At 42.6% G+C, this 72,089-nt stretch overlaps 1 protein-coding gene and 1 long non-coding RNA gene across 3 annotated transcripts in view; one reads left to right on the top strand and one right to left on the bottom strand.

Annotated features, from left to right (window-relative positions):
- The window catches only part of MTURN (maturin, neural progenitor differentiation regulator homolog), a 52,686-nt gene extending 50,373 nt beyond the window's left edge, over positions 1 to 2,313 (top strand). The window contains exon 3 of the mRNA XM_056800680.1: positions 2,061 to 2,313. Coding sequence (XP_056656658.1) covers positions 2,061 to 2,171 — 111 coding nt within the window. The 3' untranslated portion in view covers positions 2,172 to 2,313. The remainder of the gene's footprint in view (positions 1 to 2,060) is intronic.
- Positions 2,314 to 46,507: 44,194 nt separating this feature from the next.
- Positions 46,508 to 70,557, bottom strand: LOC103095198 (uncharacterized). Of its 2 annotated transcripts, XR_473659.3 has the most exons (3): positions 70,278 to 70,459; positions 49,051 to 49,623; positions 46,508 to 48,389 (listed from the first exon to the last, which is right to left on the bottom strand). It is a non-coding gene; the product is annotated as an uncharacterized LOC103095198 (long non-coding RNA). The 2 variants fall into 2 exon arrangements; XR_001625298.2 differs by lacking the exon at positions 46,508 to 48,389 and having other exon boundaries at positions 49,140 to 49,623; positions 70,278 to 70,557.
- Positions 70,558 to 72,089: the final 1,532 nt, after the last annotated feature.

Here is a 72,089-nt window from a genome sequence, read left to right as displayed (position 1 = left end):
TTTTCTCTCCTCCCTCTCTCCCTCCCCTTTCCTTTCTCCCTTTCCCTCCTCCTCTGCCTCCTTCCCTCTCCCTTTCTCCTTTTCTCTCCTCCCTTTCTCCCTCCCCTTTCCTTTCTCCCTTTCCCTTCTCTTCTGCCTCCTTTCCTCTCCCTTTCTCTTCTCTTCTGCCTCCTTTCCTCTCCCTTTCTCCTTTTCTCTCCTCCCTCTCTCCCTCCCCTTTCCTTTCTCCCTTTCCCTCCTCCTCTGCCTCCTTCCCTCTCCCTTCCTCCTTTTCTCTCCTCCCTCTCTCCCTCCCCCTTCCTTTCTCCCTTTCCCTCCTCCTCTGCCTCCTTCCCTCTCCCTTTCTCCTTTTCTCTCCTCCCTCTCTCCCTCCCCTTCCCTTTCTCCCTTTCCCTCCTCTTCCTTCTCCTCCTCCTCCTCCCCTCTCCCTTTCTCCTTTTCTCTCCTCCCTCTTCCTTCCCCTCATTACTGAGGCTGGCATTTATTCCCTTTGGTGACAATAGCTGCATCATGCTAAGCCTCAGAAAAACCCAGAGTGGCCACAACTCTCTCAGCCAATAGCCAGGTCCACCAATAGTGCCTAGTGGAGGATTCTGTCCTGGCGTTATCCCAATAGCTACGGAGGCAGGCCAGGTGAGAGCTGCAGAGCAAAGGTACTTTTGTAGAGTGCATCTCTCTTATATATGCCAAGGATGCCTGGAGAAGGCATTGTGGCTCATTGGAGACACGGAGTCCCATTGCCGCACCTGTGCTGCTTGGCTGTTGGCTGGCCGCAAACAGAGTCCCTGCTCTGGTGGTTATTTATAAATCAGAAACCCCGGAGAGACACCTGTTTCCCCCTGGGCCCATGCATCCTCCATTGCCTGCTGGAGTCCTTCCTTTCAGGTCAAGATGAAGGGACACAGAAAAATAAATCTGGTGTTGTAGGTAGCCGCGTCTACTCATACAGTTCGGCATGTTTTTATGAAGCCTCCGATGCATTCAGGGAGCCGTGCTAGATACGAATCAGAGCTATAACTAGGGAGGGATAAATGGGGCTTTGTCCCAGGATGCCAGCTTTAAAGGGCACTGATTGTCCTTGCCATCCTTCACAACTGGAAGCAATAGAGCAGAGCAATTAGTTAGCAGCACAATTAATCAAAATAGGAAGCTACCAGATGGCAGGTGAGGGCGAAACCCCTTTGTTATTCCCAACCTCTGTCCTCTCCTCTTTCCTAGCAAAACCTCCTACGGGTGTCCCAGGATCCCCCGTGCAGGGCAATGCCCTACTCCCTCCCCACCCCCATCCCCTGCCGGCAAACCAAGGGTGCTGCCTACCCTGAGTGCAAAGAAGGGCACCTCCGGTCAGGATGCTATGGAGAACTGACCAGAGATGCCAATGATCATAACAACAAGTTTTCTTTAAACAAACGAACAAACAAACAACTCTTACCTACTATCTGAGATTGATATTAAGTGTTAGCTCCAAGGCAGAAGAGCGGTCAGGGCTAGACAATGGGGGTTACATGACTTGCCCAGGGTCACCCAGCTGGGAAGTGTCTGAGGCCAGATTTGAACTCAGGACCTCCCATCTCTAGGTCAGGCTCTCCGTCCACTGAGCCACCTCCCTGCCTCTGGTGGCAGGTTTTCAGTGAAGTCGGTGGCTGTTGGACAGCGTGCTCCCTTCCCACTGCCACGGATTCCATCCCTGCATTTTCAGACTTTCCATACAGTCAGTCAGATGTCTGGAGCGCCCTCCCTGCCTGCCGGGCTCATATTTCAGCCAGATAATCCTCAAGGCTCAGAGGGCAGCCTCCATCCTCCGGCCAGCCTCCCCTAGAAAGGCTGAGGCAGAGAAAAGGGGCGTCGGGTCGGAGGCACAGAGACGGGGGGCCGCAGTTTGGCCAGGCTAGACGCAGGGTCAGAGAAGCCCCGGGGATCCTTAGCCGAGGTCTGTGGCTGGACGGGGCACCTGGAGGCTGAGGAGCGCCCTTTGTGTGCTCTCTGGGCTTGGCCCTTCCCTTACAGCCCGTCGCCTCTCCCAGCCTCCCCCTCACGAAGCTTCTCCCTTTTCCGAGCAGCTGCTGGGACTCCCCGACGCCGACGACGACACGTTCGAGGAGTACAGTGCCGACGTGGAGGAGGACGAGCCCGAAGCCGACCACCACCAGATGGGCGTCAGTCAGCAGTAAGCTCTGGAGGCGCGCGAGGAGGACGGACGTGGGCCTCGGGGGCCAGGTGGGCTCCCGGGCTCCTGTGCTGGCGTCTCCCCTTCGCTCACCCCACAGGAAGCCTGACTCCTGGCATCAGAATTAAAGTGAAATTTAATTTTAACCACCATGAAGTAGCCGTGATGAGCTTTGCTCCCTGCCAGGTGGCCTGACTCCCCCACTCTTGCCTTCTGCCCCCGGGGGGCGTCTGGGGGGGGGTCCTCGGGGCGCCTGGTGCCGTTTTGAATCTAGAATCTGTTTTTGTAGTCTGCTTCGCCTTCTCTGGGGTTCGCAGGGAAGGATTCCTGTCCTCTCACTGGGATGGAATGTGTCAGGTCTGCATCTGGCCACGGGAGGGCCACGTGGGAGGCCACCGGCCTCTACATTTTTGCCATTGATTCCGTGGCCTTCTGATTCCTAGATCTGGCCTGGAGAGCAGGTGCTTTGAGCTCCGAAGCCCTTTGCTGCTGCTTAAAAATGGCACCCGGGAATCCCTCCCATTGGGCCGGGGTGGGAAGGAGATAAGCACAAACCTCAAAGTCTCTCTTCCAGGGGAGCCTCCCTGCCCCCCGGGAGCTCACATTCTCTGGGGAGGTTGGCTGGTGTTAGACAGATTATTATGACACAGTAGATTACTTGGGAAACCTCCCAGCCTAAAGGGCGCTCTGGTCCAGAATGCTGCCACCATTCAGAACAGAGAAGAACACGCTTGGAGGGCTGCCTGGAATGATCTGACCGAGGCCACACAGTAACTCCCAGAGGCCAGACTTGAACCTCGTCCCCTTGGTTTAAGAAATCGTAGATTTAAAAAGGGCCTTAGTACCACCCCATCCTTTTACAAATGAGGAAACTGAGGTCTGGAGCAGAATAGCCTCGCTCCCTGTCACACAGATGCTAAATAAGAGGGCTAGAATTTGAACTCAGCCCCTCAGACTCTAAATTCATTGTTCTTTCTGCTCTATTGCACCCGTCTGCCTCCAGGCGCACTACCTGGTGATCTTGTCCATGCTGCCTCTAGAGCTCAGAGCCACTTAGTAATAGGTTAAAAAAAAACCAACATTGGGTGATGTTTTAAAGTATCTATAAAACATCACACGAGAGGCGAAGCGTTCAGCCTCACACGTTTCCGGTGAGTTGACACCGTGTTAATATCCTGACATCACCCAGAATTCCAGTGCCGGCCCGCCCGGAAGCCATACGTCCACTTCTTAGGGAAGTCGGTGACTGTTGAGAAAAGCACGATAGGGTCTCTCGCCCTTTCCCTATCTGCCTTTACTCTAAGAAAACAAGGAAGGAAGCATTTCCTCTCCGACGCTTTTAAAGAACCACATGCTTGTGAGCGGCTGATTTTAGCCCATTGTTGGCCCGAGGGGAAAAGCCTCCATCCTTTGATACCGTGTGGAGACGGTGGCACCAGAACCGCAAGTGACTCTCGAGACAGCCCTGCCACCATCGTTCTTCATTCTGCAAAACGTTTGGGGAGACCCCGTTGGGGCAGCAGCAGGATCCATTCAGGGGGCGTTTTCGCTTCCCTTCCCTCCACTGGCCCTTTGGATGACTTGGGATTGGGAATGCTTCCTTCCTTGGCTCAGGGCGGGACAATGCTGGAGCAGGCATGGCTTGACGGTCCTGCCTGAGACACATTCTACGTTCAGCAGAGCTCCCAAAGTATGTTGCCGGGTGGCCAAAAGCTTGAGTTGGAAAACTATCGATGTACATATACATACATACCCACGTGCATATGCAAAAGCATCAGCGCTCCCTGGTTTGACACCCTCTTTTTAAGACATAAGCATCAACCTGATGATTCCAACTCTTTTGGAGGGAGGAGGGGGAGAAGGTTGGATGGGAACCCTTGGCTGTTCATCATAGAACAAACACTCTACTAGAGTGACCGGTTTGTTGTTTCCTGAAGTCAAATGTCGATGTTGTGGTTTCCATCCCTGCTGGCGCACCCAAGTTTGGATTTTCTCTCCATTAAAAAAAAATAAACGAGTCCTTTCTAAGAAGAGCAAGTTTTTCATCCTAGTAATTTATTTAAATAAACAACTCAATCTCTTCCCTCACCTCCATTGGAGGTATGTGATCGGCTGCCCTTTCTCCCAGCACTCCAAGAGGAGCTGTGGAACATGAGAACGGCGAAAGGGCTGCTCAAATTAGGTAGATCCAGTTTCCTGGCCAGCCTGGTGTTCACACACAATAGACCATTAGAATGACTTCCTGCTACAAAACTTGGCAGTTCTCTTGTTCCATCAAAGGATGTTGCCTGCTCCATTTCAAGGTAAACTGGAATTGTATATGTAGAGGATTAAACCAAAATGGGCATAGGGATTCATAAACATGAAGTGGACCTTAATATAGAATGTATTTCATCCAAAGAGTGGAAAGTAGACTTTGACCAAGTACATTTCTGTAGTATGTCAACAACGACCTAGCCTACTGCCCAGGATTCCATTCTCTGGGTCTTGCTTCCCAGTATAGATTGAAATGGCTTCATTTTCTACCTCATGGCATCACCCCCAAAAGATGTCAGGCAGTCAATCAATTAGCAGACATTTAGCAATGCCTATTATGTGCCAGGCTCTGTGCTAGACACTGATTTCAAAGACAAAAAATGAATTGTCCCTCCCTGAAGGAGCTAGATGGCATGTACATATATAAGAACCTATAAAATTAACACCTACGTTTAAGATGATTTGTCTGGATAAATCGAGATGGGTCCTGAAGAACTTCTAGCTCTTGGATTATAGGTGCCCCCATAGAGACTAAGAGATAGAATTGGTCTTGAAGGACTTTCTTGAGCACAAAGCTTTTCATTCAAACATCTATTTATTGCCTTGTGGACTATGTGTGTACAAGGATCAGGACCCAAGGATGCTCTAAGAGGAGCAGATGGAAGGGCTCTGGAGCTTGACCATCCTGTCATCCTAGTGTCCAGGCATAGGATTGCTACCTGGCCCCACACTTGGTTCATGAGATCCATGCGTGCCTTATACTGAATTTTGTCTTGTTTGCACGAGGTACTCCAGCAGGATTCTAGCGTACTCAATAAACACTAACAGCTCTGTCTTCACAGGTGCTGCCCATTAAAGATAGACATCTTTGCCTCCAAGACAGATGGAAGGTTTGGCCCAGTGTGCCAGGGATGGAGAAGTAGAAGGGAGTAGAGCTGGGAGAGAAGCTAATTCAGGAAAGGACTTGGGACTCTTTCTGCCATGCTCTCCATTACGTGTTTTACTGTGCCATTGTGACTGGCCTCCCTCTGCTGCTCCATCGGGGTGTGAGGAGACCCTGGCTTTTCAGAAGCCAGACTAGCACATCGTGCGCCCTGGCAGGACCTACCAAACTGGACCGGCTTCATTTTGGAGCCCCAGAAGGGGTGCTTGGTCTGCTGTCTGAGGACCAGCCTAGCGAAGGACGTGTCACCGCAGTTTGAGATAAGAGGGTGGGTGTTTGGGCCACAGCAGCACTCAAAGACCCTCTCAATGCCAAGTCCCACATTGTTTGTGTCTGCAGAGGAAGACCAGTGAAACCCCAAATCACTGATTGCTCTGTGAGTGCACAGGAGAGACGGTCAGAGCTGCCTTTGGGACTCTGCAAAAGTTCAGGTCCTGCCTCTGCCACCTTGAAGCTGTGCGACTCCAGCCAAGTCACTTAACCCAGGATTCTTTGATCTCTCAAGGATAAGAAACAAACTTTTATTAGTGGAGGGAGTTTCCTTCCATGGGAGTTCCCTAGACTAATGAGAACATAAGTCACTGCACGCAAGTCTTCTATATTAGTGTGCACACTGTGAAGAATAATACTAGCTAATTTTACATCCTGCCTACTGTGGGCCAAGCACCTTACAAATATTACCATCCTCGATCCTCACAATAACACTGGGAGGGAGGTGCTATCATTATCTGCATTTTACAGATGAGGAAACTGAGGCCGAGGTTAAATGACTTGTCCAAGATCACATAACTAGAAAGTGTCCGGCTAGCTTTGAACCCAGGTCTTCCTGACTCCGAGTTCTCCTCTATCCACTGTGCCACCTATCTGTGTGCATATATGTGTATGTACATACTTATGTAGCTATGTGTGTATACACTGCACAGTGGATAGAGCACTAGACTGGGAGTCAGGGAGATTCTTCTTCCCGACTTCAAATTTGGCCTCGCACATTAGTTGTGTGACTCTAGATGAACTGCTTAACTCTATTGGCCTCAGTTTCCTCATCTGTAAAATGAGCCTGAGAAGGAAATGGCAAACCCCTCCAGTATATCTGCCAAGAAAACCCCGAATGGGATCATGAAGAGTCAGACATGAATGGAAAACTACTAAACGACTAGTCTCTCTCTTCACCCTAATGGAGGAACCAATGGGTTGGGATTTCTATTTTCTAGATCTACCCCACGGAGTCTATAAACTAATCACTGTATTCACTGACCAACAGATTTTGTGCTGACAGACGAATTCCTGGGTCCTCCCTGGACTTTTAGGCTCCCCGTATGGGTGCGATTGGTCCTATTTGATAGATGGAGCAGCTCAGTGGTACGATGGGTGGCCCTGGTTTGGGCATTGGGAAGGTGCGAGTTCAGATCTTGCTTGGGACACTTGGCTGGCTGTGGGAGCCAGAGCAGGTCATTTAGTGGGTTAATAATAGGGCCCGTCTCCCAGGGCTGTTGGGAAGATCAAACCCAGCACTACGGAAAAGAGCTCTGTTAGCCGGGGCTTTGGGGAGTCTGGCATGGAGGAGGATCAGGAGAACCCCATCTTCTTGCAGCCCAAAGAACAGGTCCCAAAGCAGGTGAAGCGTAGGACCAAAGTCACTCAGTGGCCACCTCCACTGCACAGGCAAAACAGAGCATTCCCATATTGGAGAGCCTGAGCAGAATCGCAGCTGCCCCAACCTGTCCTTGGCTGCTTTGGCTACCATGTGGGCTCCACAATGGCATTTTCTTGGGAAACCCAGGAAGAGAAAAGCTGAACAAAGATTCAGCTCATGCAGAAACATTTATTGAGCACCTACTGTATACCAAAAGCACCGCGCTAAGCCCCCAAACATTTAAAAAGCAGGACGGTCCCCACTTCCGAACGGGGGAAGAGAATCCCGCGGGAGAGTGGCAGACCCAGAGATGGTTTGCTCCGGGAAGTCAGAATTGGTGAATGGAGTCAGGGCGATCCGTGGACCTGTTCTGGGGAATAGGAATGTCGTTTGGATAACTGTCCCGGCCAAGACGTGGAGCCAAGCTCTGTGGACCAGGCTGGGGAGGAGGCAGGGCTTTGTCCACGGCGGCATGCCTGGGGCCGAGTGTGGTCAGGGCTGGGGCTGGCCAGCGGGGCTGAATTCTCCCTAATCAGTAGAGCGCAGCTAGGGAGTTTGGGGGTCACATTGAAGGCCGTCGCCCCGGGGAAGCTTCTCAGCTGGCGGTCGGAAGAGCTGGCATTAACGTGTGTGCTGGACGCGTTGCTCCCTCCTCTGGCTCTTCCTTGCCCATCCCGAGGAGGGAAAATGCTCCAGGACTCCCTCGGCCATTCCAAGATGGAGGCGTTTCTCCGCGGCTAAGACCGGTCCCTGCCCCGAGGCGGGATTCATGTTGGCGCCCTCCCGTCGCAGGTGTGAGGAGGAGGGACTGAGCGAGTTCTGTGGAGAATGAGAGAAGGACCCCGTGTGGGGCGGAGAAAGAACCGGAAGAGGTTTCAGGCTCGAGCAAGGTTCAGAAATGTCCCTCTTGAAGATGGAGGGAAGCTTGGGGATGGCCGCTCCATTGGCTTTGAGCTCCCCAAAAGGGACTGAGGTGTCGAGCACTGCTCCGAGACGCTGTGGAAGTCCCTCCAGCCTCCAGCCAGACGGAGCGGTTTTTCTGAACGTCTTGGGGAGGCTGGTCCCTGCCAGAGAGATGTGAGGGGGGCGGCAGCCCCTGGGCTCTGCCGTCAGTCTGTGCCTCCCCCCCCACCCCTCCCCCACCCCTCGTCAAGATGGAAAGCCTGGAAGAGAGGCCAAAGGAGATGCGAGAGCCCAGCGACACCTCCGAGGGGGTCAGTTTAAAGCTGCCCTTTGGGGCCCTGCCGGCTTCTAGGACGGCATCGATGGCCCTTTGCTCGGGATCTGCTATGTAGAGAGGAATCTCACATGACCGAGAACCCTAAACCCAAACCACAAGACATGAAGAGGAGCCGGATTCCAGGCCTGACCCAGAGAGGAAAAGGCTTTCCGATGTCACCTGGAGTTCTGAAACCTGCCAGGTGCTTGTTGGGGGCGGGCTATGGGCGCCAGGAGGTCAGCTCAAAGCCGAAGGCACAAGGACGGCTGCCCCTGTGATTCTCTTGGAATGAGGACCTCAACCAATTCACTTGGGTGCCTTCTCTGCAAGGACGTGTAGACTTAGAGAATCAGCTTTCTCTCAAGCAAAACTCCCAAGGAGGGACAGCCGGGAACCTCGGTGGATTGAGAGCCTGGCCTCGAGGGTCCAATCTGGCCTCAGACACTTCCCGGCTGTGTGACCCTGGGCAAGTCACTTATCCCCCATTGCCTAGCCCTTACAGCTCTTCTGCCTTGGAGCCTGTACAAAGTAGTGATTCCAAGATGGAAGGTGAGGGTTTAAAAAAAAAGCAACTCCCAAGGGCAGCCAAAACTTGATTAAAGTGAAACTGGTAAATATTTAACAATATAACACAGTAAAAGAACATACAGTCCAAAAGAAAATACAATATGACAGAGATAGTGTTAGGTTGGAATTTTCTAAGTCAACATGTGGCAGCTGGGATCTGTTTCTATTTGACATTACTGGCTTAGAGCCCAGAAAGCTAAGTGACTTGTCCAAGGTCATACAGCAAGTGTGGCTCTCCAACACAGCTTGGTCTCAAATGGTCTTTGCTTTGGTTACATTGCTCAGTCATCTCAGATAAAACGCCTGTTTGGGGACAGACTTATTGTACGGATTATTAGATGATCTGTCAGGCCTCCTACACCTTTGTTTTCATTTTGGCTGGGAGGGTATTTCTGCATTAGGAATCCCACACAAAGTGCATTCATCAGAAATCACATTGACCACGGCAGCTTGGCCACAGACCAGACACGTACCAGGGAGCCACGAGCAGGGAGCAGTGCTTGGCTACTTGAGTTTACTGATGCCATATGGAGAGCTGACAGTCTGTTCTCTGTTTTTCAAAAATCCCTTTTTTTTCTGAGTGTTTTTAGATTTCCATTTCTGCCAAGACATCGTGTTCGCAAGCTGGTAAAAGCTCTTGAGGAGCTTTCTGCTTTTATCTCTCTTAGGGGGAAAAAAACCCTTTAGTTCTAGAGAAAATCTAGACACCTTTGTTGGCCATCAGAATTTAGGGATGCAAAATTAGCCAGCCCTGATGTAACAAAGCTGTTCCCCCAGCCGCCCCAGGACCAGCTTTCCTCCATGACATGCTTGTTTTCTTTGCCTTTCTTTCCTTTCCTTTTCTTTGTTTTCTTTTCCTTTCTTTTCTTTTCCCTGTTTTCTTTGCCATTCTTTCCTTTCCTTTCCTTTCCTTTCCTTTTCTTTTCTTTTCCTTTCCTTTCCTTTTCCTTGTTTTCTTTTCCTTTCTTTTCTTTTCCCTGTTTTCTTTTCCTTTCTTTCCTTTTCTTTTCTTTGTTTTCTTTTCCTTTCTTCTTTCCCCTGTTTTCTTTGCCTTTCTTTTCCCTGTTTTGTTTGCCTTTCTTTTCTTTTCTTTTCTTTTCCCTGTTTTCCTTGCCCTTTCAGAATTCTGTCTCTCTTGATCTTTCTAGAGCTTAGAAATGTGTCTGCCCAAAGCATCGCCCTTTGTGAGAGGCGTTGTACTCTGTACAACAGACCTTTCCTGCTCCTCTCTCTCCACTCCCTGCTGCGAACAGGAAGATTATATCTAGCCCTGGCCTAGAGCTTTCTATTCAAGAGCCCTCCAAGCTTTGCTGGCTAATGGCTTTTCTCTTTCCCTTTCTGAGTACAGGGTGCTTCGGGGCCCCCCAAATTGATTTACAGGTGGGGAGAAGGAATACCCTGGGGATTGGGCCAGAGTCCTCGAGGTAGCCTCTTCTGGAGGGCTAATAAGTCTTTTCCAAATGCCAGCATTGGGACTCAAGGGCAGAGAGTTCCTTTAAAACAGTTCAAGACCCTTCTCTTGTTGTCACCGGCCACATGGACTGCGGTGCTGCCTGAGATGCCGGACATCTCTTCCTCCCAATTGTTGTCATACTGGCAGTTAATTGGTAACAAAGTCTCTGACTGATATTAAAGGCAAGCTTTTAATTAGGGATTATTGCACATCCTTTGGCTGGTAATGATCAGAGAAGCTTTGGGAGGTGCTGAAGAGATCTGGGGGTGTACTTTGCCCCTTTACCAGGACTGGGTGGTGTGATGGAGAGAACACTGTTTTGGGTTCAGGAAGAGCCTTTATTTGAATCCTGCCTCTGACAAGGGCTGGCTGTGTAGCCCTGGACAAGTCACTTGGCCTCTTCTGTGAAAGGTGGCTCTTAAGTCCCGAAGGGCTCTTCCACTCTGGTTTGGAAGATCAAACAGAATGAACACAACACGCATCAAGCCTTAAAGCACTTTATCAACATTCTATCCATGTCATTTCAGGCCAGTTGAGTTCCTTCCTTTGTCTATACAGATGATGCTAAAATCATCAGGGCTCTACAAAGGGTTCTAGAAGTGCTGCTGAATCTGGACGTGTCCCCAGTTGAGGTCCAGGTGAATGTGGAGCCATCACAGCATGGCAGAATTTTATTTGGAACGGACTTCACAGGCCATGGAATCAGACTCGTACATGAAACGAGTTATCACTCTGGCATGGCATGTGCCTCTTCTTATGGGGTGAAAAAAAGCATCACAGATTTCCAGGAAAAGCCACCACAGCTCCGAAGTCCTCGTGGGGCTGTCTCCATTCAAAAATCATAGCTCACGAGCCCCCACCAATGTGTTTACTTTTACCGACCAGCCAAATGATACATTAAGTTCAAGCAAAAAATGTATTTTCCCAACATAGCCAGTAAAAGTCTCTCTGGGCACATATGGAGTTATGACACCTCTGGGGGGGGGTGAGGTCTGGGGAATTGGGACACCCAAAGAGAGACTGCGAAGGGACATGTGCCAGGAATCTGTGTGAGCAGAGCACAGGCATCATGAAGTCATTTTGTCAGACAAGGTGCACATTGGGTACATTGAGCCAAGCTAACTTACACCCTTGATATAAGGGAGCTGCTGATATCCTCTCATGTTGATAGCCCTCTGCTGCTGGCCATCATATCTCCATTGCCATGTTGTGTCTTCAGGGTCTGTCTTCCTTCTCTCAAAAAGATCAGCTGTATGTGCCCAGCCTTTTTGGGAGGATTGGCCATTCAGAACAGAAAACAGTTTTTTCCAAGTGTAAGGAGTCACACCAGAAGTTCTTTCTATTATTCACACACACACACACACACACACACACACACACACACACACACACACACACACTGTTACAAGGGAATCACTTTAAAAGACTGATATATATTAATTTAAGGTCGCCAAGGAATCAGCTAAGTAATTCCTAAATGAAAAACTCAAGTCAGCCGTCAGCCTTTTTTGGAGTTTAATTACAATAGGAGCAAGAAAGGAATTAGAGATATATATATAGAGAGAGAAAGGGGAGAGAAGGGAATAGGGCTTAAATACCCCTTCTGTTTAGGCTGGGCCAAAAGGCCCAAGCCCTTAGATAGCTGGGGCAAAGAAAAGAGATCAGTCCCTTTCACTCACGTGTCCAAAATGGAGAAACAGTCTCAGAGGCCCCCACCTTCAGCTTCCTTCAGAGCAAGCTTCCTCAGAGCCCAGGAACCACACCGACCAAAAACTCAATCCTCCCCTCTCAGTCTCCAGACCCTCCTATCTTTAAGGACACCATCCAAGTTGCCTCCCCTCAGTCCTCACATCTACCAATCACTCTTCATCAATTTCCCTGTCAATGGAGGCTCTCGCTTAACCCAGGACCGCCCAGAGGTTTCTGGCTTTTGCACATGTCTGTTGAAGGTCATATTTTCAAATGATTAAATCTATACTCCTTTGTTACAGCCCTTTCTAAATCCTGTTAACTTGAGTATGGTAGAGATTGGAATAATTAAATTTTGATCTAGGCTGTAGCCCTTACTCAATCCTATTAGGACTGAATAGGGTGGAGATTTATTCCAAGTATCTCCATTGTATCAATTCTAAAATCAATCAAGACTCAAGAAATTCCTGTTCTATGCTTAAGCATAGGTCAAAGTCCTTTCCATTGTTCAGCAAAAGGTTTTCTGTCCTAAAGTAATCTTAAGAAGGGAAGAGAAGGAACCTCCCATGCCAATGGAGTTCCCATTCCAATAGACTATCAGTAAGAAATTTTCCAAGTATGAAATATCCAATGGTGAAATTTCCAACATTTATAAGTCTAAGGAAATTTGAGGTTTACAATCCCCCCTGATGATCATTGGGAGACTAGTCTCCCCATTGATCATTTAACATAATCATTTTGTAGTTCTAAATTCACTTCTAACTAAAGATATACACAATATTCAATTTTCTAGGAGAAATTAGAATAGTGAGAGAGGAAATAGAAAAGAAAAGAAAGCAAAACCAATGTTTGCTACGCGCATTGACAGAAAGCCAAATTAGGGGCAGTCCCTTTTGGCATAAATGTTACAATAAATGTTCAATCAAAAGTTCAGTCCAATCAATCACATCCAAAGTTCATTCTTGATCTTCTTGATGAAGTGTAGGTTTTTGGCATCTTTCTGCAACAGTTCATTCTCTGGATATAAAAGTTTCAAGCTTCTTTCTTGAAGATCTTTTCTTGAACAAAATCAAAATCTTTGAATTTTTTATAAAAGTAAAATCTTAAACAAAAGTCTTGGATTTTTATAAAAATAAAATCTCAAACAAAAAAAATTCAAAAATTCTTAGATTTTAAATTAAAATACAATCCCCCCTGAAGTAAGTATTAAAAAAAAAATATCAAGTTAAGCTCAGAATGCAATGTTCAGGTATGGGGTTGTATGTGTCAATTATCAAAAAAATAGAAAAATAATCAAAACATAAGAAAATTTCAAAATAGACCTTGTATAGGTCCAGTTTAAAGTAATTTCTATCCCACAAGTATGTAGGACAGAATGCAGTAATATTTCACTTAGCCATTTGTAGCCAAGACTACAGGAAGTTGCCATAATATAAGAAGAAAAGAATTAGAATTCTATTTTGATGGGGAAATGTCATTCCCTTGTCTGATTTTTTTTTCCTTCAGAGATATAGGGAGCCAGCATGATAGTCAAGCTTTGTACTTGTTTGAGTACTTCGAAAGGAGTGTAGATACAAGGAAGTCCTACGACTTAAACATAAGTTAAGCGTCGCAACCTTGAGTCTCACTTTAATATTTCATGTGTGCTCTATTGGCACTATTCAGGTTTAGTCTGTGCTCCTTGTTTTTATCCCTTTTCCTGGAATAAGACACAAACATTAATCACAGTCCTATAATATTTTATCAATAAATGGCAGGTTCCCATAGTTTAAAGCTTTTAGGCATATATTGATATTATAGCAAGAGTATATATATTAACTTGTATTACTGCAGGGAAAAAAATAATATTAATATTAATTATGTGTACCTTCAGTACAAAAAAATGAGAAAAAAATCAAATATTCTGATCAAAAAATAAAAAGAAATAAGAAAAAATAAGGAAAAAAATCAGTAATTCAATATATTCTTGAAAAAAAAACATCCATTTGTCTATGGATTATTATCTCCAATTCATATGATAAGATAGAGTCACAATTCATATGATAGGATAGAGTCAATCAGTCTCAGCAGAAGATGCTTTCTTCACATGTGAGCAGTGAATCCAAGAGTCTCTTTCTCCAATCTTTATAGATGTTGGAGTAGTTAATAATATTTGGAATGGTCCTTCCCATGAAGGTTGAGTTGCTCCAGTTCGCTTGAAATTCTTGATATAAACTTTATCTCCTGGGTTCAGGTCATGCAGAGAAAAGTCTAATGGTCCAGCTTGTACTGCAGCTCCGGATTCATGAAGTTCACGTAGTTTGTGCTGTAACTCCTGTATATAGGAAGCAATAGTAATATCTCCCCCTAATAGCGATGTATAAGCCGGGGAGAAAGGCTTAGCCTGTATAGGCGGATGTCCAAAAAGCATCTCAAATGGTGAAATATGTAAGTCTCCTCTAGGCCTGCTTCTAAGATAAAATAGGGCCAGAGGGAGAATTTCAGGCCATTTTAAATGGGTCTCAGTGCATAATTTGCCAATCATAGTCTTAAGTTCTTTATTCATCCTCTCCACTTGGCCTGAGCTCTGGGGGTGATATGGAACATGGAATTTTGGAGTTATCCCCAAGCAAGAATATATTTGATTTAAGATAGAATCGGTAAAATGACTCCCTCTATCGGAGTCAATACGTGCTGGTAGGCCAAAACGAGGAATAATTTCTTTTAAAAGTATCTTTGCAACAAAATCTGCTGTGGCTCGGGTCGTAGGAAATGCTTCCGGCCATCTGGTTAGTTGATCTACAATTACTAGACAAAATTTATAACGTCCAGCTTTTGGCATTGTAATGAAATCTATCTGTAGATGTTCAAAAGGTGTGTAAGCCAGAGGACGTCCCCCAAAGGCTTTTCCACGATATGCATGTTGGTTATATGCCTGGCAAATAGGGCAGGCTGAACATACTTTAGAGGCTACAGTAGTTATACCAGGGGCTATCCATACTCTCTTGACAGAGTCCACGATGCCCTGGGTGCCAAAATGACCATTTTTATGAATAGATTGGCAAATTTGGTTATAGAAACTTCTAGGGAGCAGGGGTTTTCCTTCAGGTGACACCCATACTCCATTAATTTGTTTTGCTTTAAATTTTTGTTTCCATTTTTCCACTTCCTTTTCATTATAGGAGAGTGATAAATTTAAATTATCAGTGGTTGTTAATGTTAAAATTAATCCAGGTCCTTCTATGGCTGCTAGTTTTGCAGCGGCATCTGCTCGGTCATTTCCTCTAGAGACAGGGTCAGAGCCACCTGTATGGGCAGAGCAATGAACTACAGCTAGGGCTTTAGGCAGTTTGAGAGCAGAAAGAACTTCATTAATAATTTCTGCATTAGCTATGGATTTTCCAGCTGAGGTTAAAAATCCTCTTTGGAGCCATAGCATCCCGACTGAGTGACAAATGCCGAAAGCATATCTAGAATCCGTATAAATTGTTGCCTTTTTATCCTTGGCAATTATACAAGCTTGTTTTAGAGCTATGAGTTCTGCTCCTTGAGCGCTAATGTTAGAAGGTAGTGAAGCTGACCATTCAGTGGCAAATTCTGAGACTACGGCAGCTCCAGTGTAACGTATGCCATCCCTCATAAAAGAGGAACCATCGGTAAATAAAATCAGATCTGCATTTTCTAAGGGAGTGTCCAAGAGATTATCTCGAGGCTTTTCTGCCATGGACACTAATGTTTCACAGTTATGTAGTGGTTCTCCTGAAGTGGGTAAATCTGGAAGCAAGGTGGCAGGGTTAAGAGTTGAACAGCGTTTCAAGGTAATATTTTCACTATTTAATAAGGTTATTTCATACCTTGTAATTCTCTGATCTGAGAATGCCTGTGTTCTATGTTTTACCAATAATGCTTCAATCTCATGTGGGCACATTATTGTTAATGGACATCCCAATACTAAATCAACGGTTTTTGTTACTAGTAAGGCTGTAGCAGCTACTCCTCTAAGGCATGGTGGTGCTCCTGCTGCTACTGGGTCTAGTTGGGCAGAATAATAAGCAATTGGGCGCTGAGAAGGTCCCAAAGTCTGAGTTAACACACCAGAGGCTACTCCTCTTCGCTCATGCACATATAAAGTAAATGGCTTGTTGTAATCTGGGATGCCTAGAGCAGGGGCAGACATGATAGCCTTTTTCAGATCTGTTAGAGCTGACAAGTGTTCAGGCTCTAATTTGAGGGGTTCAGGAACTGAATCCTTTGTTAATGCTATAAGGGGTTTAGTGATTTCCCCATAGCAAGGAATCCATTGTCTACAAAACCCTGTTGCTCCTAAAATTGCTCTCAGCTGTTTCTTAGTGGTAGGAGCACTCAATTTTTGAATGTTCTCAATTCGTTTTGGAGAAATATAACGAGCACCCGCAGTCAAGATGAATCCCAAATATTCTACTTTTTGGAGACACCATTGAACTTTATCCTTAGAGATTTTATGTCCTCTTTTGTGCAATTCTAAAAGAAGGTGTTTGCTATCTTCTTGACATGTTTCTGCATCTGTTGAAGCCAAGAGTAGATCATCTACATATTTGATTAATTTGCTATTTTTAAATGTTATATTGTCTGTGTCTTGGCTCAAAATTTGCTCAAATAAGCTCGGACTTTCGACATAACCCTGTGGCAGCCGACACCAGGTATATTGTGAGCCCTTCCAGGTGAAAGCAAAAATATGCCTGGAGTTTTCATGTATTGGTATGGAAAAGAAAGCTGAACACAAGTCTACTACTGTAAAGTATGTAGCTGTGCTAGGAATAGATGAAATAATAGTATGTATGTTAGAAACTACGGAGTGTCTCTTTATAACGTGATTATTCACTGCCCTTAGATCCTGTACGAATCTATAGATGTGTTTGCCATCGGGTCCTTTTTTTGGTTTTTTAATTGGCAGGATGGGCGTGTTGTATTCAGATTTGCAAGGGATTATTATTCCCTGTTCTATTAATGAGTTAATAACTGGTGTAATACCCTCAATTGCCTCCTTTGAGAGGGGATACTGAGGGATAGAAGGAGGTGGGCTAGATTTAGTTTTTATCTGCACAGGAACAGCAGATTTGAGTAAGCCTACGTCAGAAGAAGATGTGGCCCAAAGAGACTCCGGTATATCTTTAGGTATTTCAAAAATGGAAGGTTCTTTTGCCTCCTGGTTTTCCGAGAGAAGTACAGGGAGTAAATTTAAAGATTCCTCTGGTACTTCTAATGATAATGAGCCATCTGGGGAGCAGGTTATTGTGGCTCTGAGTTTGCATAGAAGGTCCCTCCCCAGCAAATTTAAAGGGGAGTCAGGCATCAAAAGGAAGGAGTGTTGTACCTCTAGGGGTCCTACAGACACCATTCTAGGAGGAAGTCTTTTAACTCTTTGGGTTATTCCTGATACTCCCATTACATTCTCTGAGCCAATAGAATAACATTGTAAATCAGGTGTTCTCTTTAATACAGACCAGGAAGCTCCAGTGTCTAATAGACAATCATAATAGGTGTTACCCACTTTTAAGGTAACATGGGGTTCATTAGTATGGGGAGGGCAGTGGATAGGGACAACGGGTAGTAGGACATCAGGGTCTGGGAAATCAAAGGTTGTATCCTCTGATTCCTGTGCCCCAGCCCCCCCCGGGCACCATCATTGTGTTTGGGATATTCCTTGGGCACCCCCCTGAAGGGCACCTCTCTGAGGGTCATTAGTACCTCGAGTAATTTTTGGACGAGCGCCATTTCTCATATATTGTTGAGTATTATCATTAAAATTTTCTTCAATTTGAGCATTGTCATTAAATTCCCAATTCCTATTTCTATAATTCTGGTTTCTAAAGTTCTTATTTCTATATTCATTATAGTTATTTCCATAGTCATTATTATAATTTCTAGAATTCTGGTTTCTATAACCATTATCATAATTTCTATAGTTATTATTTCTAAAACCATTATTAAACTGTGTATTCCTTCCAAACATCTTAAGAAAGGTTCTACATTCCATCATTTTGTGGCCCTTCTTCTCACAGAAGTGGCAAGTAATGGATTGATAATTGGATTTCTGGAGAGGGGCAATTGTCGTTGGTTCATTATCATGCCCACTTTCTAATTTAGTTATCCTATCTATTACACATCTCATTTTTTTCTTCATTTCCTCCATGTCATCATTATTCTCTTTCTCCTTTTCTTCGTTTCCCTTAAAAACATATATAGCTGTTTTTCGCAATTCTTCAAGGTCCATATCTGACCATCTTGGGCATTGTGTTTTAAAATAATTTTTAATTACTTTGCAAGAATTATTTACAAAGATTCTTCTAACTTGTCTTAGACTATTCTCTTTATTTAAGTCCCAATCTAAGTATCTGTCCCCAAACTCGATAATTCTGTCCATAAATCTGGAGGGTGTTTCGTTTTCCTTTTGCTTAATTTTTTCCAGTTCCATCCACTTATCTGTACTGTCCGCACATTCCTTCATGGCCGTGAGGATGGCCTCTCTACAACGGTATAGTTGTAGATAGTCCTCAGGATTATTAAAGTCCCATTCGGGATCCTGAGATGGCCAATGTGCTGCATTACGCCCCCGGGTTTTGTTGACATGAGCAATTATTTTATTTTTTTCACGTTCACTTAAAAAAGCCTGTAGTAAGCTCTCAACGTCCTTGTAAGACGGATTATATTGAAAAAATATGTCTCCCATCTTTTTTGTTACTAGAAAAGGATCTTGTTCATATGTGGGGATATTTCGTGTAAATTCATTTATTTCTTGGGGAGTAAACGGTATCCTATGTCTTAAAGTCACCACATCCCCATTTCGTCCTATTTCAGGTACTTCTCTTAGAGGAAACAGGCCTCTAGTTGAATTTTGCACCTGTGGGTCAGTTTGACAAGGACAGGTTTCTCTAGGAGGACAAGATCTCCCTTGCATTGGAATTTGGTTTTCTGTAGGAGAAGGAACATGAGAAGCTGGGATTGCAGGGGAAGGGTTTTGGGGATTAAATTCAGACAAGATTTGCACTGCACGAGAGAAGCAGTCTGTTAACTGGGCTATAGGGAAGGTGTTTTCCATCTCTATTTCAGGGAAGGAAATTTCCTCATTCAAAGGTTCAGAAACAGGTCTGTTTCTGGTAGAGTGGGTGTTTGCCCATTGATCCTGTAAGAAACATTTTAGATCTTCTAATTGGGCTTGCATTTTTTCCTCAATTTTTCCTATTTTATCTTCCATATCTCCCATTTTATCCTCAATATTTCCTATTTTATTCTCAATATTTCCTATTTTATCCTCAAGTTTTTCTATTTTATTCTCAATATTTCCTATTTTATCCTCAATTTTTTCTATTGTATCCTCAATTTTTTCTATTGTATCCTCAATTTTTTCTATTTTATCCTCAATATTTTCTATTTTATCCTCATTTTTTTCTATTTTATCCTCAACATTTTCTATTTTATCCTCAATATTTTCTATTTTATCCTCATTTTGTTTTATTTTATCCTCATTTTGTTTTATTTTATCCTCATTTTGTTTTATTTTATCCTCATTTTGTTTTATTTTATCCTCAATATTTTTTATTTTTTCATCTCTAAATATAGTATTGAGGAGTACAAAAATGACAGTACCTATTAATATAAAAATTTGGAGGTATCCTTCATTCCTCAATGCCCCTACTTCTTCAGCTGCCATATAATTGTCAAAGAATGTAGTACTCATTTTTATATGTATATTTTGTAATTTCACAAAACACGTGGGGAGCAGGGCAAAGCAACAAACTTTCCACAGGGTTTTTTTTTTTTTAATCCAGGAAGTTGTTCCTTAAGGGAAAGGATATTTAGAAACAGTTCTTCCAGCCAGGACTTTAGAGTCCTGTTGCTGAGATTTAAAAACAGCTGTTTTCTGTCTATCAGAGTCACACAGCTGGGAAGTATCTGAGGTCCGATTTGAACCCAGGACCTTCTGCCTCTAGGGCTGGCTCTCAATCCGCTGAGCTACCCAGCTGTCCCTTAAGATTAAAGGGAAGAAAAAGAAAAAACTGCTGATTCCAATTTAACTTAAGGAGAAAAGAGAAAAAGTTTTTTATACTCACGTGTTCTAGCAGCTGTGTCTTTAAGCCAAGTTTTTTTTTTTTAAAAAAAAGGACTAAGTGGTGAAACAGTATAGTAAAAAGGCAAGGAAAAAGTTTTATTGAGAGGATTCTTTAGACTCCCGTGTGGTCAGCCACAATGTTACAAGGGAATCACTTTAAAAGACTGATATATATTAATTTAAGGTCGCCAAGGAATCAGCTAAGTAATTCCTAAATGAAAAACTCAAGTCAGCCGTCAGCCTTTTTTGGAGTTTAATTACAATAGGAGCAAGAAAGGAATTAGAGATATATATATAGAGAGAGAAAGGGGAGAGAAGGGAATAGGGCTTAAATACCCCTTCTGTTTAGGCTGGGCCAAAAGGCCCAAGCCCTTAGATAGCTGGGGCAAAGAAAAGAGATCAGTCCCTATTACTCACGTGTCCAAAATGGAGAAACAGTCTCAGAGGCCCCCACCTTCAGCTTCCTTCAGAGCAAGCTTCCTCAGAGCCCAGGAACCACCGACCAAAAACTCAATCCTCCCCTCTCAGTCTCCAGACCCTCCTATCTTTAAGGACACCATCCAAGTTGCCTCCCCTCAGTCCTCACATCTACCAATCACTCTTCATCAATTTCCCTGTCAATGGAGGCTCTCGCTTAACCCAGGACCGCCCAGAGGTTTCTGGCTTTTGCACATGTCTGTTGAAGGTCATATTTTTCAAATGATTAAATCTATACTCCTTTGCTACAGCCCTTTCTAAATCCTGTTAACTTGAGTATGGTAGAGATTGGAATAATTAAATTTTGATCTAGGCTGCAGCCCTTACTCAATCCTATTAGGACTGAATAGGGTGGAGTATCTCCATTGTATCAATTCTAAAATCAATCAAGACTCAAGAAATTCCTGTTCTATGCTTAAGCATAGGTCAAAGTCCTTTCCATTGTTCAGCAAAGGGTTTCTGTCCTAAAGTAATCTTAAGAAGGGAAGAGAAGGAACCTCCCATGCCAATGGAGTTCCCATTCCAATAGACTATCAGTAAGAAATTTTCCAAGTATGAAATATCCCAATGGTGAAATTTCCAACATTTATAAGTCTAAGGAAATTTGAGGTTTACAACACACACACACACACACACACACACATACCCAATGTGAGTTCTGGTTGGAAAATTCATCCTTTTCTTTGCGTATTGGAGCTGGTAGGGGAAAGGCTGGCAAAGAGGATCAGGGCAGGATGATTCCTCTAAGGCAAAACAAACCTTCCCTCTCTTCCCCGTGCCTTTAGAAATGAGTGAAAGGTCAGTCCCTAGTGCTACCTCACAGAGGGGTGGTCATTTCAGAACTGAAAGTCCCATCAAAGTCTCAGCTTACTGGTGAGGAACCTGAGCCTTGTGGAGGGTCACATAACCGACAAGCGTCTATCCTGACTCCAAACCCAGTGCTCTGCCCATTGTACCACACTACCTTGATGAATTGGTTTTTCAGTAGCCAAGAATATGGACTATAAGAAAGATATAACAAATTGGAAAAACTGTATTAGTTGATTATTGTTTTTTGTTTAGGGATTTAGCTTCTGGCTTCATTTTCTTAGGATGGCTGCCTTTGTTCGCTGTTGTTTTTACACGGCATTTAAGATGCTATACTAAGGTTCAAATCCCACCCCTGACACGTGTTGGCTGTGTGATTCCAGATAAGTCACAACCTCCCTGAGCCTCAGTTTTCTCATCTGTGAATACGAAATGTGGATTTGATGACCCATAAATTCCTTTCCAGCTCTAAATCAACTGTCACATGATCTTTAACATGTTGAGGCCCTTTCAAGCCAAGGTAGGGTGATGCTCCAGCTACAGAAGTGGCTTGCCCAAGGTCACATAGACTATAGTAATTGAGACAGAATTTGAACTCAGACCCTCTGACCCCAGAGCCAATGCTCTGGCCCCCTCCACCATGCTGTCTTACATAGAGAACACATGCTTAACTACCTTCTGTGTCCTTGTCACTATTTCTCTTCCCTGAAAGAAGAAATAAAATTAATTGGCTCTTGAGAGACTAGAAGTTAGTAGATAGACGAAGCCCAAAGAAGCACTGCCTGTAAGACCTTTCATGAGACTTAGAGCCGGAGGAGACCTCAGAGATTATCTAGTCCATATGTCTCACTTTACAGAAGAGGGAGTGAGACTCTGGGAGTGACTTGCTCAAGGTCTCCCAGTTTGGAGGGGTCTTCAGCAAGCCCCTGGGTTTTTTTACACATGAGGAAACTGAGGCTCTAGGAGAGGGGAAAAAACTTAGCTAACATTACACAGCTGGCGATTAGCAGAGCCGAGATTCAGATTCAGGTCTTGGACCTTAAATCCAGCGCTTTTTCCACTTTGACATGACCGGAGATGTATTTCTGTTTTCCTGTACAACTTCTGAATGGCCGCCCATGTTGGAAGATGACTGGGGCTTTCCCCATCCATGGTAAACGTGGCTCCTGAAGCCTGTTCTCTAGGGCGGCCTCTAGAGGGCAGCATAATGTAAGGAATAGAAACATGCCCTTCAGGTGAATTTCCTTCTGTTTCAGGTGCCCCAGACTTGCCTGCCCAGTTTGGTTTTTCACAAGGTTTCTGCCCAGTAGCATCTCAGAAGTGGCTCCTGATAACTGGGGAGGAGCCTCAAAGGCAAGAAGTTGAGGGAGGCCTTGGAATCTCTATAACTCTCTGAACCTCCATCTCCTCCTCTGTGAAATGAAGGAGTTGGACTCAATGACCTCTGAGGTTCTTTCCAGCTCTCCACCAAGGATTCTGGGATCTCATCCCCAAAGGATATTTGCTTTGCTTTGCTCCTTCTTTCTCCCCATGTCCTAACTCTCTACAGTGATGGGTACTCGGTGGGCAGTCAAAATCGCCAATTGATTGGGTAATCATAAAATCTAATTAGCTGAAATGGACTGGAGATAAATGTAAAGTCTTATTCTTGGGTTCAAAAAATCAACTGCATAGGGACTTATGTGAGAAGGATGGACAGACAGAAATCCCCATTGGAAAAGATCTGGGGATGTCACTGTCCAGCATTTTAACAATTTACCATGGCAGCCAAGAAAGCTAATTTAATCCTAGGCTATGTTAAATTAGTGGAACTGTGGATTACAAACGAGGGTGATGCTGATACCCAAAGTTGGAAGGAACTCCACAAGTATTGCTTCATGGTACCAAAAGGAGGAAGGCACTGGTAACATCCTTGTACTCCAGCAGGTGGGAAAACCTAGCTCAACATCTCCTTAGCAAGAATAGTGAGTTCAAATGAAGCTACCATGAGGCTGACACTTCTCTCTCCAACCCCACCCCCCAAGAGAGAATCCTCTGCTTTCTTCCCTCTCCTCCCTAACAACTGGCCTCAAGAATTTTTTATTTGTTTTTATCTCTTTTATTTTTCAGTATTTTTAAATGGTTAATATCATTGCCTTAAATTAGTTTCCCATGACTTTTCAATTTTAAATCATGATTTTTAAAAATAAAACTCTTACCATCCCTCTTAGAATCAATACTGTCTATTGGTTTCAAGGCAAAAGAGCAGTAAGAGCTAGATAATTCAAGGGCAAGTGACTTGCCCAGAGTCACACAGCTAGGAAGTGGCTAAGGTCAAATTTGAACCCAAGACTTCCAGTCTGCAGGTCTGGCTCTCTATCCATTGAGCCCCCAAACATAATATTCTTAGAAGACCAATGGAAATCATTGGATTACTTAAGCATTGGAGGTGACACTCACTCACAGGGATGAGATCACAGCAAACTTCCAAAAGAAATATGAATTATAGTACAGCATTTAAAAATAAAAGAGGGGGCAGCTGGGTAGCTCAGTGGATAGAGAGTCAGGTCTAGAGATGGGAGGTCCTGGGTTCAAATCTGGAGTCATACACTTCCTAGCTGGGTGACCCTGAGCAAGTCACTTAACCTTCATTGCCTAACCCTTACCACTCCTCTGCCTTGGAACCAAGGCATAGTATTGACTCCAAGACGGAAGGTGAGGGTTTAAAAAATAAAATAAAATAATAAAAATAAAACAGAGCAAGGCATCCTTTAATTATGAAAAAATAGGTTAAAATAGAACAAACCAAACTTTATGACTTGGTTATTTATTTAACAAATTCTTTCATGTGTGCATGAACCCCAAGGGAGCAAAACGAGACAGTGATGAGTATTTGTTTCTCTTTTTTACTCTGTACTTGTACAAGATCTCCAACCTTCCAGGAAGCTTTGGGGGGTCCCTAGTGGCTTGGGAAATTGGCTCTCCAAGACTCTTCTAGTGGTCAACTTCTCTGTCGTTCTTTAAGAGTTCTGGAACCTTGCTGAGCTGAGCAAATGTGCGGAGGTGCTCTCTGGGTATGGACCTGGCCCAAGTTTGAATAGGATTCTTCTGGAGTATTTACAAGTTTTAAGGTGAAAAGCATTCCTAGTTACAAAAGTAAGATTTAGAACTCAGGGGTCCTCCGTCAAGTGCAGCCCACTCACTATGGAGGCAGAAACAATGCCCAAGGCGGGAAGCCCCAGAGTAGGCTGGAACCCAATTCTTCTTAACTAGTTTTAGTTTCTTAACTAAAAGTTTCTTTTAAAAAATACTAATATTCCTTAGTCTCTACTTTAGAACAACTGAGGCATCTTGCATGTTCCTGGGGCTGCCTCGGGGGTTTAGAGGGAGTGTGGTATATGGAAAGAGTACCAAATAGAGGGAAGAGCATTCCTAGTTATTGCAAAGTGGAGGCAGCAAGGGGCCACCAGGTGGTGCAGTGGAGTCAGGAAGGCGTGTTCATGAGTTCAAATCCCACCTCAGACACTTCCCACCTGTGTGACCCTGGGCAAGTCCCTGTTGACATCAGTTTGTAAAATACACTGGAAAAGGAAATGGCCAACCACTCCAATATCTCTGCCACGAAACCCTCAAATGAGCTCAGAAAGAGTTAGATATGACTGAAAAGCAACAACGTAGCCCGCAAAGTATTCCCCTGTGGGTATATTGGAGGGCAGAGGGGAAAGGAAGACAGGGGAAGTTAACTGGCAAGAACTTCCCAATTTTAGTAACTTTGTCATTCTTATCCAGGAAAAGATAATGAGTGAGAGAAAGAGATAAAGAGACAGAGAGACACCAAGAATCCAGAAAAGGGCTAGAAAATAACCCTTGATTTTAAAGAGGAAAAACACTGAGGCAGTGGGGAAATGACTTGCCCAAGGTCACACAGCTAGTTAATAATAGACCTGGAATGCCATTCAGAGAGGAAAAGACTCACCCAAGGTCACACAGCTAGTTAATAATAGACCTGGAATGCCATTCAGAGAGGAAATGATTTACCCAAGGTCACACAGCCAGTTAAGAACTAAAATGTGACTCAGAATTTAAGGCCCTTCCCACTCTGCCAGGCTGCTTGCTCAGATCCAGATGGGCAACAGACAAATCATTTCACCTGCCTGGGCCCCACTTTTGTCCTCTGTCAAATATAAAGATGAGACCAGATGAATCAAAATGTAAAAGTAGATGATGTCTCTAAAGGTGTCTTCACCCGGAAAGAGCATACCCAGAATACCTGGGCAACCTCCAAATCCAAGCAGTCAGGAGTGAAGGAATTTGTGCCTGTGTGTGTGGGCGTTCTTTTGGCCAAGCACTCTCCCAGCAATGGCTCAGGGTTCCCCCTGGTCACTGGAGAAAATGATGGAGAAAGTCCATGTGGGCCATGGACAGCGCCCTTCTCTGGGGGGAATCCACAGAGACTTTCCACTCTCCATTCCTGTCCCCACCTTGCCTGAAGCCAAACTGGCTGGCCCAGGAGGACTCCTCCAGAGGGTAGCTGGGAGGCATTTTGCAGACCTGCCTGACTCCTCTCCAGGGAGCCTGAGAAGCTGGTGGGGAAACTGGGCTAACAGGTTTGCTGAAGGAACTTCGTGACTGCTGACACAATGAGAGCTCAGCTGGCCACATCCTGTCTCACCTGGGGGGGCCTCGTGATCTTCTTCTCTGGGGCTGCCCCTCATCGCCCTTCCCCTCCCCAAGGGAGATCACTCCATCGCTGCTGGGTTATTCCCAAATCTTAGGGGCCAGTGGAAGGTTCTTCCCCCGTCCCTGCCCTTTTTATAGTAAGAGAGAGTTGTTGGAAGGGCTGAATTGGGGAATTGCTGAAACCCTCAGGAAAGTCAGCAGCCTCCCCACTGACCCTCGGGAAGCCCCTGAACCTGAGGATGGACTCTAATCTAAGCTCAAGATCCTTCTCCTCCTGACTTGTGTGAACTCAGCCAAGTGGTTCTGATAACACATAAGGTTGACTCCTCCCAACCGCCTTAGGAGGGAGGACTGGAACTGGGCTCTCTCTAGCTCTAGATCTCTGATTCCATGAATGGGGCTAGAGAGACTCAGCATCCTCCTCTGTCACAAAGAGGTGAGAGGAGTTGGATTATGTTTGGCTATAATGTATAGTAGAAAGGACCCTGGACAGAGCCAAAGAACAGGAGTTCAGATCCTGGACTCCTCCTATGGAACCTTGAACACATTGCTTCCCCTCTCTGTTCCTGGATTTCTTTTTCTGAGAAATTAGAAGCTGGACTCCTGGACTCCATTTACCTTTCCTCTCCCCCCAAATCTACAGATCACCACAAGCCATCAATACTATGTGTTGTTGCCAATATATCACGCAGAGAATTCCATTGCTCAAAAGTTGTGTCCGATCCCTCGGTTTTCACTGGATGGCGTTTTCATTGGAAGTGGATCAATGAAACAATCAGGAAGTGTTTCTTAAGCTCCTATTCATGAAGTGCCCGGCACTGTGCTAGGTGATGGGGATACCTAGATCAAGACCGGGACACCCCCTTATCTCAGGGAGCTTCCAATCCAAGGCTGCTGCAAATGGCTGCTATTTCTGGGGATCCAAATGTCCGTTCAAAGGATCTTAGACTGAATTTTCTGTGAGTATTTGTGCCCAACCATCTCATGCTAATCCCAGAATTAACATTGTACTCTTGTAGGCATGAGTGCCAGTTTGCAGTCAGACCTGAAGGCAGCCACTTGGGGGTAAAGGAACTATCAACCCAAGATCTCATTTTTCTTTCCTTCTCAATGTGATTCTTACCTCCTCCATTAATGAGGCACAACCTTGAACAAGGGGAGAGAGAGGATATGGAGATCTCTGAGGCAGGGCATCTGGGTCATCCTCTGGCAGCTCTGGGGAAATTTCTCCCCCAGGTAGCCTGCCCATGTGTTTGGTGAGCCAGAGGCTGAATGCCCACTGCTTCATAAATGCCTGACATCCGGGGAGAGCCGCTCAGAAGGGCCAGCCTGGTCTTCCTCTGCCATGGTCCCCTGACTTCCCTCTTTCTGATCTTTCCCAAGTCATGGAGGGGAGACAACGGATTAGGTGAGAGGTATAAGCAGGTAACTAGGAATTCTGGCAGGCCTGAGGCAAATTCTGGTGTGGACATGGGCATTGCCAGGCTTTAGGACAGAGACTCTGTGGCAGGAAAGACCGTAGGATATAGCCCCCTTGCCAGGGTGAGCAGACAAATATCAAATTGCCTTATACAAGTCACTTAACCTTTTAAACCTCAGTTTCCCCATTTGTAAAATGAAGGGTTAGGCTGGAAGGGCTCTTAAATTCCCTTTTGGTTCTAAATTGATGAAGCCATGAATTTATTGAGTGCCCTGGGAAGAAGTGAAGCACTCAACTCGAAAAGCATTTATAAAGGACCTACTATGTGCCAGCTACTGTACTAGGCACTGGGAGGAGGGTCTATATTTGTGATGTCATTGACAGAAAGAAGTCCCAGATGAGGAAATGCCCTCCGTCAGTGTAGCTTGGCGCCTTCCCTGTAACTTCTCTTTTTCTAATCTTTACTTTCTGCCCTAGGAACGACTCTAAGACAGAAGGGTAAAGAGGAGCCCCGCCTCTGGGGCTGGGGGGGCTGCATGTACAGTCTCCCGCCACCACTTGCTGGCACCCATCAAGTCCGCCTCCGAGGACCAGTTTGCATCGAGCTGGAACCTTAGCAGATCCGGAAAGGCTCTTCTCGAGGATGCAGGAGTGGGATGGCTTCTGCCACTGGCATCCTGAAGCCCTGATGGGGGCTGCGAGGGCTCTGTTCAGGAGGCTGCCAGGTGGGGGTGCCACGGCGAGAAGCTGGGGTGCTGAGCAAGAGTGCACAGACGTGAAACTCAAGCTGAGCAGCTGCTGACACAGACAATGATCTCCATTGATATTTGGAGTGAGAAAAAGGCCCTTTTGTCTTGCTTCCGCACGGCGGGCGTCCTGCTAGCTTGACACTCGGGGGGTGCCGTGCCACGCTGGGGGCCCCGGGGGAGCCGGGCGGACCCAGGTCAGTGAAAGATGGGCGAAGCAGCTTGGATGGAACGGGCCAACTGCTGAGTCTTTACGTCCTGACTTTCCCTAAGTGAATGGGGACAGGGGAGGCCTTTCCCTTGGAGGGTCCCATCAATCCATCCGTCAGGACGACTGCGCGGCAGGATCGGGAAGTCAGAGAAGCACCAAATGGCCTTCGCCTTGGAGGAGGTCGCTTTCTCCTGGGGTGGAGTGAAACATTAAGTGAATGCATTGGAATATCGGGGAGAGTCCGGAGAAGAGCTGGCCCCAAGACTTCATTCCTATCTTCAGATAAAGGCAGAGTTTCCACCATTAGAGTCACCAGGAATCAGAGCTGGCCGTGAGAAAGTATTTCTTGACCACTGGAGCGCCAAAGCATGAATAGGGGTGCCCTCCAAAGGGACTCCCATGAAGCCGGTGGGGTGAGACGCCACCTGGATGATCTGTGCCACATCACTTATCTCCTTTTGCCTCTGTTGCCTCAGCTGTAAAATGGACATAATAATGGTTGTGAACATCAAATGAAATCGTATTTGTGAAGGGCTCAGGACAGTGCCTGGCACATAGTAGGTGCTTATTCCCTCCCCCTACCTCCTGAGGTTACAGAGGCCTCATCTTGGAATGATTTTATCTGGGTAGAGGAAGCTTTTCATGACCTAGTTTTGTTATGAGACAAACCTAGAAGGAAGGACATCAGACATCAGGGGATAGTCAGTAGTCATGGATGAAATAAATGTGCCCGAATTCAAGCAGGCTTTGACTGGGGTGGAGGAGACTCAGGATGGTGCTACAGCTAAAAAAAATGGTTTTAGGGAGCAGCTGGGTGGCTCAGTGGATGGAGAGCCAGGCCCAGAGATGGAAGGCCCTGGTTTCAAATCTGGCCTCAAATACTTCCCAGCTGTGTGACCCTGGGCAAGTCACTTCACCCCCATTGCCTAGCCCTCACTCTTCTGTCTTGGAGCCAATACAATATCGATTCGGAGATGGAAGAGAGGGTTAAAAAATGCTTTTAGAAGAGGTTAGTTGAGTTCTGATCTCAGGTTGGGTCTCCTTAATGACTCTCACCATATATGTAACACCTGGAAACACTCTCCTACTTGCACATGGGTCCCCCAGAGAAGCCACTCCAGATTTAAGGTACTGTGCTGATTCACATCCTTTCCAAACTATAGTATGTGAGCCCCCACCAATGTGTTTGCCTTTATGAATCAGATAGAGGATGCAATAAGTTCAAAGCAAAGACATTTAATAAAGATGTAGTGAGAAGAGTAGCAACAAGCCAGTTTCTCCAAAAACATGGACATACTTTCCCACAAATACACACGGCATCAAGGAAAGGAGTGGGACACCCCTGTACCCCCAGGATGCACATGGAGAGACATACATACATGTAAAGAACATTTGTGGTCAGAAATTTGCTTCTAAAGGCAACTTGTACCTCTAATTCTGTACAGCCGCTATCAACACATACTACAGAATAGAAATTTAGTGTTTTTATTTAATTCATTTCATTTAAATTCAGGACATTTAATTCAAGCCTCTCATTCTACAGATAAGGAAACTGAGATCCAAGAGAAAAGTAGAATGATTTGCTCCTAGTTGCAAAACCAGTTAGTGGCAGAGACAGAACGAGGGCCTTGGCCTAGGCTATCTGGGCAGTGTTCTTTCCATCCCATTGCCCATGGATCAGCATGCTCAGTAATTATGCAGCTGGTTTTCTATCTGGTCTCTGAGATGAATTTAACACTGTGCAAGCTGCTGTCTCACTATGGAGAAATCCTGAATGTGCCTTCTATTGTCAGGAAACTTTCTGCCAACAGGCGCTTATAGACACACACTAGGATGGGCCCCTGCCAGACACTGGAGGGCATTGTTCCAATCCCTGCCCCTGCCCCCTTCCCAAAGTAACCCTATTGTTCTTATACAAACAATGCTTGTGCAGCCCTGACATGATGTCAGAATCACTTTGCTGCAGCTGCTGGCAACTTTCTCCCTCTTTAATGCTGAAATCAGTCCATTAGCCAATTTTAAAATTCAGCGAATGCCCAAGAGGGCCTCAGCGCTACCTTCTATGAATTAATTTTGCCTAAAGACAAAAATTATCTTGTTCCAATTTGCTTAATTAGGAGATAGTACAGAACTGAGAAAGAGGGAGAGAGAGACAGAGAGACAGAGACAGAGACAGAGACAGAGAGAGACAGAGAGAGACAGACACAGAGAGAGAGAGAGAGAGAGAGAGAGAGAGAGATCTAAACCATGGATCCACAAAAATCTAGACAGGTCCTGGACACTGAGCTGAATCTGGGAGATGAAATTTATTAGTGATAAATGTAAAGTCTCACACTCAGGTTTAAGAAATCAACTTCACAAATATGAGATGGGGGAAGTATGACAAAGTGATTCTTTTTCTGAAAGAAAGAATCTCCAGGTTCTGACTGTAAGCTCAGCATGAATCAAAGGTGACCCAGCCAAAAATGCACCAAGGGATCTTGGACTGCACCAAGAAGGGAGGAATTTCTAGGAATAAGGAAGTGATGGTGTCTCTGACCTCTGGCTGAGTCAGACCACATTGGCATATGTTGTGGCATTATTTTTTTGGAAGGATATTGATAAACCATACAGAAGAAAGCAATCAAGATGGTGAAGGGACTCGAGTTTATGCCATTGAGGATGGATTGGTCGAAGCTTATCCTGGAGGAGAGAAAACTTGGGAGAAACAAAATCATCTTCAAGTAGAGCTGTCGTGTAAGGGGCCATTCGACTTACTCTGCTTGGCCCCATAGGGAAGAACCAGGAGCCATGGGGAGAGGTCCCAGAGAGGTGAATTATCGTGAAAGAATAACTTCCTAGCTAGGGTGCTCCATGAGAAGTGGGTTCTCCTTTATTGGAAATCTTCAAGCAGAGAGTCTGAATGGACATTGCCAAGCCAAGTGTTCTAGTGAGGATGGTGATGTAGACAGTGGATGAAGACCCTTCCATCTCTAGATTCTGTGAGAAAGGCCTCAGGCTTGGGGCCATCTGTTCAGCTTAGCCCAACTCTCCTCCATGAAGAAGATGGAGCCAGCAAGTCTAGCATGAGGAAGAGCTCATGAGTCAGCCTAATGTTTCCCTTGACTCCTTCCAAACCAATAAGCATTTATTAAGCCCTTAGTGTATATAAGAGTCTATGCTAGACACTATAGTAAAGCAAAACTGGTGAATGGTTCCTAATCTAGAACCTACATTCAGGCCAGAGACAGAAGGTCCTGGGTTCCAATCTGACCTCAGTCATTTCCTAACTGTGTGACTCTGGGCAAGTTACCTAACCCCTAATGCCACTAATACTAATGCAATCCTAAAACACAGTATTGATTCTAAGACAGAAGAACCTTACATGAATAGGGGGGAAACGTGTAAGCAGATAAAATATACACAAGATGATTGAAGAAGAGGAAAGACTGCTGACCACTAGGGGAAAGACTCTCCCCTGCCTCTGTCCTCCTGTCGCCATGCTCCCTTGTGGGGACCACCTGCCAAGGGCACTCTGTGGAGGGTAATGATGGAGCCAGCAGGACAGAACCCTGGCAGTCTGATCAGATCACCTTCTTCCTCTTCGGACCCCTCTATCACCCCCCTAACCAATTCCGCCAGAAACATGCAGGCCTAGGAGAGGAGTAGAGTGGAAAGTCTCCTGGATTGGGATCCCAGAATTTGAACTCGAGTCCCTCCCAGGTCTCCTTCCTGGGTGACCTTCTCTCCTTGGGGCCTCAGTTTCTCATCTGTTACATCAGTCAGCAAACATTTATTCAGTGCTTATGTTGAGCCCGTCATGATGCCAGGACCCTCAGATACAAATGCAAAAAGGAAGTCATTATTGCCTTTGAAGGGGATTGCATTCTAGCAGTGGAGACATGCAATGCACACATAAGTGGAAACTAATAGACTAGATAGATATCTAGTTAGATTAGATAACCCAAGAGGTTCCTTCTAGCTCTAATTCTTATAGTCCATCATGGGACTATGTGATGATAACTGGCTTCCCAACAAGCTTCGGTGGGAGGTACTGAAGCTATTATCATCCCCAGTTTACAAATAGGGAAACTAAGGTTTGTCCATGGTCACACAGCTAGTGTTTAAGCTTATTCTTTGCCTTTGCCTCCCACCCAGGAGTCAGGAAGAGGCAGATGTCCTGGAGTCACCATCCAAAAGTCACCAAGCTCTCCCACCTCCCAAAAGAATGGTTGAGTTTGAACTGGGAAGAGTCCAGCCAGGATGAAAGACAGAGCTTGGCCCTCAGGCATGAGGTTGCCACATTCTACTGTCTCATGTCCACAGCAGCTGGAGTGGAATGACCTCTGGCCACAGCCTTCTGGGGGACCTTGGGAAACCATGCTGCTGTGGTCAGAACCCCCATCAGCCTGGTTTCCAAACAAGGCGAACGTAGCTGAGCCTGGGAGCCACAATGCTGCTGACACCCAAGTAGAAGGAACTCTTGTCCTCGGAGTGTCTGCTGGCAGCTTGCCCGCCGTCCTGCCCCCATCATCAGCTCGGACAGGGGCTCCGAAAGGTACCCCGAGCTGCTGCTGAGCAAGCCATTTCCCAGCTCATGGCCAAGAGGCCAAACACGGTTTTCATTAGACATCTGTCTGGGCACCTCATCTCCCCCTCATCTCTCTCTGGACTGGTTTGTTTGGGTTTGGCTTGGTTCTTTTCATCTTCGGTCTATAGAATCCATTTAAGAGGCTGGAATGGAGGCTTGCCCTGAGAATCAGAGGCAGAAATCAGAGTGAAAATGTGAATCTGAAACTGTTGTTACAATGATTAGAGACAAAAATAAAACACGATCTTAAAACAGAAGAAGGTAATCTATGCAAGAGAGAAGCCGACATTCTCCTCTGTATGTGATGCTTCAAGGATTCCAAAGTACCTCACCAATATTATCTCATTTGATTTTCACAATAACCCTGGTGAGTGGGTGCTATAATCATCCTGATTTTACAGATGAGAAAACCGAGGCTGGCAGAGATGATATATGACAAGACCATGATCACAGGGTTAGTAAATGAACAGAGGAAATATTCGAACACAGGTCTTCCTGAGTCAGAATCCAGCAGACTTCCACCACACCAGGAATGCCTCTCCTCCGAATAACCTTAATCTTGCTTACTATTTATTCAGCTCAGTTCAACCAATGTTTATTAAATGTCTTCTCTGTGCCAGACACTCTGCTAGGTGATGGGAATAAAAAGAGAAGAAAATAACCCATTTCTTGCTCTCCAGGAGTTCACATTCTCTTGGTGCTGGTGTAAAAAAAGCATAAAATTACAGAGTTGGAGCTGGAAAGGACCTCAAAGGCCAATCTCATTGGAGGCAGAGGCTCAGAAAGTTGTCCGGGCACAAAGATTATGAATGACTGAGCCAAATTTGAAGCCAGGACAAATGATTCCAAATCCAACGATCTCCCTCTTTCTCCAGAGTAGGGTGGGAAGAGAGTGTCGTGTATGTTGACATGTATAGTATAAAGTAAGATATAATGGACACAGAGAGGGATACAGACAAAACAAAGAAGAAACTGTGAGGGGACAGAGAGAGGGACAGAGAGAGACAGAGACAGAGAAGAAGAGAGAGATAAAGACAGAGTAAAAGATAAGAAAAGAGAGAGACAGGCAGAGAGACAGAAGAGACAGAGATAGAGAAGAAGAGAGATGAAGAAGAAGAAGGAGGAGGAGGAGGAGGAGGAGGTGGAGAAGGAGAAGGAGAAGGAGAAGGAGAAGGAGAAGAAGAAGAAGAAGAAGAAGAAGAAGAAGAAGAAGAAGAAGAAGAAGAAGAAGAAGAAGAAGAAAGAAAGAAAGAAAGAAAGAAAGAAAGAAAGAAAGAAAGAAAGAAAGAAAGAAAGAAAGAAAGAAAGAAGAAAGAAAGAAAGAAAGAAAGAAAGAAAGAAAGAAAGAAAGAAAGAAAGAAAGAAAGAAAGAAAGAAAGAAAGAAAGAAAGAAAGAAAGAAAGGAAGGAAGGAAGGAAGGAAGGAAGGAGGGAAGGAGGGAAGGAAGAAAAAAGAGAAAGAGAGCTTTTCCAGATAAGAATAATAGACTACCATTTCCATAGCATGTAAAGCTTTATACAGTACTTCACATACATTTTCTCATTTGCTCCTTAAAATAATCCTATGCGTTAAGGACTGCGAGCATAGTTATCCCAGTTTTGTGGTATGAGGAAGCTGGGGCTCAGAGACATTAAATGGTTTTCTTCTGAGTCTAGGCCCTGCATTCCTGCCATTATTCTCTGGCTGTCCACTGTCTCTCTAAGGGAAAACTTTGTAGAAGGCCCCTGAGGCGAACCTTGAAAGAAAGAGGATTCCACAGACCAGGAGTGGGGGGTGGCCTTGGATAAATGCACAGTGACTGGAAACAGACTGTCAATAGAAAATGTTCTTTTCAGGAACAGCCAGGAGTCCAGGGGACTGGAATGTAAAGTGCATAAAGGGAAAGAATGTGAAATAAAGCTGGTTAGATTTGAGCCAAATTGTGAAGGGCTTTAGATTCCAAGCTACAGAGTTTGCCTTATGTCATGGAGGTGGAAGGGAATCCCTGAGAGTTTTTGAGTGGGAGAATAACATGGTCCTTTGCCTTGGGGTGACTTTTAGCAGCATTTGGACTGTCAGGAGCAGGGAGTAGGGAGAGATTAGAGGCAGATGTGCGAGTAGGAGGCTATTGATACAGTCCAGATGAGAAATACTAGAAATCAGAACAAGGGTGGGGGCCATATGAGTGGAGCAATACTTATATATACAAATTACACCTGTAAATGCCAATATATGAATTTTCTTGAAAATAGACTTGAAAGTAAAGGGCAAGGCTAGCACATCAAAGCAAGGAGAAGAGAAAGTCAGGCAGAGCCCAAGAGAAATGTCTGTTTTGATTGGAGTGTAAGGGCAATGTCTTTCTGGTTGGTTTCCCCTAAAAGTCTGTGCTTATGTTGTGTGTGTGTGTGTGTGCATGTGTGTGTGTGTGCGCGTGTGTGAACATGTGCATGTGTGCATGTGTGTGCACTGCATGTGTACGTGTGTGTGCATGTGTGTGCGCGTGTGTGAACATGTGCATGTGTGTGCACTGCATGTGTGTACGTGTGTGTGTGTGTGTGTGTGTGTGTGTTGTGTTGTGTTTTGGCTCTATTTAACCATCCAGAAAACATCTTTCTGAATTCCATGAGGCTCATTCTCCAAAGGTTGCTTCTGGTCTAGATGTGCTACTCATTGGTTGGAATCCTCCGTTTTGGGAAACGTCCTTGCCTCCTGCTGGGGCATGGTGGGTGGGCGAGTTGAAGAGGAGGAAGTAGGGGGACACTAACTGACCAGAATCCGGAATCTCTCTCTCTGTGACATCAGAGATGGGTTCCAATCAGTTGCACCTAAATGAAGCCTTGTCCTTCCTCCCTCTGAAATCCATTCTTCACCAATGCCATCACCCTGCCTTCCTATGGAGGTGCTAAAGGACCCAGGAATCCCCCATGCCAGACTAGGAGAAATAGCAGGGGTTCGATATTAGAATATCGGGTCTCAAGGGAGATTTTCCTCCTGGAGACTTTCCTTCTAAGACAGACTTCCCTAAAGCTCTCTTCAAGAGACTTCTCCTAGAGAACTCTCTTCCTCCTGGAGGAGTCCCTGCCAGAGATTCCCCCAATTTATTCATCTGTTCATTAATCAATCAAGCCATGAATTGGTCCAGCCATTCTGGAAATCAACTGGGCCCTGTGCTCCCCAGTTACCAAATTGTGTCCATCCTTTGACCCAGCGATACTGTTACTAGCTCTATGCCCCCAAGAGGTCAAGCAAAGAGGAAAAGGACACGGGTGTCCCAAAGCTGAACAGCTCTTTTTGAGGGCACAAAGAAATGGACACCAAAAGGTGACTGTGTTTGGGGAATGACTGGGCAAATGATGGCATATAAACATAATGGAATACTATCGTGTTATAAGAAGTGATGGAGGAAAGTGTTACAGAGAAACTTGTATGAATTGTTGGCAAGTAAAATGGGCAAAATCCAAAGGATAATTTATACTACTCTAAAAGCGGAACGACAAACAGTCTTTGGTAGACTTGAGCATCCTGTTCATCGTCATAACCAGGCGCGATTCCAAAGGACAGATGATAAAGAATGGCACTCCGCTCCTGACCTAGAGGTAACAGGGAGCCTCGCTGTAAGACTCTCAAAGCGTGTTTGGACATTTGCTTATTTCTTCTAAGAATTTTATTTTTGTTTTTCTCTTTTTTCTTCCAAGTCAGAGAGATGGGAGGGAGAGAAAATAGAATTTTGTTCATTGGAAAAAAACAAGGTTAAATTTAAACTATTCATTAATCAACAGTTTCTTTGTGGGAGCTAAAAGTAAAGCCTTTAAGATTTATAAAAAGATTTACTACACCGTGTTAACCAAATCCTGTAAGTGGAGAAAAAGCTTTTCCTGGTGATCAGTGACTCAAGGTTGGTCTCTAACATTATTAAATGCAGCGCTTTTTTGATCCAGCTACTCAACAAAGTAATTTAATGTGTACAAGGTGTACTGTGCCAGGGCCTGGGAGAGATGAAAAGATAGGCAAGTCAAAAATAGACTTCAAGGAGCTCCCATCCTAGGAGCCATCATTCAGGGATCTATGGAAAAAGTCAGGGAGCTTATAAAGGTTCTTGGGAGTCTTTTCCCCATGGGATTACTCCAATGGACTTCAGAATCACAGCACTTTATTGTTGGGGAGGGACAGATAGTTGAGGCAGATAAGTGGCCCAGTGGATAGAGTTCAGGGCTTGGAGTCAGGAACACTTGAATTCAAATATAACCTTACCTCAATTCCACTCACTAGCTGTGTGACCTTGGGCAAGTTACTTAACCTCTATTTGCCTCAGTTTCCTCCTCTGCAAAATGAGAATAACAATAGCATATACCTCTCTGAGATGCTGTGAGGATTAAATAAAATAATTGTAAAAAGCCCTTATTAGTATAGTGCTTGGCATTGAATAGGGGCTACAAAAATGTTAGCTATTATTATTCTCAATAAGACTCAGCTCACCCAAGGTAGACATGAACAAGAATCGCCTTTATCATATACCTGACAATTGTTCCTCCAGTCTTTGCTTGGAGATATTTAGAGGAAGGGGAAATTCATTACCTCCTGAAGAGAACATACAAAATCCTGGAAAGGATAAATCCCAGATTTAAGAGAAGGAGCCAACAGCCATGATAGACCCAGGCTTGATTCTGGATATACTAATGGCTAACAAGCACTTATTAAATACCTACTGGGTGCCAGGCACTGTGTTAAGGACTGGAGATGCAAGAAAAGGCAAAAACACAGCCCCTACTCACCAGATGTTCACAGTACAATGGGTGAGACAATAGGCAAGCCACTTATCTACAAACAGTGCAGGATAAATTGGAGATGATGGCCATAAGGAAGGAAGACTTGGAAATCTGAATCTGAAAGGTGGAAGAGCCGTAGAGATTAAATTATTGTTGGTAACGATATTAAGATTGTGTGGAGTGAGAAATGAGTGTGTTATTCTCAAGTTATTAAAAGGTATTGATATCTAAAGGATGGTGTCCACCTCCCAACCCCACCCCCACCCCACCCCATGCTTACAAAAGCTTAAAGCTTTTAGCGAGCCTGTCTGGGAGTCCCAGGCTGATGGTCTTAGATCCTGAACTACTTGTGACTTGATTTTAAGGACCAATCTTGAGTACCCTATTTTTTTCCCATTTGAATTAATTTATTTAGTCAATTTAGAACACTATTCCTTGGTTACAATAATCACATTATTTCCCTCCCTCCCCTGCACCCACCCTTCCCACTGCAGAGGCACAATTTCATTGGGTATTACTTGTGTCCTTGATCAGAACCTATTTCCATGTTGTTGGTGTTTACATTAGGATGCTCATTTAGAGTCTCCATCCCCAGTCATACCCCCCCCCCCATGTAATCAAGCAGTTGTTTTTCTTCTGTGTTTCTACTCCCACAGTTTTTCCTCTGAATGTGGATAGTGGTTTTTCTCATAGATCCCTCCAAATTGTTCAGGATCACTGCATTGCCCCTAATGGAGAAGTCCATGACATTCGATTGTACCAGAGTATCAATTACCTTTTTGTTTTAAGAGGACTCTTCCACTGTATCTTTGTATTTGGATTATGGAAGTCAAGCCCAATGGTTTGAATGATTCTCTCTTCAGCCCCTCCTAGATAATCCAGTCCTGAACCTCTCCCCTCTTTGGATCTGTCTCCAAGTTCCTGGGCAGTTCTTTAAAATATTGATTTGGTTGGATGTATCCATTGTGAAGCTGTTCTATAATTTCTTGAAGATATTAATTAGCTTGAATGTGTTCATTGGAAAGCCAATGTAAAATTATTCAACAGGGTCCGTCCCCAACTATTGTAAAATGTTATAACCCCTTCTAGGAGACTTGATTACATCAGGCTCCTATAAAAAGGGAATTTTTCTGTAAATTTTTGGGCATTTGCCTTGGGTTACAACTTGAGGCAGTGCCCCACATTTTCTCTGTAATCCCTTGGGGGTATCTGTTTTGGGTCCATGACTTGAGACAGTGCCCCTCCCCACCTCTCTCTCTCTCTCTCTCTCTCTCTCTCTCTCTCTCTCTCTCTCTCTCTCTCTCTCTCTCTCAATAAAGTCTTATATTTAAAATGATTGATTTCCACAGTCATATTTTTTAATAAAAAAATAAAAAGGTAAAAGAGGGTAGACTTTGAAATTTCCAAGGTCCCCTCATTTTCTGCTACATACAAGATGGAGTCAGAGGGCTTTGGTTCTGAATTCCAACTTTGCTACTGTGAATGAGCTTTCCTGAGCTGCACATTAGCAAAAAATTGCCTTTTTTGTGTGAGTCATGGCATTGGCTTCAAATGAATTTTTTAATTTGCCTCTCCATGAACCCTTATTGATTATAACTTTTATTGCATTATGATCTGGAAAAGTTACATTTATTATTTCTGCTTTTCTGCATTTGGTTGTGATGTTTTTATGCCCTAGTAGTACACAGTCAGTCTTTGTACGTGTACCATGTGCTGCTGAAAAGAAGGTATATTCCTTTTTATTCCTATTCAGTTTTCTCCAGATATCTATTAACTTTAACTCCTCTAAAATTTCATTCACTTTCATTAATTCTTTCTTATTTATTTTTTTGGTTGGATTTATCTAATTCTGATAGGGGAAGGTTTAGTTTTACTTTACCTTTCGTTTCTCCTTTAAAATTCTGCATGTTATTCCATTTGGTGCATACATGTTGAATACTGATATTTATTCATTATTTATACTGCCTTTCTCCAAGATGTAATTACCTTCTTTCTCTCTTTTAATCAAATCTATTTTTGCTTTAGCTTTGTCTGAGATCATGATTGCTATTCCTGCCTTCTTTTTCTCAGTTGAAGCCCAATAGATTCTGCTCCAGTGAGGCTTGGCATTGGGAACATGTGGACTCCTAGCCTGCCTCCCATCCTTGCTGGCTCTGTGATCCTTAACAGATCTTCTCCTCTTTTCCTTATCTGTAAAATGGGTTAAGGATAACATCTGTAGTACCTTGTCCCAGGATTCTTGAGAAGCTCAAATGAAACCATGGCTTCACAAACTTCAAAGTACTGTATAGAAGTCAGTGGTTATTGTCATTGTTGCTGATATCAAGGAGAATAAATCCAATACTTTTAGTCACAGAAGAGGAACCTTTCCCAACTCCTCTTAATTCTAATGCCCTCCTTTTGTTAATTGTTCTCCATTTATCCTGCTTTATTTAGCTTGTCCCCACAGCTTTATTATTTCTCCCTTTAGATTATGAATTCTTTGAGGGCAGGAATTGTCCTTTGCCTCTTTTGTATCCTCACCTTTTAGTGCATGCCTGGTACACAATTGGTGCCTATTAAATGCTTAGCAGTTGATTGATTGGAACATCTTATTCATGCTAACATTAAAGATCAAAGTATTCTTCCATAGCAGAATAGTAATTTCTTCCAAGATTGTTTCTTTCTGATCTCTCTCCAAATAAAGTTGAGGGGGCAGCTGGGTGGCTCAGTGGATTTGGGACCAGGTCTAGAGACAAGAGGTCCTGGGTTCAAGTCTGGAAACAAATACTTCCTAGCTGTGTGACCCTGGGAAAGTCACTTAACCCCCATTGCCTAGCCCTTACCTCTCTTCTGCCTTGGGACCAACACACAGTATTGATTCTAAGATGGAAGGTGAGGGTTTTTTAAGCTGAGAAGAGTAATGTGATCATAAGAATAATAAGAATAAATGCAGTTGGGGGAAGCACTATGACCTGGAGTTAGGAGGTCTTGGGTTCAAATCTGGTCTCAGACACTTTCTAGCTATGTGACCCTGGGCAAGTCACTTAACCCCAATTGCCGAGCCTTTAGCACCCTTCCATCTTAGAGTTGATAATGTCAACCTGGGAAAACACAGAACTACTGAAGTAGTCTTTAATGGAGAAAGAGAGAGGTCCATAATAATTGGCCATACACAGAGTCAAACCCCTGGGGCTCTGGGAACAGTATCTCTGGAAGGATCAACAGGCTAGAAGATTCTCCAAAGAACAATAGAACTTGGGGAACTTAAATACCACTTGGGGAACTAGGGACAGGGAAGGATGGTTCATTGGCATTACCATGGCTACAGGGAAATGAGAAGTCCAAGACAAGACTATCAGGAAGAGGCTGATGCTTTAGAATGGATAGGGAGAGGACTTGGATACAATGGGAGAAACTACTAGGACAAGAGGGGACTTAACAGTTGATTAGGTCTACTAGTCCCACCCGAACTGGGACCATTAAGTACTTTAAGGTCTGTTGTTCAGTCTGAAATGGGTGAGTTCTCAGGGCCAGGGGCAAACTTGGGGTCTCCCAAAAACCCAGTTGACACACATAATTTAACATTTAACAATATTAAGAACATAAGGGTTCAAAAATAAAATAAAATGAGGTTTAAAAAAGAATAAATGGAGATTCTTGAGAACAGGAATTCCCTGTGGTTGAAGGTTTGGGAGGGGAAAGGAAGGGACCTTTCTTTGAATCCCTGGCACCTGCCACAGTTCTTGGTACATAGTAGGTGCTTACTAAATGCCTATTGACTGAGTAATAAGCCTGGTACATCCAAGTTGTATCACTAATCCTGCTGCTGCCTTAGAGTGAGAGAGCCTCTGTGGGTGCTGGGATTTCGGAGCAAAGGAAATAACAAATAATGAGATGTTTTCTCATTTGACTCCTTTTAAAAGTTGTCCTTTGGCCAGGCTCTGATGTGGTTTGTATCCAAGAAGAATCATAAAACAAGGAGCTTTTCCCGTAAAGGAAAGTCTCAAAGATGAGGAAATATGGCAGAGACGACGATTGGAGGGGGTGCTGAGAGTTCACAGTTCTAGAGTGTGCTTTGCTCAAAGGCTCCCAGAGGTGGGTCATCATGGGAAAGTCCAGAGAACCTCATTGGTATTTTGGACCTGACCTCTCTGGCTTCAGGCTGCCATGTCTCTGGGCTGGCTTTCCGTCCCAGTACTTGTCTGAAAACATCTAGAAACTACTCTATACCTGGCTGGAAATGTCCAGGTTGGACATGTCTCCCTCTCTATGATGGGGGACATAAGAAACTACTCAGATGAGTCCAAGAGGGTTAAGAGCTAGGGCCCTCTGCCTGCCTCATATGGGGGGGGGGTAGAAAAATCTCATTGATTTTGAGTCAAAGATGCTCAGAGAGGTTGTGACTTACTCAAGATCACACAGCTAGTAAAAAGCAGAGTTAGGTTCTGAACCCAGGTCCTCTGACTCCAAGTCCAACATTCTTGTCACTGTTCTGGAGGTAAAGAGACCCTGTCCGTATGACAGTATGATCTAGGGGGGAAATATTAGATTTCAAATCAGAGGCACTGAGTTCTGTCACCCATTACTATACGTCACTATATGACCTAGTCAAGTCACTTGACCTCAGAAGAGTCTGAACCTTACTTTCCTGAATGATAAAATGAAGGGCTTGGACAAAATGGTGTCCAAGGACCTGTCTAATTCTTGATCTAGGATCCTGTGAATTATGGCGGATGATGCTGGCTGAGCCAAAAGCAAAGGTTCGCCTCTCTGAATGCCATCGCTGACTGCTTTCTTCCTGCCCCCTGAAAAGGAGGGCACTCATACTTGAGATGCTAGCGACATCCTTCCCTCGCTGCCCCTAACCCCGAGACCCTGCATCTGTTGTCTCATGGTAGATTTAATCCTTCCCTTCTGCCCATCTAAATAGCCTTGTGGTTTTAAGCACTGAAAGCCCCCTCTGAAGTACCAGAGGTGAGCCCTAGAGGCAGTCACTAGTGTTCTTGTCACCATGTTCCGTGGGAGCGAGGACATGGAAGCTCTGAGAAGGTCAAGCAGCTGATGGGTGTTGGGGCAAAGGCTTCAGCTTCTGCCATTCAGATCCCAGGCGGGCTTTCCTGATGGTTCTGAGGTTTATAAATGGGTCTGAGGCTCTTTTTGTGGTAATAAAGAAGGGGAAGTTGAGGGAAAGTCTGTCCATTGGGGAATGGCTGAACAAGCTGTGGTACATGTTGGTGATGGAATACTATTGTGCTATAAGAAACAAGGAACAGGATCATTTCAGAAAGAGCCCGAAAGACCTTCCTGGACTGATGCAGAGTGAAATAAGCAGAACTAAGAGAACACCGCGCACAGTAACAGCAATATTATTTGATGATCAACTGTGAAGGACTCAGCTACTCTCAGCAATGCAATGATCGAGGACAGTTCTGAAAGCCTTATGAAAGGGATGCTGGACATCTCCAGAAGCTGGATGGATGCAGATCAAAGCAAACTATCTTTCACATCAGGGTATTTCCAGTTTTACTGGGGTGGGGTAGGGTGTGTGTTGGGGGGGGGGGTTATATGAGTGTGCGCTTACAACAATGACCAATATGGAAATGTGTTTGGCATGAAAATACATGTATGGCCCAGATCAAATTACCATCTCTAAGTTGAGGAAAGGAAGGGAGGGAGGAAGACAGTTCAGATCTTATAATTTTGGAAAATGTATGTTGAAAACAATTATTACATGTAATTGGGAAAGTAAAATATCTTTGAATAAAAAAAAGAGATCTGATGATGAATGCCAATTTTAGGGACCACATTCTATTCCTTTCACACCATTTGTGAATAATTCCTCCCTACATAGCACAAGAAGCTGGTTGTTTATTTCAAGTCCCAATTCTGGGTCTGGCAGATGAGTAGAACTGAGCCCCAGAAACTGCAAAAGTCCTTGTACTGAGTCTGCTGGAGCTTTAAACCTGGTCTAGATCTTAGCTTCCCACTTCTGAGATGGGCTCAAGCCCCTTATGGGCACATCTGCTCTCCCTTGGCCTGGAAGGAGTTCATTCAGGGCATGAGCCTATGAAACAGTGGAACAGGGTCCTTCCTTTTGCCAAGGATAACTGAGCCTAGGCATGGTCCTTGTCAGTTCTCTCTCATTCTCTCTTTCGTATTTCTTCCTTCCTTCTTTATTTCTTTTCTTTCCTTTCTTTCTTCTCCCTCCTTTATCCCTCTCTTCCTTCTTTCTATTTTCCTATCTCCTTCCCTTATTTCTTTCTTCTCTCCCTTCCTTCCTCCTTTTCTTCTTGCCTTCCTTCTTCTTTTCTTTCTTTCTCATGGCTTATCTTTCTCATTCTTCCCCCCTTCCTTCCTCTCTCCCACTGCCCTTTCAAGCTTCCTACAATGAAAAGCTTCCCAGAGCTTTGTTGTCTTGATAGCCAAAATGACGGTATCAGGCATCACTTAGTTTGGGTATCTGTTCCTTAGATTGCTATCTGCTTAGACTCCACTCCTACCCTACCACCTTCCTCCCCAGAATTGGCAGCTTCACCATTATATCCAGCATTTCAATGGCCATCCAAGGTTCTAAAGTGACTTCCCCACAGAAATCGTGAGAGGTAGAAGGCAATGTGAGTAGTAGTGTTTCCATTTTGCAGATGAAAAGATTGAGGCCAAGAGAAGTGCTATCACACCAACAAAAGGCATCAGACACAATCACTAACATTTACATTGTGCTTTAAGGTCTACAAAATGGTTTACATATTTATACTCTTCCAACTCACATTTATACTGTCATGTTGGGTCCCCAGAAGGTAGCTATCTACTGTTCCCCTCAAAGGAACAACCCAGAGGAGCTGAATGTCTTAGCCCTCAAAAACTCTTATCCAAGGTGCTCCTCCAAAATAATTTCACTTTGAAGATCACAATGAGGGATATTGACAAAGAAGGTATAACAAGGACAGAAGTATACTACATCCTCCTGGACTCCCTCTCCCCTCTTCATCTATGAAGTCCCTCTGGAGAATGGACTCAAAACTTAAAGTAATTGGTATAAAAAGTCCTCCCTAAAATCAAATGTGCTCTCCTCTAGGGATACTTGCCCCTGATTTTCAGCACAAAGGATCTAGAGAATCAATGAAGAAAACATTCAAGATTCAAGAACAGCCTTCAAGATGAAGGCTGCCTACTGGCTCTGGAAGCTTCCTTCCTTCCCAGAGAAGCCACTAAGTTCACTTGTGAAGTGGTTAAGTAGCCTGTCTGTCAGAGATACTCATAAGGACCCTCTAAAGGGGATAGCTTCTAAGCCCTTCAAGACTAGGAGTTATGAGTTACCTTTGTATCCTTACACATGTATCCTGTGCCTCTTCGCTTTGTGGCATACTATGCCCAAGACTAAGCCAATGCCTCCTAAGGACCCCATGTGTATTTGTGGGAGAATGCACTCCAGATTTGTGGCTGGAGGATCTTTAGTAATTACTGATCTTTCCATTCCATTTTAATAAGTGCTTTTGCTAAGTGCTAATTGAGTATACTGGCTGATTGTTAGTGGGAAGTACACTGGTGGGGGCTTGTGAGATATAGTCATCAGGGCAACCACCCAGTTACCCTGAAAGCTGTAAACCTCAAAATTCCTCAAAATTCAAAGTGATTCCCTTGTCACAAAGCCAAACATAGTAGCTGCTCCATAGGAATCCAAGCTGTGAGTATGAGTACAAATTGGGATAGGACCCCAGAAGGGATACTACACTATATTGCCTGGGTGAGGTAACAACTTGAAATGCTTGTACCTGTGTACATAGTATTTCATTAATTCACTAGATTTATTAGCTAGTAAACTGAAGAGTATGTGAGACAATGGGACACAGCAGAGGTAACTTTTGACAGTGTCTGGAATATAGTAAAGAAGTGCTCATTGAAATGAGTGGTTGATGGATTAACAAGAGAAAAGGGAAAGGCTGCCCCAAACATTTATAAGAACACTTTTTATAGTAGCAAAAACCTGGAAAAATAAGTCATTGTCTGGGGAATGGCTGACCAAAACTATGGTATAGAAATGCAGTGGAATATTAATGTGCAATGAGAAATGATGACTGAAGAATTCAGAGAAACATGAAAAGATTTGTATAAATCAGGCACTGTAAAGTCAGCAGAACCAAGACAGCAATATAGGCAAATCATGCAATAACATAAAAGAAAACAGAACCAAGAGGCAGCCACATCAGCGGAATGCAGAGGACTGCTGATGAAATGGACCTCCCTCCTCTGAGCCAGAGAAGTGGCGGGCTACAGGTACAGAATGAGCCATACACTCACTGCCAAACAGAGCATGTTGGTTTGGGTTTTTGGTTTCTTTTGCTTAACTGTTCTTGCCTACGGGGGAGTGGGATAGAGAGAGCCTGGGAGTTTCAAAAGCAACTAAAAGATTTTTTTCAGTTCCTAGAAAGTGAATAGTAGAATATTAGGGAAGGCAAATTTTATGTACTCAACAATTTTGCCTAGGATCAGCCTTCACAATTCAAGAAATTCAGCCATGTCAGCATTTCTCTCATTAGAGTCCTAAGCCCTGAAGGAGGAGCTCCTTCCTTTGAAGATCCTCCTCCTGTGATAATGAAATGAGACTCCACTCTAACTTGGTCTCTTTAACCTAGGTCTGACAGGCTCAAGGAAGCCTGGTTCCTTTTAGCTACTCTTCTATTCCTTGATTAAGAAGGAGTCTGCCTGCCTTTTGATAGCCTTGTGATGTACATGGGTGATGAATGCTGTGGTTGATGAGTTCTTTTTCAGTCATGTCCAATGCCTTGTAACCTCATTTGGGGTTTTCTTGGCAAAGATACTGGAATAGATCCATATTAGACACAGATAAATATGCATATATATATATATATATATATATATATATATATTCCTAGCACTATTAGAATGACTTCCATCATTTGTGGAGGCTTTACAAAGTACAATGGGGGGTGGGGTAAAAAAGGACCTAGAATTGGGGAGATTTGAATTCAGGTTTTAGCTCTGTCAAATTAGGCATCTGAGCCCAGTGAAGTTTCTCAGCCTCTCTGGCCTTCAGGGTATTTATCCATCAGATGAGAGAGTTGGCTCACACAACTTCTTTTTCACTCAGAATTAATATTCTAGTTTAAGGCTCTTGATCTATGATTCTAGGATTTAGGTTTGGCCTGGATTTCTTCCCACTGAATGAGCATTAATACAATATGTTTCTCATCAACTTTAAATCAAAGATTTCAGGAGAAATTCCTTTGGATAGGAAAAGTTCCATGCAGTCCATTAATTAGGGATCAAATTCCTCCTACTCTGACTTACAGTGGAGATTTTTGTTGTTCGGATTTCAGTTTTGTCCAGCTCTTTGTGGCCCCATTTGGGTTTTGGTTTTTTTTTAAGTTGTGTTTTTTTTTTTTTGGCAAAAATACTGGAGTAGTTTGCCATTTCCTTCGACAGCTCATTTTATAGATGGGGAAACTGAAGCCAAATGGGTAAAATAACTTGCCCAGGGTCACCCAGCTAGTAAATGTCTGAGGCCAGGTTTGAAATTGTGAGGACATCTCCCTGACTCCAGGCCTTGTGTTGTATCAGCTTCATCAACTAGCTGAGAAAGGCTGAACTACAGAAGGAAGAACCATGTTGTTGTTGCTAGTTTGAGTAAATCAGAGGCAGAGAAGCAAGAAGCTTACTTACTAAGCACTTTCTGTGTGCCAGGTCCACACTACCTATTGGTGATACAAACAAAAAAGAAAGGCAGGCCCTGCCCTCAAGGAGCTTACATTCTTTTTTCTTTTTAATTTAATTTTATTGATTAATTTAGACTATTTTTCCATGGTTACAATTCATGTTCTTTCCCTCCCTTCCTCCTCCCCCCCTCCTGTAGCCAATGCACAATTCCATTGGGTTTTACATGTGTCATTGATCAAGATCTATTTCCATATTATTGATATTTGCACCAGGGTGATCCTTTAGAGTCTACATCCCTAATCATATATCCATCGATTCATGTGATCAAATAGTTGTTTTTCTTCGGTGTTTCTGCTCCCACAGTTCTTTCTCTGGATGTGGATACATTCTTTCTCATAAGTTCCTCAAAATGGTCCTGGATCATTGCATTGCTGCTAGTAGAAAAGTCCATTACATTTGATTGTGCTATAATGTATCTGTCTCCGTGTACAACGTTCTCCTGCTTCTGCTTCTTTCACTCTGTATCAATTCCTGGAGGTCGTTCCAGTTCACATGGAATCCCTCCAGTTCATTATTCCTTTGAGCACAATAGAATTCCATCACCAACAGATACCACAATTTGTTCAGTCATTCCCCAATCGAAGGGCATCCCTTAATTTTCCAAATTTTTGCCACCACAAAGAGTGCAGCTATGAATATTCTTGTACAAGTCTTTTTCCTAATTATCGAGAAGCTTACATTCTAATAGAGGAAGACAACACACAAAAGGGAATTAAAAAGGTGGGGGGGGGAGAGATACTGGAGTCAGAGCCTGCTCTTGAAATCAGTAAAATCAGAAGCATGGTGGATAGAGGAATCAAGGTTGGCCAGCCTAGGTTTCTCCTCAAAAGCAACAGGAGGAATTCACCAATGGGAGAAGGAAGCAGACAAGGAAAATGGGTAATGTTCTATGGTGAGAAGTTCCCAGGTACAGAGGAATGTTTCATGGTGAGATTGCAGCTGAGGCAAAGTCTAAAAAGTCAGTAGCTTCCCTTGGAGGGGAATATTCCAGATCTATTCTTGGTACTCTTTAAGAAGACATCCATCCCACATATCAGATACTCTGGAACATTTGATTAAGAGCAATGAATCAGATACAAAGGTAGAATCATTTGAAAATATCTACCTATTAGTTAGCCAGGTCACCCAGTGAATAGAATGCCATGCCTGGAGTCAGGAAGACTCATCGTCCTGAGTTCAAATCTGGCATCAGATACTAACTGGGTGATCCTTAGCAAGTCCCTTAACACCCTTTTTTGCCCTATTTTCCTCATCTGTTAAAAGAGCTAGAGAAAAAAATGGCCAGCCATTTATATATGTATGTTATATATGAATAATTATATGTAATAGTAACCACCAAATGTTTACATATAATATAAATAAATATATATCATATAATAGTAATCACTAAGTGGCCCAGAGGAACAGAAATACTGCTCCCTTTCCCTCTGCTTTAAGAGCTTCATCTGCTCTAGGGGCAGGTAGCTAGAGATCCAGTTCTAGGGAAGCCTGGTCCATGACCATGAGATAGTGGGTTCTTTTTCTCATACTCTTTTGCTTATTATACCCCCACGTTGGTGCTCCAGGGGAAAAGATGGCTTAAAACTTAGGTCTGGCTCATGTCTAATCACTTCCCAAAATGGGAGGCATAGAAAGGCTCTCAAAGTACTTAAATGAAGCAGGTATGCAATCAGTATTGATTTTCTAAACACAAAGGCACTCACCAGCTTGTATTGGCAGAAAGACCTAAAACAATGTTCAATAACTTATAACTACTGCTGTTCTTAGTGCACAGGGACAAAAGCTGACCAAATTAAACCATTAGCAATTTTAATTATTTTTAGACTCAGCCTGGAGGCTGCAATTTGAACAGTGGAACATGAAACAGCTTGAGGAACTGCTAAAGGAGCATTGTCACATTTCACCTCTTCTCTGCACTGTCCAAATAACTCCAGAGTGTGCTCTCTGCCCCTTGTCCTGGGCCATCTTCTCTGAGGGAGGAACTTCTCTTGCTTCCTGCCAGTTCTGACCAATGGACCCAAGATCTCTAACCTTTAAACGTACAATTTCCTCCAAAATTAGACATGTTGTTTCAGGGCTTCTGTGAGACAGTCCTTAATCAAGCCAAGGAAGACAAAGCTGAGGAAGTAGCAGGAAGCTCAGACTCAAACTCAGCTAGTTGAGTCCCGTTGCTCCAGCTGCCCTATGGGAGCAGTAACTGGGAGGCTGGGTGGTTGGGTGCAGATTTATCCAACCCTCTAGGAAGAGAGTCCCAGGACATCCACACAGTCTGAAGCCTGGAAGAAAAAGAAAGAACCAAAGCCAGTCAGTCCACTCCCTTTTCCTGGTCTCCTCAGTCACTGGCTTTTCCTGCTTCGTGGGCACAAAGATGATTTCTTCACCACCCCCAAAGTTCCAAGTCCTTCACCACTGAATGGCACACAGCTAAGCAGGCGATAGGGAGGTTTGGTCCTCCTCCAAAGCCCCAGTATTGAACTAGCACGTGTGGCTGGTTGGAATCAGGAAAGGAAGCTCTGAAAAGGTTTGAATATGTGTATTTTGGGACTTTTTGGTGACTTTAGAAATGAAAATATTGATGTTGCAATAAAAGAAAAAGGGAAGAAGAGAAGAAAATGCCACTGGGGGGCGGAAGAGGAGGAGAAGCAAGTCACCAGCAGTTGGGGAATTCTTGTCAGTCCTCAGGTAGAAAAGGTTATTTGTACTGAACTTCAACAACAGCAAGGGACAGAGGGAAGGGAGCAGGGATAGGATGTTAGGCGTGAGGAGCAATCTGTACAAAGGTAGGTAGGGGAGCATATGCAAAGGACAGGAAGAGGGAGAGTACTAGATAATAAGGATGGGAAGGAAGTCTGGGATTTAGTCATAAAAGTCTCTGAAGAGCAAGCAGAAGAGGTTGCATTTGGTCCTTGGGGGACTAGGGAGCCACTAGTCTTTACAGAGCAGAGAAGTGACCTGGTTAGAGTGCTACTTTATGAAAATAATGGGAAGTTGAGTCTGGAAGACCCGAGTTCATATCTGACCTCAGACACTTACTAGCTGTGTATCCATGATGGCTTCAGTTTCTTCACCAGTAAAATGAGCTGGAGAAGGAAATGGCAAACTGCTCCAGTATCTTGGCTAAGAAAACTTCAAATAAGGTCATGAGGAATCAGACCTGACTAAGATGACTGAACAACAACAAGATCCAATGCTTGCTCAATGAATGAAAGTCATTTCTGGGCCTCAGATTCCTCCTTTGTAAAAAAGGGGGTCAAACTGCTTTGTCTTTGAAGTCCTTTTTTAGCTCTACACACCATGAATCCATGAACCTTTGACAGGATGGAACAAAAGAGAGGCAGGAAGATTACAGTGAGAAATGCGGGATGGATGGGACAGAGAGAATGTCAGGATAAGCTAAAGAAAACTCCCCAGCTGTCTCTCTAGATTCCTCGCTGCTCAGTCTGCAGAGCTGCTAACAAAAGAAGAAATCTGAAGTTGAAGCTTTCAAAGTAAAAATTCTGCCTCGGGTGCAAACATATGGGCCATTTGATCAACAGGAGTGATAACAGCCAGAATCTTTCCCCAGTTTTGGCACCCAGGGAAGGCTTGGTGCCCAGGCTGCTGTCAATTAGGAGAAGTAGAAGAGAGGACAGAGATCTCTCCCTCCTGGAAGAGAAAGAGAAGTCACAGAAAAACCACAGAAATTGGTCATACTCTCTTCTATTGGTTGGCATCTAATTCTGTACGTTGTCTTAGACTGAAGTCCACCAAATAGCTCCCTCTTGGGTGGGCACCACCAGTGGAAAAACAAGAAGCCAAAATGGGGGCAGCTGAGTGGTTCAGTGGATTGAGAACCAGACCAAGAGATGGGAAGTCCTGGGTTCAACTGTGACCTCAAATATGTCCTAGCTGTGTGACCCTGAGCAAGTCATTTAACCCCCATTGCCTAGCCCTTACTGCTTTTCTGCCTTGGAACCAATACACAGTACTGATTCTAAGATGGAAGGTGAGGATTTACCCCCACCCCAAAAGAGCCAAAGTGAGCCTGGTCTCCTCTGGTCCAGCACATTTTCATTTGCTTGCTTCACTAGTTCTATGAGAAAATAATCCCCAACTAGGCTCCTGTTCTATCAACCTTTTTTGTGATGGGGCAATAAAAGAGGTGACAGTTGAGACCTCATACCTGAATCCTTCTTTACCTCACAATCAAAATCTACCGCTCTTTTGCTCTAGAACCAACATATAGTCTTCATTCTAAGATGGAAAGTAAGAGTTGGGAGGGAGGGGAAGGAGAGAGACAAACAGGGTCAGACAGAGAGACACAGACAGAGAGACAGAGACAGAGAGACACAGAGAGAGAAGCAGAGAGAGAGAGGGAAGGAGAGAAGGAAAGAGAGAGCATGAGGGAAAGAGACAGACAGATGGATAGACAGAGAGAGACAGAGAGGGAGGAGAGAGAGAGAGAGAGAGAGAGAGAGAGAGAGAGAGAGAGAGAGGAGAGAAGGAAAGAGAGAGCATGAGGGAAAGAGACAGACAGATGGATAGACAGAGAGAGACAGAGGGAGGGAAAGAGAGAGGGAGAGAGAGAGAAAGAGAGACAGACAGAGAGAGAGAGAGAGAGAGAGAGAGAGAGAGAGAGAGAGAGAGAGAGAGAGAGACAAACAGAAGCTATGCGACTAAGAGCAACTCAACCTCAGTTCCTCATCTGAAAAATGGGATGATCATATTCCCAGTATTTATCTCTCAAGATTATTGTGAGGAGAGCATCCCCTGAGGAAGGCCAGTCAGAGGGGGATCTGGGGGAGACAGAAAGCTTGTTCTGGGTCAAGGCTGCAACCAGAAGCAGACATAGGCAAAGGAGGAATTAGGGAGGGGAATTGTGCCCTGTGGATGATGCTGTTAGAACCCTTGAACCTTCTGTCCTGGCACAAAGCTCTTTCTGGCCCTTTCTGGAACATGATCCTGGCCATTCATTCTATAGGGCAGGGCAAACAAAAGTTCCCCAGGGCACAATGACTCTGTAAAGCAGTGGATTAAAGGTGAAGCAAATAATTAAGTTTTCATGAGGCATAAACAAGGTATTTTTTTCCTCAAATTTTAAACAGTGTCCACCAGTAGGCATTCATTAAAGGTTTGCTAGGTACCAGACTTAGGACTGTGCCAACCACATATTAGGTACTTACTAGATGCTTGTTGCCTTGACTTTATATGTTCTAAGCCCAAGGATACAAGAATAGTAAACCCAGTCTTTGCCCTCAAGAAGCTCAAATTCTAATGGGACAACCACTATGTAAAACTCTGAAAATACTAATCTATTCAGTCAGGAAGGGGGAAGTGGATAGAGTGTTAGACCTGGAGTCAGGAAAACCTGAATTCAAATATGTGTTCAGACACTAATTGACCGAGTGACCCTGGGCAAGTCCCTTATCCACTGTTTGCCACAGCTTCTTCATATATAACATGGAGATAATAATGGTATGGGACAGCTATCCCAATTCAGAAGGATTTTCCCACATAAAGAATCATAAGAGCCCCAATAAAGTTAAAAAGGTTTTGAGAGAGATGGATGGTTAGGAGGCAGTTCCCCAATGGAGGTCCACCTCCTTAAAGGGACAAAAAGTGGGGGTTTGATTGGTTTTATGGGAGAGCTGAATACTTGACAAACAAGGGGGCAGGAGACATGGGACTTATAGGTGACTTTGGCTGGAGATAATGACTTCTGTGACTTTGGGAAGGGCTTGAGGTTGACATGAGTCTTCAAGGATGCATAACTTTGGGGGGCCCCAGAGATTGACATTGTGACTGGCAAGGACAGGTGACTGGGAGGAAAGACCTGGGCTTGAATAAGTTGCTTATCAGGAGCTATGCAGATCCCAAAAGGGTTGAACAAAAATTCCATCTTTATTCATTTATCTGTGATCATCAAGGATGGTCCTCTCTGGCCAGATGGGTTGAGGGAATCCTTCATTGGTCCCCTGAAACTTCTAGATTTTCTGCATCCCCCAACAATAGCACTTATTTCCTGGGTGGTTGTAAGACTAAAAGGAGATCATATTTATAAAGTGCTTTACAAACCTTAAAGTGCATTATAAATTCTAGTTGTTGTTATTACTAATAATATTATATCATCTATGGAGATGGGAGGACCTGGGTTCAAATCTGATCTCAGACACATCCTAACTCTGTGACCCTGGGCAAGTCATCTAACCCCAATTTTCTAGCCCATACCACTATTCTCCCTTGGAACCCATACTTAGCATTAATTCTAAGACATAAGCTAAGGGTTATGGCAATAACCTTTATATAATAATATAAAACATAATAACATAATATATGATAATTATAAAATATATAATTATATATATAGTCTAAATGAAATAGAATCTCAGAAGGAATGGGTAATGGGGAGGCAGGAGATCTGAGAAAGGCTTACAGAAGGTGCGCTAAGTCTTGAAAGAAGCTGGGAAAGTTATGCAGCGGGGTGGAGGGGAAGCATTCTAAGATGGGGAGCAGCCAGCAAAAATGCCAGGATATGGAAGACAGAGGGGTATATGTGAGGAATAGAAAATAGGACAGTGTCACTGAATTGGGAGTGGGGGCATGTAAGAAGACTGGGCTAGGCTGTGGAGTTTTAAATGCCAGAGGATTTACTATTTGCCAGGCAGTAATGGGGAGCCCCTGGAATTCTTTGACTAGAAGAGTGGCTTTGTCAGACCCAAGCTTTGGGGGAGTCACTTTGGCAGCTGAGTGGAGGGTAGCTAGAGTAGAAAGAGAACTGAGGCCAAGAGACATATTATAAGACTATTGCATTAGTCCAAGCAGCAGTAGATGAGACTATGAACTAACTTCAAACATTTATAACTACTTACCACATGCCAGTTTGGGATGCTTGATTAATATAAATAATATTATGGACTAAATCTCATTGTTATTAAAAAAAATATGATGCAGCCAAAGGAGGGGGTGTGGTAGAGTGGATAGAACATCAGATTGGAAGACAAGGATTTTAATCCTACTTTTGTCATTATGTGACTCAGGAAAAATAACTTTACCTTTCTAGGTCCTAGCTTCCTCTTTCATAAAATAGGGGGAAGAGGTGGATCAGATGGATTCCGAGGCTCTTTTCACCTCTAAATCTATGATTTGATGAATTAAAGAATGGCCTAAACCCTAGTTGTTATAATTAAAATTAATATATCTACCAGTTATTATTTTTCATAAAGTTTATTAATAGAAAAGGTAGATAAACATAGTTTTAAATCTCTTCCTTACTCTAAGTTCTCAGACCACCTGTAGCCTATCCTGCAAGCATCTTCCTATCTCCCCTCACCTCTCTCTCTCTCCCCCTGAGAGTACATCCCCCCCCCCAAAAAAAAAAGACCTGGCCCCTTTCTTTTATTGATGTTCAAGACACAACTGTGATATATGAGGAATGTTGATCAACCAGATGGCCCTCCAGGAGAAGGGGATAAGATCCCCTCAGCACATAGTTCAGGGCCAATTTATTCCAAGAAATATGTGATGTTTTATAAATCCATTGTGGGTACCTAGGGGACACTCTGGATAAAGTGCTGGGCTTAGAATTAGGATGACTCATTTTTATATGTTAAAATCCAGCCTCAGACACTTATTAGCTATGTGACCCTTGACAAGTCACTTAACACTGTTGACTTCAGTTTCCTCATCTGTAAAATTAGTTGCAAAAGGAAATGGCAAATCATTTGAGTGTCCTTGCTAACAAAACCCCAAATGGAGTCACCAAAGAGTAAGACACAACTAAGAGAACTGAATAACAACAAATCCATTGTTACAAAAGAATGCTCTTTGAGGGCAGGAGGGACTGTTTTCCTTTCTGTCCCTAGTGCCTAGATCAGTGACTGATATCTTTATCATCTTTTCAGTTCTCTATCATGGTGGATAAGGTAGAAGAGGGCCAACAGGAAAAGATCCAGGATTGAGTTGTACTCATCAAGCCAGGGATATTTCTTAGATTTTGGCTGATGGAGGAAAAGCAGGACTTTAAAATCAACAAGCATTTATTAAGCACCTGTTATGTGCCAAACACATAGTAGGCAAAATAAAGATCTTTCCCTTAAGAAGCTCACAATCTAATGCCCTATCACCAAGAGCTCCTTGATATGGGCATAGGGAAAGCCAAAGCCAAAAAAACCTAACACATTAAAAATGAAAGGAGGAGAAAGCATGTCTCTAATTCATTTTTAAGACAACAAGCAGCAAGCTCTCTTATTGGTAGCTTTGGCAACTTAATTGATGCCTATAAGTGATCCAATTAATGAGGCTGGCACATTTTCCATTTCTTTTGGCTCTTCCCAAGATAGAGACATAAATGATGTTTGTTCAGTAATACTAAGATGTGTCACAGACACTGTGAGGAAACGTCAGTTATCTACGGTAAGTTTAAAGTTAAGGGTGAGTATAAGAATGTTCCAGATACTACAAATAAGAGGACCCAAGATTTAGAACTGAAAAGAACCTTAGAGGTCCTCTAGCCTAATCTTCTCATTTTACAGATATGGAAACTAAGACCAAGAGAGGCTAAGTAACTTCATTTTAGGATTATCAATCTAGGATTGGAAAGAATATCAGGAGCCATTTTAGTCCAACCCTTTCCTCATATAGTTTAAGAAATTGAAGTTCTGTTTCCAAACCTGAAACTTTTTCCAGGGCCATGCAGATAAAGAATTAAAGAATTAAAATTAAATATAATTCTGTGGAAAATTCAATGGGAATGAATGGGACTATTACTATGCTAGAGGAAAAAAACAAATATGATGAATACAGAGAAGCCTGGAGAGAATTATATGAACTGATTCAAAATAGATGTTATAATCAAGAACCAAGAAAGAATATGCATGGTGACCTGGACCATGGAAACGGAAAGAAAAAGAGAACAAAAGAACACAAGCTGAAAGATCTGAAATTAAAATGACTAAGAGATATGAGAAGGTCCCTCCCAGTGTTTCTTTGCCAAGGTAGAAGGTAACCTCTTTATAGGTTACCACATTTTTGCTGATTTTTAGTTTTATCAAAACCCTTTCCCCCCATTTTTTGTAAGGGCTGACTCTGAGAGAGGGAGAAGGTAATGATACATTGGAAATTGTAGGTGACGTTAACACAAAAGATACCAACAAAAGTCCTTTTTTTTTTTTTAAGAAAAGGAAAAATCAGGTAGATGCGTTGAACTGTTGAGTATGCATCTCTTAATAAAATACTGTGAATTCCAGATATTGAGTTCGAAAGTTTCTTAGAACTTTTCTAGACCAATTCTTCCTTTTCTAGAGAGGTCAAGTGACTTGTTCCAAAATTTACAGTGATTTGATGACAAAACCAAACTGAGAAACCAGCTTCTCTAGACTACCAGCCAAACCTTAACAATATGCACAGAAATAACCATATGAATGAAGAATACCTATTTGTTTAGGCTATAACAGGAGCTCTTCTACCAGTGTAATATATTTTAGATACTCAAATGAAGAATGAATTGAGTCCAGTGTAGAGCAGGAAAATGGACAGGATTTGGGAAATTGAACACTGCTTTCAATGATCTCAGTCTGCATAAATATGCACACACACAATATTTTTAACACCAATATTTTTCCAGCTGTGTTACATAGTTATGAATCTTGGAATGCTACTATCTCCAAAGAATCAAAATGGCAAGTGGGCCAAAGGGCAATTAAAAAAAAAGAAAGGAAAGAAAAAAATTGGTAAAGTTTAGTTCAACAAACAAAACAATTCCCAAGAGCTCATTAACATCAGGCAGTGTGATAGGTGATGGGGATAAAGATGTCACAGAAATTTAGAGTTGAAAAATACCTTAGCATCCGTCTAGTACAACCTGTATCAAAAAGAAATCTCCATTATAGCATATGGTTCAGGTGGTTGTCAAGCCTCTACTTGAAGACCTTCAAGAAGATGAAATACACCACCTGTATAGACGCCCATTCAACTGTTGGAAAGCTCCCATTGTTAAGAAGACTATTCCTGATATCAAGCATAAGTTTGACTTTCTGCAACTTCTACCCCCTCCCCCTTGGTGTCAAATTGAATAAATGTACCCCCATTTTTACATTAGAGTTTTTCAAGTATTTTAAACATAAGTATCACATCCAAGAGTTATCAACCCCCTCATCCCTGAAAGTTATGTCTTTTCTTAAAAATTAAAAACTTTTTTATTACTATTATGAATGTGGCAAACATCATCAAACACTAATATTTCCTTATACAAAAGAGGACTGAATAGGAGATTGTGAGATTTGATTGTGTACAATTTGGTGTTTAAAAGTTTAACATGGTACCCACAATGCTGCCCTGTTTTGTCTGTGCCCCATTTCTGAGCTCTCTCTGTTCTCTTCTGTGTATTTTTAAATATTTCATTGATACTTTCATTAGGAAGGAGAGCCTATTACTATATCCCTACTTATCCATAAGTCTGCTCCCCAAATCAAAACCATCCCTTATAACAAATAAATATAGTAAAGAAAACCAAATCTACTCATTGGCTGTGTCTAAGGATGCATATCTTACTCTGTACTTCTTTGCCACAAAGTAGATAGCATTCTTGACCATCAGTCTTCCAGTCATTCTGATTGGTCATTGCAATGATCATAATTCTTAAGTCATTCATAATTATTTTCCTTTATGGTGGTGTGGTCATGGCATAAATAGTTCTGCTTACTTCACTCTGCTTCAGTTCATACAAGTCATTCCAGGTGTCTCTAAATTCCTTTGTCGTGGAATCAAGAGGACAACTTACAAGCAGCAAAAGTCAAAACCTCTTTGACTATCCTACCAAACCAATCTTTAAAAATCACTTCAAAATTATAGGAATCCAAACCTAACAAGACAGAATCACAAGGCTCTCCTGTGGAACACAACTTGAAAGATAGGCAAAGAGAGTTGATTTCCATAGTATGAAAGAGAGAATGAAATAAGACTGGGCTGCCCAAACAACCCACCCCCCACCCACCTACCATACCTGAGATTTGACATGGGTTGACGTTGGGATCCTGAGGTGGGAACTGCGACCATGCCTCAGACACACCATTTGAGGTCTTGAGTTCTGACAATGGCTGACAACTGACAGGGAGGAACATAGGCAATATGGCTGGGCACTTTGGCCTCGGCACTGCCTACAGTGAAGATTTGGCTCTAGGGCATAGCTCAACTGGCCTAATTCAGTATATCAGGAGAGGAGAGAGAAGATTAAAGATTCGGTCTCAGGGCTGTGAAGATAGGATTAATTCTCCCCTTGTCTATTTTTAGCTAATCAAATCAAGATCTTAAAGTACCCCTACTTACCATTAAGTATGAGAGTTCACAAGTCACTCACTAGAGTAAGTGAAAATTTCAAAGGCCACTGCCTCCCCCTTGGGCAGTGCTAGGCAAATTGAAAGACTGACATTGGTTTCTGTGAAGAAGGAGGAGTGAAAGTAAGTAACATGGAAAAAAAGAGGTATATAAAAAAAGACCAACTGTGGTCTGGGGGAGGCATTCCCTTCCTGGTGCTTGGAGAGATTGGTTCCAGGCATTTCCTTCCTGGCTTCTGGAGAGATTGGTTGCAGAGATTCCTGCTTTGGCTTTGGAGGAAGCTGTGTTGGTGGAACCCTGGCTGAAAATACCACCAGGACTTCTGGCTTGGAGAGTTTCCTGCCTTGGTGGCTCTGTGAGGAGACCCTCTCTGCTTGTTGGTACTTCGGTGGAACACTTCCTTCAGGTGAATTCTGTGGAGAGACTCTTTTCCTTGGATCCTGCATCAGCTTGCTGGTAAGTAACTTGGACTTCTATGTGGAGATTGGAACTTTGTCAGGAAGCGAGCTTAATTTCATTGAATTGGTACCCAGGGTAGGCTAGGTAACTCTTTACTTCTTTCCTTCCTACATTTCATACTTCAATTCTTTTTCCTCCTCATTATAAATAAAAGCTGCTAACAGTTTTTTCTTGCTTAGGGGTAACATTTTGAACTTGGTGACCACAAAATTGAATTTATATCTCTCATATTTAGTCAAAACTCCAATTTAACCCTTACAGGGCAGAGCAGCTCCAGTAAAACAGCAGAGGGACTAACTTACAGTCCATTTCAGGGGGAAAGAGAAAGAGAAAATGAATAAACAACAGAAAAAAGAAGGTAATAATTGAAAGCTTCTACTAGGATTAAGACCAAAGAACAGAACCAACAGAGTATGACAGGATCCAAGGAACTTCAAGACAAGCCTCAAAAGAAACTGGGAATTGGACTCAGGCTCTAGAAGAACTCAAAAAAGAATTCAAAAATCAAATAAGACAGAGTGAGTAAAAATGGGAAAAGGAAAACAACAGCTTAAAAAGAAAAATAGGTCATCTTGAAAAGAAGGCACATGAATCACAGGAAGAAAACAGTGTCTTAAAAGTCAGAATTGACTTACTAAAAAATGAAACAAAAAAGTTAAATGAAGAAAAGAATGACTTGAAAAGAAGAATGAACCAAATGGAAAGGGAGGGTCAAAAGGACATGGAAGAAATTCAGTCTTTAAAAATTAGAATTGGACTAAAATAAGCTAATGACTTCACAAGACATCAAGGAACAGTAAAACAAAGTCAAAAGAATGAAAAAAAATGGAAGAAAATATAAAGTATCTCATTTTTTTAAATTGACCTGGAAAATAGATCCAGGAAAGACAATTTAAGAATTATTGGACTATCCGAAAGTCATGATAAAAAAAAAAAATCCTATACATCATTCTACAGGAAATTATACAAGAAAACTGCCCTGATGTTCTTGAACAAAAAAGTAAAATAGAGATGAAAAGAATCCACAGATCATCTCCTGCATTAAATCCCAAAATGACAACTCCCAGCAATGTTATAGCCAAGTTCAAGAGCTCCCAGACCAAGGAGAAAATACTACAAACAATTAGAAAGATACACTTCAGATATTATGGAGCCCCAGTCAGGATTACACAGGATCTGGCAGCCTCCTCATTGAAGAACCAGAAGACTTAGAATATGATATTCTGGAAGGCAAAGATTAATAGTTAATAATAACCAAAAATCAACTACCTAGCAAAACTAATTATATTCTTTCAAGGAAAAGTATGGTCATTTAATAAAATAGAAGATTCCACACATTCCCGAAGAAAAGACCAGATCTAAAACAAAAAATTCGATGCCCAAATACAAAATTCAAGAGAAGCATAAAAAGGTAAATAAGAAAGAGAACAAAAATTTAAGGGCTTCATTAAGTCAAATGGTTTATGTTCCTATATGGAAAGATGATATCAGTACCTTTTAAAAATTGATATTATTATCATAGTAGTTAGAAGTATATATAGAGGGTGTGCTAGTAAGCTATTTAGGAAGATATGTAAAAAAATAAAACTAGGGGTGGTAAAGAGAGTAATACTAAGAGAAATGGGGAAAGAGAAGTAAAACAGGGTAAATTATATCACATAAAGAAGCATGGGGATGGAGCAGGGAGAAGACTAATATAATGGAATGGAGGAAATGGTTGGTGATGGGTAACACTTAAATTCCTTTGTCATTTTTTACAGTGCAAAAATAGTCTACTGCATTTATATACCATAAATTCTTCAGCTAGTACCCAAACTAGGGGTGCCTGCTTTTTTTCCCAGCCTTTCCTGCAACAAAAACACTGCTATAAATATGTTTGACATATGGGTCCCTTTCCTCTTTCTTTTATCTCTTTGAGTTATATGCCTAGTAATGGTATTGCCTGATCAAAAGATATGCAAAATTTAATGACCAGATATAGTAGCAATTGCTCTCCAGAATAGTTGGACATTCACAGCTCCACCATTAGCTTTTCATTAATTGGACTGTCTTCCAACAGTCCAATTGACTGTTGACATTTTTTTTTCATCCTTTCTAATCTCCTACAGGTGGAACACTGGAGTTGTTTGAATTTGCAGCAAACTTTTACCCATGATTTAGTATGGTTTTTTTTCATATAATTGTTGATAACTTGCCTTTTTTTTCTTTTGAGAACTGCTAGTTTATATCCTTTGGCCATTTTCTTCCTAGGAAATGACCCTTGTTTTCATATATTTTAATCAATTTCCTATATATAATGGATATAAGACATTTATCAGAGAAATTAATTGTAAAGACTTTTTTTCTCCCCAATTAGCTATTTCTCTTCTAATTGACCTGATTCTAGTTACACAAAACTTCTTCAGTTTTATGTAATCAAATTTGCTCACCTTATCTCATATGATCCTTTCAATCCCTTTTTTTATATTAAGAATTCTTCCTTTATCCATAGTTGTGTGAAAGTCCTCTTTTCTAATTTGTTTGTAATATGCCATTTTATATCTATGTCATATACAAATTTGGGGTTTATTGTGACATTGGTCTACACCTAATTTATCAATCTACTTACTAGTTTTGAAGCAGTTTATCTTCAATAATGAATCCTTATCTGAGCAAGAATCCTTGTTTAATGGCTTCTGAGTCCTGCATCTTCAATGTGTTCCATTGATCAATTTTTCTATTTTTTAAAATCAGCAGTAAATAGTTTTGATGATTTATTCCTCATTGTATACTTTGAGATTTGGTACTATCGGGTGCCTTTCCTTTCTACTTCTTTATTGTTTCCCTTGATATTCTTGACCTATTAATAGAGAAATTTTATAAGTATGTTTTCAAAATTTATTTATGTAAAATAATTCTTGGGTATTTCTATTGACATAGAACAGAATTAATAAATTTAATTTAGGTAGCATTGTCATTTTTATTGTATTGGCATAGTCAAACCATGGACAATTAGTAGCTTTCTGATTATTTAAGTTTGCTTTTATTTCTCTAGAATGTTTGTATTAATACAAGTTCTATATGCACGCCAATAGGTGGATTCCAGGATATTTTGTATATTTGGTAATTCTTTTGAGAGGAATTCTTTTTTTTACCTCTTCATGCTGGATTTCATTGTAGGCAAGATTCAGAAAGGTTAATAGTTTTGTTTTTTGTGAATTCTAGTTGTTTCCATCTATTTTATTGAAGTTAGTTTTATTTCAGCAAGTTTTTAGTCAAACATTTAGGATTCTGTAGAAAAAAATCATCTTTTCATTTGCAAAAAAAGCATTCATTCTGTTTTCTTTTTACCTATACTTATTCCCTTCATTTATTTTTTGTCTAATTTTTGCAGATAGAATTGCTAGAACTAAATCAAATAAAAGCGGTGATAACATGCAACCTTACTTTACTTGTAAGCTTTTTAAAAAGGTTTTTTAATACTTCTCTATTTCAGATAGAGCTACATATAGCAGTTCTTGGTTTTAGACACTATTTACTATATCAAGAAAGGCCTATTCGCTCTTATGATTTTTTTTTAAACTCTTATGTTCTGTCTTAGAATCAATACTGTGTATTGGTTCCAAGCGAGAAGAGTGATAAGGGATGGGCAATGGGGGTGAAGTGACTTGCCAAGATCACACAACTAGGAAGTGTCTGAGGCCAGATCTGAACCTAGGACCTCCCATCTTTATTTTTTTTTCCAGGTTTAGACCTGACTCTCTATCCACTGAATCACCTAGCTGACCCCTGCTCTTATGTTTTTTAATGTTTTTAAAATAATAAGGTGGTGTATTCCATTAAAAGGGATTTTTTACATCCATTAGTGTAATCATGTGATTTTTATTGTTTCTCATTAATGTGGTTTATTATAGTTATCATCCATTAATATTAAACAAATTTCATTCATTCCTAGTATGAATCCATCACTGTCAGTATGCTATGACACTAATATTTTAAACCATGTTGTTGTAACCTCTTTGGTAATATTTTATTTAATATCCTTGAATCAATATCCATTAGCGATATCGATCTATAGTTGTTTTCCCACTCTGGTTCATATACTACTGGTTTAGGCATCAAGAACATATTTGTCTCATAGAAAAAATTTGTGAGGATCTCTTTTTTTTTTTACACATTTTGGCTAACAATTTATGAAATGTTCAAATTATTTTTCTTTGAATAGTTCCTTTAAAATGTGTTTGATTTATTTTTCTGAGATTGGGTTATTTGAATTTTTTATTTCTTATCTGTAACCTGAGCATTTTATGTTTTTACAAATAATCATTTCATTTGATCCAATTTTGCTGGTATGAAATTGGACAAAATAGTTTTGACATTCTATAGTTTCTCTTTATTTGTTGTGAATTCTTGATATTGACAATTTCATTTTCTCCTTTTCAAAATCAAATTAGTTCAATGTTTCATCTCTTTTATTGGTTTTCTCTTTAGAAATCAACCTCCACTTTTATTTGTCAAGTCAGTAGTTATATTTTTAATTTTTATTATTTCTTCTTCACTTACAGAATTCATATTTTTGTATTTAATTGAGATTTTTTGCTCTGTTACTTTTCTAGGGTTTTTTATTTTGTTTCATACATAATTCATCAACCTGTTGTATCTTTCTCTTGTTGATTAAAGTGTCTAAATATATAAAATTCTGCCTAAGATCTTTGGCTATATCCCAACAATTTTGATATGCTGTCTCATTCTTGTCATATTCTCTGATGAAATGATCTATTGTTTCTATACTTCTTTCCTTGGCCCACCAGTTCTTTAGGGTGAATGTACTTAATTTCCATTTTAGTCTGAAACCACCTGCCATTTATCTGTCACTGACAAGGCAGGCAAAGTCAGCCTAGCTGAAGCATCAAAGTAAACCTCGTGGAAACATAGGAAATTATGTGTTCCAGGCAGGTCAAATGACTCCCTCTACCTTGACCACCACCTATCCCTTGTGTGCCAGTAAAGGCAGTCTATAACCCAGGGCCCAAGAGCATTGGGGATGCAGTGCTCCCTAGACTAGTCCTGCTTCTATCCCAGCCCCCCGAAGTTACTATCAAGGGAAGAAATTAGAGTGGAGAAAAAACCTGGCATCCCTGCCACCACCAATAGCTGCTAGCTGTCGCTGATGGGCAGGGAAGCCCAATAGGCTTCTTCCAGGAAAACAAATAGAAAAAAAGGGAATACACATTTATTAAGTCCTCTATGTGCCAGGCACCATCCTAAATGCTTTACAAATATTATCTCACTTGATACAGGGACCACAGTGCCCACAGACCACAAATCCTATGGGACCAGCTTGAACCCATAGCAATGTAAATTAATTGAGAGAAGCAGCCATTGTGGAGATGTGCTCTATTGACTGCCTCTGCAGATGCTGCAAACTTGCAGCCCCCAACAGCCACTAAAGCCCTAAAAGAGGTTTCCTTCTATCACATGTTTTGCTCCTCCCCCTTTCCCCCATGTCTTCTCTTTGCAGAGAAGAAGGAGACAGGAGAGAAAAGATCAGATAGAGTAGAATGGTTTATAACCAGAGGGGCTTATTTGATCCTCCTCCTCTCCTCTCTTCACTAAGTAAAGGCTCTGATCTTTGGTTTTCTTTCTTTCTTTCTTTCTTTCTTTCTTTCTTTCTTTCTTTCTTTCTTTCTTTCTTTCTTTCTTTCTTTCTTTCTTTCTTTCTTTCTTTCTTTCTTTCTTTCTTTCTTTCTTTCTTTCTTTCTTTTTTTCTTTCTTTCTTTCTTTCTTTCTTTCTTCTTTCTTTCTTTCTCTCTTTCTTTCTTCTTTCTTTCTTTCTCTCTCTCTCTCTTTCTTTCTCCCTTTTTCTTCTCTTTCTTTATGATTTGCCTTCTGATGCTTGTAACTATTTCTTCCCTGAGTCTTCTTTCCCTCTCAATATCCTTTCTCTCCTTTCCTCTGACCCTATTCATTTCCTTATTAAGTTTGATATATTTCTACACTGAACCCTTGTGTGTGTGTGTGTGTGTGTGTGTGTACACGCATGTGCACCCTCACGCATGTGCATCCTAGTTGTCCTGCTCTGGACACTTTCCAGCTTCTTAAACTACAGTTCCTAGAACTGCACACAGCATTCCAGGTGAGGTCAGAAAAAGGCAAACTACCTTCTTATTCTTGGAAGCTCTGCCTTCTTAATGCAGCCCCAGATCACCTCAGCTTTTTTGGCTGCTGCCTCAAATTGATCTTGCAGATCAATGAAACCTCAAAATCTTTTTCAATCAAATTGCTTCCAATCACACTCCCCATTTTGTAGTTGACTTTCTGGATCCAAGTGTAATTCTTTACATTTATTCCTAGAAAATTTTACTTATCAGTTTCAGTCCAATATTCACATCTATAAAGACCTTTTGGGATTCTGAATCTCTGACAAAATGCTAGCTATCCCTTTTGGCTTTGTTATCTACTAATTTGTCAAGCATTCCCTCTAAGCCTTTATCCAAGTCTTTGATACAAATATGAAACATCACAGGACCATATACAGATCCCTGAGGCATTCCACTAGAGACTTCTTGCCATGGCAATGATAATTTTTTTAATTAAAAAGTTTTATTTAATAAATTAATTTAGAATACTTTTCCATGGTTACATGATCATGTTCTTTCCCTCCCCTCCTCCCCCATTCCACCCTCCTAGCCCGTGGGCAATTCCACTGGGTTTTACATGTGTCATTGATCAAGACCTATTTCCATATTATTGATAAAGCAATGATAATTTTTAATGACAATCTTTGGAGTGAGTCAATTCCAAATACACTGAATTGTTTTATTTTCTAACCTAGAAAGTGTCAAAATGTATTTGGGAAATCTATAACAAAACTAATAAAAATACAACAGAACATAAACAATGTAAATATGTCATTATGTGACCTGCAGAGATACTTATAATATGATTAAATGGCCTCTGTTTCTATTTGAATTTGATACCACTCATCTAACCCACATCTACCTATGTTTTCCAAAAAGATAGTATTAAATGTCCAACTGACAAATAGTCAAAGGAAATGAGCAGGTAGTTCTCAAGGGAAGATATCCAAAATATTGATAGTCATATGAAAAATTCTCCAAATCAGTAATGATTAAAGAAATGCCAATAGAAGCAATTTTAAGGTTCCACTTCACATCCATCAGACTGATTGGCAAAAGCTGAGAGAGCAGGATAATGACAGCTGTTGAGGGGATGTGAGAAAACAGGGACATTGATGCACTTTGAGTGGAGCTAGGAGTTGGTACAGCCATTAATTAATATAATTTAGAAATATCTCTCAAAAGTCATTTCACAGTGGGCAGCTAGGTGGTTCAGTGGATAGAAAACCAGGCCTGGAAACAAAAAGAGTTCAGGATATCAAATCTGGCCTCAGACACTACCTAGCTGTGTGACCCTAAGTAAGTCACTTAACCCCTACTGCCTAGCTCTTACTGCTCTTCTGTCTAATCAATACACAATTGATTCTAATACAGAAGGCAAGAGTTTAAATAAAATTCAGAATGTGATGCCCATTTTTGGACCTGGCCAATGTGGGGATTTGTTTTCCTTGATTGAATGTTTGTTATAAGGATTTTGGGGGGTTTCCCCCTTTTTTTCAGGGAGAGGGAAGATAAGAGGGAAAGAAAATTTTAAAGAAAGTACATTATGAGATAATTTTTCATATGCTTTCTGAATTCTACATAAGCTCTGTCTACAGTATGCCTCGGAGATGTTAGTTTAACTAGGAAATAAGGAAATAAAGTTAGTCTGGGGTGACCAGTCCTCGATGACCCCAGGCTGGCTTATTCTGATTACTGCTTCCTTTTCTAGGTGTTCACCAATCACCTTTTTTAGGATCCCTTCTAGAATTTTTCCAGGAATTTAAGGCAAGTGCATTGGCCTGGAGTTTACAGACTCTAATTCCTTTCCCTTTTTTGGATAATATTTACTCATCTCTAGCCCTGTGGTACCTTTCTCATCCTTCCCAATTTTTCAATGTCACTGGCAATGGGTCAGCCAGGACCTCCCTGGGTTCCTTTATGGCACTTAAGGATGCAGCAAATCTGAGTCAGGTGACTTGAGACCCAAGAGTAGCTAAATGCTCTCACCCAGTTCTTATTCATCTTGGCTATCTCCTCCCTGTTACCTACTTTTGTTCTTGTCTTCTCCAGGGCAAAGGGATGAAACTCAGAATCTGATTAAGAATTTAGTAGCATTACAAAGTGAAAGGAGCAGAACCAGGAGAAAGTAGTACACAGAGATGGATACATTGTGGTACAATTGAATGTAATGGACTTCTCTACTAGCAGCAATGCAATCATCCAGGACAATTCTGAGGGACTTATGAGAAAGATGCTATTCAGAGGAAGAACTGTGAGAGCAGAAACACAGAAGAAAAACAACTGCTTGATCACATGGTCAATGGGGATATGGTTGGGGATGGAGACTCTGAACAATCACCCTAGCGCAAATATTAATGATACGGAAATAGGTCTTGATCAATGACACATGTAAAACTCAGTGGAATTGCGCATCAGCTGGGGGGTGGGGGGTTGGGAAGGGGAGGGAAAGAACATGATTCTTGTAACCAAGGAAAAATGTTCTAAATTGACTAAATAAATTTTTCAAAAAAAAAAAGATCACATAAGACTTAGTGGCTTCCACATGAAAGGATTGGAAAGCATGGAAAATGATATTCAGGAAGGCAAAAGATCTAGGTTTGCAATCCAGCGTCACCTATCCAGCAAAACTGAGTATATTCTTTTAGGGGGGAAATGGTCATTCAATAATATAGAAGATTTCCAAGCATTCCTGAGGAAAAGACTAATCCTGAACAAAAAATTGGAAGCTGGTTTCTGAGGTCCCTTCCATCTTTAAACCTGCCAGCCTATGCTTTGGCATTTGTAGAGGGAGTCCCTACATCAGAAGATCTCCATATTTTGTGTATGGGAAAGAGGACAGATAGGACAAAGGAAAACTAATTCAATCATCTGCACAACAAGGAATTTTGAAGACAACATACAGAAAGGGTCCCCAGAATTGAAATTTCCTTGAAGTTCTGCTCGGTGGCCAGTGTCACCATCTGATGTTGGCCTTTCCTGAAGAAGGAGAACAGGGGAGCTGGGCTGAACCAGAAACAAGGAAGCTTTTTGTCCTCCAGGCATCTGCTTCCCCTTGGGTAGGATTCAAGAACAGGCCATTCAGTAGGAGGAACTGAAAGTCCTCCTATCTTACAGTAGAAAGAGCCAGGCTTCCCAACTTACTCAAGTCACAGATGAGAACCAAGCACTCCTGGCAAGCTAACCTGAATTAATGTGACCGCTCAAGGGGAAGAGCCCATCTCCCCACTGGGGGAGGTTTACTGGAGGAGGGAAGAAACTTCATGAACCATTTTGGATGTAATGACAGCTGAGAGCCTCACTTGTGTGAGCAAGATTCTGGGCAAAGAGCTGAAAGTGCCATCTCCCATAGAAGGACGTGAAGCAATATGGCCCCATGGAATCTGCTAAGTTCTTTTAGCCTCTTGGAAACTTCCTGAATGTTTCTTCTACAGGACTTGATGGAGGAAAAGGAAAATTACTGGCCACAGTGATTGAATAAATGAATGAATTGATTTTGAACACTTGCCTAAATATGCATAAAGGCAACTGTTTCTTGGGCCTCTGTTTCCTGGTGGGAACAGTAAAGTAGTTGCTATCACAGGCTGTTCTAGACACCAAAGTCTAAAAGTAGTGGATAGATGATGTAGCTTCATGTGCCTACCCAGCTTGGTGACCTGGAGTCAGGAAGACTCTTCTTCTTTTTTCAACCTTTACCTTCCACCTTAGAATCAATACTGTGTATTGGTTCCTAGGCAGAAGAGTGGTAAGGACTGGGCAATGGGGGTGAAGTGACTCACCTAGGGTCACACAGCTAGAAAATGAGGCCAGATTTGAACCTAGGACCTCCCACCTCTAGGTCTGGCTCTCAATCCACTGAGCTACCCAGCTGCCCCCAGGAAGACTCTTCTTCCAAAGTTCAAATCCAGCATTAGACATTTGTTTGACCCTGGGCAAGTCAGTTTCTTCATCTGTCAAATGAGCTGGAGAAGAAAATGGCCAACCACTCCAGTGTCTTTGCCAAGAAAATACTAAGATTTTGACTCGAAAAGTTGGACAACCCCACAACGACGTCCCTTCCAGCTCCACCTCTCTGATCCTGTTACTCTCAAAGACAGGATGCTGCATTCATAGAGCCCAGACTTGGCAATGCAAATGGACCAAGCTTCATGGAAGGATGTGTGCCTTGTACTTCTTTGTTCATCCCTGAAACCAGGACAACCCATGGTCTCAATTCAAGGTAAAACTGGGCACTTAAATGAAGTTTCCCATTCTGAGTAGGCTAGAATGTGGACAAGGAACAATGAGCCCTGAACTCTCCAAGGCAGTGCCAACAAGGAAGACAGGTCTTGCTAAGCCCCAGAGTTAGAACAACTGGGTAACAGATTGACTACAAGATACTGAATTGGGAGTGGGTGGGAGGAGAGGAGTGCAGAGTAGAGGAAGAGAGCAATTCTTGGAGAATTAGGCAGAGGTCATGATCTGAATAAGTGGAGATAGTGAAGACAAAATCAGTGATCCCTGAAATTTTAAGGCATAATAGAGCCCTTGGCTAAACCACAAGTGGGTACAAAGCTACCCACGAAAGATGCAAGGGAATAATAATAACTACTGACATTTCCAAAACACTTTAAGATTAGAATTTTTTTAACCCTTACTTGCTGTCTTAGAATCAATACTAAGTTTCAGTTCCAAGGAAAACGAGGAGTAATGACTAAACAATTGGGTTAAATGACTTGCCCAGGGTCGCTCAGCTAGGAAATGTCTGTGGCCAGACTTGAACCCACAACCTCCCAGCTCTAGGTCTAGCTTTCCATCTGTTGAGCCACCTCTCTGCCCCAAGGTGTACAAAATGCTTTAAATATGTCATCTGATAGCCTCACAATGGCCTTTTGAGGTAGGTCATGGTATTATAGCTTTAGAGCTATAAGGGACCTTGGAGGCAGCTAGCTCAGGAGTTCTTCACCCATTTTGGTCATGTATGCTTCTGGCATTTTGGTGAAGTTATAGAATCCTTCTCAGAATCTTATTTCTAATGAATACAATAAAATATATAAGATTACCTGATTTTGGATCTCTTCATTGGCCACTCTGGCAGGAGTCGTGCAATGCCAACAAGACAGACAGGCCATTAGGCATCACCCTAAAGAAGAAAGTAATGCCTTTTTTCTGGAGTTGTTCTACGGTAATTAAGATCCCTGAGAGCAAATGGTGATGGTTTTCTCTCCCTTAAAACTAACAAAAGGTGCATTAATCATTAATCCCTGTTAGGATGTGACCTCATTATTTGAAAACGTTTGTTTAACTGTTATGTAAAATGTGAGGAGGGCTGCTGAAGTCTGGCATAGCCTAGAAGCAACAAAAAAAGAAAAGGGAAGAAGATATGAAATAATAGTAGGGACAATAATCGACTTGGATTAATATCGTTACTTTTATAGATGCCAGAAAATATGCCGGGTCAATTGACTAGTCTTTGCCCTGTTTATGGGCCAATTCTAGAGCTGGCACACAGGAGGCATGTCATAAATATGTTTCTTAAACTCTTACCTTCTGTCTTAGAATCAATGCCATGTATTGGTTGCAAGGCAGAAGAGTAGTAAGGGCTGAGTGATGGGGGGGAGGTGACTTGCCCAGGGTCACACAGCTAGGCAGTATCTGAGGACAGATTTGAACCCAGGATCTCACAATTCCAGACCTGACTTTCTATTCATAGATCTACTTAATTGCCCTGTAATGAATCTTTATTGATTGATTTATTGGTTATGTTCTCTGACGTCATATCCTAGGGATCTAGTTTCTTAGTCCCTCCAGACAAAATCCTCCAGATCTTGCTGTTAGGTCATTTCAATTTTCTGTTGGGGACTGCTCAATTTAGGGGATCACTCTTCTCCAGCCTTTTACTGTTCATCTATGTGTGTATTGTGGTAGAGACATGAAGAGAGAGAGGTTTTGCAGGACAAGCCAAGATGCAAGAAACAAGCTGGAGACCTGATCTGCAAAATCAAGGAGAAGGTTCCAAACAGAATGTTCCCAGGAGGAGAGGCAGTTGAAGCTGGATGAAGGACCCTTGGGAGGCTGGCTTGGCTTTGGGCTCTGACCAAAGGAGGAACCGATTCTGTCTCTAGGAGTTGAAGCTGACCAGGGGAGGAACTGGGACTTCTGATTCTGTCTCTAGGAGTTGAAGCTGACCAGGGGAGGAACTGGGACTTCTGATTCTGTCTCTAGGAGTTGAAGCTGACCAGGGGAGGAACTGGGACTTCTGATTCTGTCTCTCTCTGGGGTTTGACTGACCAAGGAGACTTTGGCTCTCAGGGATTTTCTGATCAAAGGAGGCAAGCCTGACACAGATCATCTATTACAGGGATCACTCTTCTCCAGCCTTTTACTGTTCATCTATGTGTGTCACCCTGCCTCAATGTGTTTCTTGTAAATAGCATATAGTAGGATTATGGTCTTTAATTTATTCTGCTCTCTGCTTCCATTTTATGGGTGAGTTCATCCCATTTGCATTCACTATTATGATTACTAACTGTATGTTGCCTTCCATATTATTTTCTTCTTTTGATCCTGCTCTATTCCCTTTCACTCCATTCCTCTTCACCAGTGTTTTGATTTTTATCACCTCCCCCTTCCTCCTCCCTCCAATTACCTCCCCTTCCCTTGTCTTATTCCCTTTCTACTTCTCTGTAGGGTAAGATAGAATTCTGTATCCCATTGAGTATGTTTGTTTTTCCCCTCTCTGAGTCAGTTATGATGAGAGTAAAGTTTAAGCATTGCCCATTACTACCCTCATCCTCCCCTCCCTGTAATAGTTTTTCATGCCTTTTTTATGTTATCCTGTATTGGTTTTCTGGTGTTATTTTAAGATTGATTGG

Source organism: Monodelphis domestica, chromosome 5 (genome assembly GCF_027887165.1).
Source record: "Monodelphis domestica isolate mMonDom1 chromosome 5, mMonDom1.pri, whole genome shotgun sequence".
Classification (NCBI taxonomy): Eukaryota; Metazoa; Chordata; class Mammalia; order Didelphimorphia; family Didelphidae; genus Monodelphis; species Monodelphis domestica.
Note: the sequence above shows the minus strand (reverse complement) of the source record. Positions and strands in the feature narration are given on the sequence as shown.